The sequence below is a fragment of the Neolamprologus brichardi genome, chromosome 7 (assembly GCF_056152115.1).
Source record: "Neolamprologus brichardi isolate AB-2024 chromosome 7, ASM5615211v1, whole genome shotgun sequence".
Classification (NCBI taxonomy): domain Eukaryota; kingdom Metazoa; phylum Chordata; class Actinopteri; order Cichliformes; family Cichlidae; genus Neolamprologus; species Neolamprologus brichardi.
The window spans coordinates 11,674,570-11,746,658 of NC_142110.1; the positions used below are offsets into that span (position 1 = coordinate 11,674,570).

General features: G+C 41.6%; 1 protein-coding gene across 1 annotated transcript; it reads left to right on the forward strand.

The window, feature by feature from the left end:
* Positions 1-1,801: 1,801 nt before the first annotated feature.
* Positions 1,802-34,749, forward strand: mctp2a (multiple C2 domains, transmembrane 2a). The gene is made up of 23 exons (XM_006789380.3): positions 1,802-1,887; positions 2,821-3,751; positions 4,704-4,745; positions 4,831-4,939; positions 7,013-7,155; positions 7,288-7,364; positions 7,468-7,582; positions 7,683-7,706; positions 10,058-10,234; positions 10,956-11,086; positions 11,200-11,386; positions 11,600-11,693; positions 11,830-11,932; positions 12,030-12,132; positions 12,219-12,320; positions 12,436-12,510; positions 12,789-12,908; positions 22,665-22,784; positions 24,607-24,648; positions 29,181-29,290; positions 29,423-29,532; positions 31,714-31,811; positions 33,963-34,749. The coding sequence occupies exons 2-23, from the start codon at positions 2,834-2,836 to the stop codon at positions 34,020-34,022; spliced, it is 3,060 nt and encodes a 1,019-aa protein (XP_006789443.2). The 5' UTR covers positions 1,802-1,887; positions 2,821-2,833; the 3' UTR covers positions 34,023-34,749.
* Positions 34,750-72,089: the final 37,340 nt, after the last annotated feature.

Consider the following 72,089-nt stretch of genomic DNA (forward strand, 5'->3'; position numbering starts at 1 on the left):
CTGAGACATTGTCTAAACATGTTATGCAAACTTAACCCCCTAGGACCTGGACATCACATTTTGGGTTATTTAGACCAAAATTCAATCCAATCCAATTTTATTTATAAAGCACCTTAAAATACCAAGCAAAATACTAAATCTTGCTCTACAAGGGCCTTATATCCACTTACGAGGACATTATACTGGCACCGTGCTATCGAAATTTTAAACAAATATCCTCATATGTGGTTCTCATTTGACTTAGAAACAAAAATCTGGTTAAAAAAAATCTGGTCTTTGTTTTTACATTCATCAGGTCCCAATCAGCCCAAATATCAAAGAGAAATGAAAAATGCATGCCATGGAAGAGTTCGGGTCTCAGGAAGTTAATGGTGTTGTGCACATTTTGAGCATATCTCGTAATCGAAGTAACTCTGGGCCAATTGTAATCCAGCTAAGAATCACATTGTTAGCCTACCACTAGCAGCTAGGTCAGTTACTGCCAATACATCTACTGTAGTTTTACTTTACTCTACTTTACTTTATATCAATATAATATTGATACTCTTAAATACGAAGAAAAAGTTAAAACTACATTTATCAAACATACATTACGGATGTTTTAGGCCACTCAGTCCACTGGCTCACTCTTTAATGACTGTATTCAGTTTGTAGGCTTGCATGTGCATAACTCAGTAGATTTGTCCCCAAGTGCATGTTCTTGGCTCTCCTTCCCGAGACCAGCTGTGATTTAGGCTGGAAGATGTCCACTGTGCATGGGTAGAGTAACCAAGCAGGGTTTTTGGTTGTTTGAGTTGAGCGAGAAGGAGGGCGACAGGCCACCTGCCATAGGGGCTTGCCCTGTTCTGATGCCCAACCCTGCCTTTCAAGTGGAAGCCAAGTAGAGGGTCTTTCATGTGGGCCTGATCTCCTAAAGACATCAGCAAATATTGAACAAGACAGTCCAGACTCAAACACATCTGTTGTCATATAGTCTCAACTGTTAGGCTCAGACAAAGATAGAGAGAGAGAGAGAGAGAGAGAGGGAACACCAGTGTGTCTGTTGCATTAGCTTCTATCTGTAGACAGAAAGCTATAGTTTATACTTTGCAAACACAAATGCTCCTTTTTAACTAGCTTAGGCTAAACCACGTTCTACTGTAAACAAATATGGGGGTGTACGAAAGTAATGGAGTTGAGTATGGCGAGGCAGCTACCGAGTGCCAGATCCTCCCTGACATTTCATATGCCTCAGTCATGTTGCAGAATCCATCAGCAGCATTTTTGGGACTGTTTTGGACACATAGGAAAGACAGTTGTATTGTATAATTAGGCTAGATTAAGGTATTAAGTATATTTTCAAATACTTGGGGCTATAATGGAACCCATATGAGAGAATGCAAGTCGTAAAACAGACAAATTGCCTCACAAATGCAAATAAACTGTCAAATATACAAATCAACACAGAGCAAGCTGGCACAACAGGCTGCTGTGCTGTGAGCAACTGTTTCATAGTTTCAACGCTGCAGTGTTGGTTTACTCTCTCGCTACGTTGTCTTAATTTACTCCATAATTCTTGTCAGATTTTTTTTTCTTAGCCCACATAAGTGGAGTCAAACTGTACTTTGTGTTGCTCCATCTATCACAGATAACTTGGGTAGGACTGAACAGTTGAAAGGCATTCGCATAGTCATTGAAACTCGCCTTGTTTGACTGGTACGGCTAGTTTCACCTGCTGCTGCTCCTCCACCAATCACTTGTTTGGGATCCTACGTGATCTGTTGCCTTAAATACTTTGGCTCGTTGACCATAGTTGGGATAGCTAACTTGTCTGTTGGAATGATTTCATCTGCTCTGGGTGGGAACTAAATCAGTTTGTAGGTTTGACAACAAAGGTCAACTGAACAGGTATGTTCCAGTGTCTTCCTTTTCTAAATTAGACTGAGTGTCATTCAGATTGCTGTATATTCAGCTATTTTTTTTTAAATACAGATTTGTTGATTTTTTAATGTCAGCATTATTGGTAAGATTGTTTTTGTTGTAATATGTTTTTTTTTTGTGTTGGATCAAGGTGAAAGGCAGAAAAGTGGCACATTAAATTACACTAAACATTCGTCCCAATGTGGTTTGTGTATGTTGATAAAATCTTTGCCATAATACTGCCAACCTACTACCTACCTCCTTAATATGTCACAAACCTCAATGTAAATTCAGTTTCTTCTTTATAAAATTTGACTCAAGCTTAAATGTCACACAGGAAATATAAATCACATTAGGAAGATGAGTAAGAGGCTGGGCTGCACAGTCTGCCACATTACCTTCAGTGTGTCTTGGCACTAATTCTACCAGTTTTTTGTTTTGTTTTGTTTTTTAAACCTACTGGTGAGATGAAAATCCTTCCCCCAAAATATAATTTGCTGTTCTAATTATAGTGGTAGAGCATCATGTTGGACACTAAAATGTCCCAGAGCTGTTCAGTAGAGTTGGGATCTGGTTCCTGTGAAGCCCATGGCATATAATTTCCAAAATGTTCATGCTGATTAAAGCGTTAGCTACCCCGATGCCTTAGGTATGGGGGGCATTGTTACACTGCAACTTTTCATGTCAGCAAAATATTCTTACAGCATAACAGAAACATTGCAGGGGTTAAAGTTTCAGCTTTTTCCTTTTAACTCGTCACCCAAGTCGGTATATAGGGAAGATCTTTTTCACTGACTGTCTCCAGTATGTTCACATCAGCTGATCTCCATGAAGCTTCTATGTAAATTATGTGCATTAGACCTCTAAAAATGCACAGCAAATTAACTCAATTTCACTGTTGTTGATTATTTTAATCTAAAGGGTAGCCCTCAAGATGGAGAACAAGAAAAAGAATTTAGCGGAGAGATTCCGTCTGAAACCCTGGTTTCCCAACTTAAAGAAGCCCGCCAAGAAGCCACTGGCCAAGCAGGGCAGGAATCTGGCCCATCGACGAAGTATCTCTGTACCCGACCTAACAATGGTGCCAGGTGAAGCATCTACAGAGAATGCTTCGCTGTCTTCTGCTGCTTTTGGCATCTCTCCTGGTCTGAGTGATACTGATTCTATTGGAAGTTCAGAGTTTGCAGACAAACTAAGTGATCCAATCCCAGAAATCAGAACCAGATTTCTTCAGCCTGATCACTCAAATCCAGCTCTGCATAGATTAAGCACACCCCCGGGGACCCTGGGCATTTATGAAGAAATGGATGATTTTGGTTTAGAGAACAAAACCAACCCAGTTGTAGATGAGTTATATGCTAAAATAGACAAAAAAGGCAAAGGGGCCTTATCAAAATTCCCTTTTGAACCAGCTCCTACAGATGGACAAGATCCCATACCAAGACCAGACCTTCCAGAGAGAAGTGAAGAAGTCTCAGAAAAGGGGCCTAGAGAAAGTCTTGCTGCTGCAGCGCTGTTTAGAGCACAATCACTGGGAGAGCAAATAAACCCTTATAGAGAAAAACAGAACTCATCAGTTGAGCCGAAAAAGACATCATCTGAAAAAGGGACTCCACCAACAAAAAGACAAAATGCTCGTATAGATAAGCTAATGTTGAACTCTATGGGCAGACCTTTGGAAAGTGGAGATGGCAATTCTCTGAACTCACCATGTGGCACTCCCATTGAAGAGAAAGCCAACATGCCTTGGACGAGAGATGTGGAAGAACAAGACAGAGAACCGATGAACGAGTTCATAGATGAGAATCTTCTCGATGAAACCCTGGCAGATGAGGAGGATGAAACGGAAGAGGTCAGTATTATTTTTATTATTATATATTTCGTCACATGTATAGTCAGTGGATCCTAGTGATTTCCTTTTACTGTGACAACTGACACCAATTCCAACTGATATATATATATATATATATATATATATATATATATATATATATATATATATATATATATAAAACAGGTTATCTCATCAAAGTGAACCTCAACTGTCACGAGAAGTTGCTTAAAAAAATAGATGCGGTAAATGTAACATGAAGTAACAGCACAAAAACTGCCAGGATCACTGGACACATTTACTTGAACCTTTCCATGCTTTCAAATAGTGTGGCTTTGTTGTTCCACTCGCTTTTGCAAATGAAGCCAAAAGTTGTAGTTACTGTATCCTCTAGTAAGCAGTCATGAATGAAATTAAAATTTATTTTCTAAACCTGAGCCCAGACTTTTGGTTTTATTACATTTGATCTCTGCAGCTTTTAGGCAAATCACTCAACTGATGAAGCATCAAAAGCTGGTTGGTGTTCAAGTTAAAGTCCCTGTGTGGAGAGAAGCATCTGCTTTTGTTTAGATGTCTCTTAGATTAAAATAAAAAAAATGAAAACAAACCTCAAAAAAGAAAGATAAAAACCTGTGCTACCAGTTAGTCACACAATGTGCAAACAAGCCAAAAAAGAAAAAGCACAAAAGAGGTCAAGCAGAATTCACTTTCTCTTCAGATGCTACGTCTACAAAGCGTCTACTGACTTTTTCACCCAAATGCAATATGTTGTCATTAGCAAGACATTAATAGACACCTTTTTTGTAACAATGCAAACAACTGACTAAATAAATAATAGTAACGCTTTTATGATTTCCTTGGAATGCTACACAAACCTAGATGGCTTGGCTGTCCTCGACTCGAATGATTGCGCAGTTTTATGTTTTATAAAGTGTCACAACATTTTTAAAAATCAGGGTTTTTTTCTACACAGATTGCCAGTGAATCAGCTGACTTCTCTGACGAAAATGCTTCAGTGAGTATTCACTGAGTTGTCTTCATTTTATTAAGCTAATCATCTGGTGCGGTAAATGCATACAAATATCGGTGATTCTCCGCAGGATGTTACAGGGGGGTGTGAGGATCGAGTACCTGCCCCATTCCAGAGGTTTCTCTTGAAAATCAACCTGAAGCGAGGAAAAAACCTGGTCATCAGAGACAAGCGCTCAGGTGCGTCAAAAACCTACAGGTGATCCATAAAATAAGCTCCTGACCTTTAACAACCTGTAAAATTAAAAGATCTCATCTAGATCTTAGAAATTTGAATAAACTAACATCAAATCCTGTTCTTATAACAGCAGGTTTTTTTTAACAGTCTTGGTTGGATCCGTATCTATCAAAACGTTAGATCATAGACAGATCACATGTCCTGTATACAGTAAAACAATGCATTTCTTTATTTGTTGGCTCCTGGGGACAATCTGATAAAGTTTTACAGGCACGTGAAGTCCATATTGATCCTGTCAGTCTTATTGTTACTGTGACAGGAATGTAAGGTGAGATATCCTTCAGTTCAGGTCAGTTCAGTTAAAGCTCCTATTTGCAGGTGAGACATCTCGTGTGAAGTTATGCACGGACAAAGAAAAAACAAAACATTAGAAAAGTATGCAGTCAAACGAGTATGACAAGAGGCTGACGATACGATGAGACACTACTGGTATTGTTACGACTGTTTGCCTGTAGATTTTTAAAGTGGAAAAGTCATCCCTTACTTCCTAAAGTCAAAGCTGTCTACCACTGTAATTACTTTAGATATGTCTTTTGGTTGAATAGTTTGATGTTTACTTCCTAAAGTGGCAGAGCCGTGCTTTGGTTACATTAACAGTCACCGTGTGTAAAATCAGTTAGATATTTAGAAAGGTGGTTTCAAATCTTTGTGTGCTTAAATGACTGTTTCCCCCCATATCTGGCATTAATCTGTGAGAAGGAAAAAAGTTTTCTTTCCCCTGAGGCCTAGGTCGGTATGTACTCTGGGAAAGCTACACCCCCACGTGGTCATAGGTTGAATTACAACATATGAGAAAACTATGAAGGCTGATCAAGAATCCGAAATGAAAGCAACATTCTGGCTTTTATTTTAAGGTTAGAACAAATGTGTTCAAATTGGCCTCGTAGAAGGTCAATATTTTAAAGCTATGTTAATCTCATCAGTTTCCTTCTAACCAATTATAAACTTTGCTGTGCCTCCCATCGCCTAACAGCTATATATGGTGGTGGTACTTGAAATGGTGCTGTTTTGTGGTACAAAGCTCTCCCAGCCATACTTCTAAGCTAGTTGAGACCTCACTTCCCCTGACAAGATGGCACAGTGATGATGCAATCCCCACACTCCCCCTATCTCTCCACTGTTTGCCCAACAGTCAACACAGTGCCAAGAGCTCACCAATGGCATACATTGTCATTACATATTCTAAAAGGACCCACATAACCAGCCCCTCTCCTCTCCCATTCCTTGGTTTTTGTTCTCCCCTTTTCCCCCCCCCTATTAATTTCCATCGTCACCATTCTCAGTCATGCCAGAGCTTTTCTCCTTGCTAGCTGCCACATTCTCCTCCTGTCAAGCTGCCTGGAGGTTTCCCTGTCACAGGCTGGCAGGGTGGAGCTGCTGTGGGTCCTGCCTGCCTTTGCGAGATGTTCATTTGGAGTGGGGAGCTGACAGGCCTGACAGCCCATCCCCACAGGGCCTTTGTCATGTGATTCAAGCCTCCCTGCAGGCTCTCTCAAGCACCCCTTTATTCCCCTATACAAATGAAGGCATGGGGCTGGCTTTCATTTTTTTTGGCCAATCTGCATGCAATTGCAGAAACAAAGAAGTCCCTTACCCCCACCCCACTCGCAGACAGACTTTCTTAACAAGCTTGGAGGATTAACACTGGTTGCTTCTAGATTTTGGTTTCTGGTAGCCTCATGCTGGCGAGTGTTTCTACCCTGTGACAATTAAACAGCTACATTCTTCTGTTTTTGCCATGTGTGGGGTGCACCTCCTCCATACATATTTCACTCTCTCACACGACGAGCATGTGGGGGGGAGGAGGGAGTGTATACGAATGTGCGTTTTCATGCACAGTGTACACTAATAGAGCGACAAGCTGCTAACATCGTTTAGTTTCCATTTAGTATTTCCACTTCCTCTATATGCTGTCATGGAACCAGCTTGATGATTGATATTTTAACGCATAAGATCGCTCCCCCACTTGTGTCGCACATCACACTTGCTGATTTGCTTTATTGTGTTTCATTTAGGTACCAGTGATCCTTATGTGAAGTTCAAAATTGAAGGAAAACAGTTCTATAAAAGCAAAGTGGTTTATAAAGACCTGAACCCTCGCTGGAACGAGTCCTTCTCCCACCCTCTCCGAGACAGAGAATGTAACATAGAAGTTCGGGTAGGCGCTGCTTATATATTATTGCATTTTGCAAGGGACACTGGTCTTGTGCCAGACCGGACAATTTCAGTCTGAATGCAAGGCCAAGAGATGTTTAATTTAATACATGCCATACCTCTAATAATGTTGCAGGTCTATGATAAAAATCGGACCTCTGATGATTTCATGGGTTCCGGCTTTATTTCCCTGAGAGATCTTGAACTGCACAAGTGAGTAATACTTATTTTTTAATTTTTTTGCATTTTAGAGATTAGCTTATGCACAAGGGGTCTTCTCATTTTTAATCTTCATACCCTTCCTGTCTCCTCACAGAACCAATGAAATGGAGTTGCGTCTCGAAGATCCAAAAAGCAAAGAAGATGACATGGGAGTCATTATTGTTGATGTCTGCCTGATGTTCAGAGACGCCACCATCAAAAAAGGCCCGGTAGGAATATTTCAGACATTACAAGTGTTTGTGTGATGAAAATCTATATTCTTACCTGCTATTATGCACTCATTCATTGCAATTCTTCTAAATTTTATAGAGATTCGGACCCAAAAGAAATAAGGTATGGATTTTTAAAATCTTCACATTTGCTTTTAATGCCATGATATTTTTTAAATTTGCTCATTAGCGCTTATGGTTAGGCTAATCTAACTCACTAGGGGGCAGTAGCTCACTACACAATGGTGCAACAAAGAACGAGGCATATGTTCAGGACTCAGGCTTTTGTGTGTAACCTTGTTATCAGCACAGCCTATTTCCTTTCTGGTTTATAGTTAACCTTTTTAGCAATGCATACTATATTCAGTCAGTGGAATCATTTTGTGTAAAGAAAGTATGGTACAATATCGCATTCTGATCAAAATCAAAGTAATAGTATTCGCTGAAGATGCTGTCATGAAAGAGCCTTTTGATGAGCATTATAGAGCAGTATTTGGTTTTGTGGTAAACAAAGTTCCGTCTCTTCTCAAGTGGTTTTCAATATATTGAAGCAGTAATTAGATTCAGAGTGAAATAGGAGGGTTGCTGTTTGGGACTCACACTGCAGCGATTGGGTTTATTTTCACACCTATGCTGTCACTACATCTGCCACTGTTCAGTCTCTTGATGGTCCAGTAGGCAGTCTCAATTTGAAATTAGATGACAAAGGAATGAATGCCATTTTCATACACATTGTAGGTTATCCACTACAGATGGTTAAATATACTCAAAGGGAGACAGAAATGTGTGGCGGGACTGCGCGCTGTTCTCCTGCCTAAATCACGGTGCTAATTTAACAATGTAACAATGCCATTTTTACCCCCCCAATTTCATGTATTTTTTTTGACAAACGTACAATATCTTATTGCGTTTAACACCTATCCTGGAAGTGCTGAATACCCGGCTCTTGCAGCTCTACTCCCCCTCCGTCAGAACATCGTTTTCTCCCTCTGTGTTACCACGACAGAGACAGGGAATTGCAAGTGCCTGAGTAAAAGTCTGCTGTGTGACAGTGTTTCAAACAGGAGGGGGCGTATGGGAGAAGCGGAAGGGAAGGGGAGCGGGGGGGGGGCTTGGCTGTTGGAGGCATGTTGCCAGTGTGGGATGACTAAGATCGGCAAGGCTGATAATTCCCAGGCATAGCGGGCAATAACCCAGATGTTAGGATGTAATATCACAGCTGTGGATGGACAGTGCTGAGACACCAGCCAAATGGACCTGGGTCTGAGCTCATCATGCTTGTCCCCATGCTGTCCCACCATATGGAAGCAATCGCACAGCCCTTTTAAGACCAGGAATAGATTCTCTTTAGGGGCCACTTACAGTTAAGTGGAATTGTTTTATTGGCCGCTGAGATAGAAATGTGTCCAAGATAAACACTTGGGATGACTTGGCTGAGGCCTGTTTTATATCGCTCCTCCACTCCCTCTGTTCCTCTTCTTTTGAAGGGCCTGATATTTATAGGGCTGTGCCTGTGGTATTCCATGTTAATTCAGGTCCCCGAGATGTGCTTTGATCCCCTCCGGATTGGGTGGCAATGTGGGTTGCGACCCCGTAGCTATTGAGGAGGGGCCGGAGTGGCAGGGGAGTTGCAGTGGGGCTGTTTGAAGCGCCGTCGCCGGGGCAGCCGAAGGAGCCGGGCAATCAAAGAAGCGAGAGCAGATTACGCTCCTTCGCTTTAATTACAGTCAGCCCTACACAACCTCTGTGCTGTTTGTTTTTACAGCCCTGGCCTATCACCGCACAGCCTCACGGGAACTCTAACATGGAAACATATCAAGGTCTCTCCTTGTCTCTCACACTTGCTCTGTGACACACGGCGGGAGAAGTGGATTATTTGCTGCTCTTGAAGGCTTCTTGAAAGCACAGTACCCTGGTCAGTTTGATATCTTCACCTGAGCAGAAAAACACCCGTTACTTTGCTGGCTGAATTCAAAGTGGATACATTTGCTAACATGCAGCAAAACTCTGATGCTGGCTATACATGCTGCATGTATGCATAATTTGCTGATGAGAGAGAGAGAGAGCTGTGTGGTTTGCATCATTACTCACTGCTGCCTGCTGTCTCTGGTGCAGTATGCCAAGTGTCCTGCCTCCCCACACTCAGTCTGGGAGCCAGTGATGAGTGGGACTGTCACAGCCAGGGACATCTGGCTGCTCGCTGACGTCCCTCTCTTCCTCTCGTTCCAGGAGCCGCCATGGTGTGGCTCGCCTGTCAGTAGAGATGTGCTAATGTGCACCAACAGAGATGCACTGTATAATGTAAACCTTTGTCCTACTTTTGTGCACTCTGTGAACATGATGAGATGCCAGGCTGAGGCGGGAGCAGGTAAAAGGGAAGCGATCTCACAAAGCTCGCACGCATGTTGCTTTGAGGGAAAAAAAAAGAAAAGAAAAAAAAAGATCTAACTGTCTGTGTGCATCTTTGCCCCGCAGCAGAACCAGGCCACGCCGCCTCAGCGCTCGGCTGAAACACAGAAGAATCAGCTGAGGAACCAGATGTGGACCGGGGTGCTCTGTATCACCTTGGTGGAGGGACAGGACATGCCGCAGTGTGGCCAGGGTGACATTTACGTCCGCTTTCGCCTCGGTGATCAGAAGTACAAGAGCAAGGTTGGACTGGTCTCATTAAAAGTCGCTCTCTTTTTGCAATTCTCCTACACTCCCTTTACTCGTGCTCCTCTGTCTTTTTAATGTCTGCTCTTTAGACTTTAACTTTCTTCCTAGCCCCACTCTCCCACTCTCTTACTTCCCCGCTTTTCTCTCCCAGCAGGCGCCTGCCACTGACTCACCTCCACCTTGGCTCACTGGGCCATGGCAGAGGCAGCTCATTAGACTGGGCAAGGCTGCCACTCACTTCTAACTGTGCTTCGAGTGCCGGGCTTCATTGCCTTCATTTGCATACCCAGCATGCCCTGTTCATCTACCTGTACTTGTTGGCCTCCCCCCTGATGATTCCATGGTGCACTTGTCTCATGTTGTCGTGTCATTTCTTTGTAAACCTCTCTGCTTTCCTCTCTGCTTGTTTGTTTGTTGAACAAAGCTGATTCTAATTGGAAGCTGTCAGTGTTTACAATCCCACAGTGGCTACTGAGGTGTACACATACAAGCACACACAAATAGATACACATACGCGCAACATACCTCTCTTTCTCCTCTCCTGCCTCTTTCTGGTAGGACTGAGTGAAGACTTAATCCAGCTGTCATGCAGGAGCTGCTCAGTCTGATAATGCATTAAACCTGACATTGCGTCAAAGTGTTTGTGCGCGCTCGTGTATGCGTGTGTGTTTCTGTGTTACTGTATGTGCTGAAGCCGCATCTTTTCTGCCCTTAGAACCTTTGCATTCAGGCAAATCCCCAGTGGAGAGAGCAGTTTGACTTCAATCAGTTTGAAGATAACCAGGAACCTCTACAGGTGGAGATGTGCTCAAAGAGAGGGAGGAAGAGTGAAGAATCATGGGGGATGTGAGTATTCCCTGGTTCGTAAAGTTACATTTGCCCACACACTCGCTCACCCGAGGAACTCACACTCCTTACAAATTGTTTCAATTGAGCGAATCTCCTTTTTTGTGCGCCAGGCTTGAGGTTGACGTGTCGACACTTACGGTTAATGAGAGGCAACTCTACTCCTATATGCTGAACCCAGGAAAAGGCAGAGTGGTGTTTCTGATCACCCTGAGACCCGTCTGGGGGGTCTCCATCTCTGACATCGAAAATGCTAGCTTGTCAAAACCTGATGAGAAAGACGAAGTGGTGGAGAAATTTGTACGTTTTTCCTTTTGTACCTATATAATGTTAAAAAGAAAAATAGGACAATAGTAGTCATGCACATAACACCAACCGGTTCAGTAATGAGTTCAAGTTTGGGATGTAGATGGGATTGCTTAAGATGAATATATGATGTAATATATGTATAGCAGTATCACACTGAATAATTATGCCTTCTTTGTTTAACATTTTTCAATTTCATCTTTCCAGAGCTTAAAAAACTCGCACAACTGCATGAGAGATATTGGCATCCTTCAGGTTGGCATAATCAGGGCAAATGATCTCACTGCTACAGACATTAATGGTATTCAGCTACTCCAGATCATCTTTTTTTTTTTAATTTTCAGATTCATTTCTTAGATAAGAATAGAATAGCCCTTTATTGCCATTGTACATGTACAATGAAATTGTGGATACATCACATTGTTGCTGTTTTGCAGGAAAAAGCAACACCCTGTGCATTATAGAGCTGGGCAACTCTAAACTTCAAACTCACACAGTCTATAAGAATGTAAATCCAGAGTGGAAAAAATCCTTTACATTGTAAGTAATACGAGTAGGGCAAAAAAAAGCAAATCTGTAGCAAATTTTTGGGATATATATTTTTAATATTGATCACATTTGAATTACTCATTCGCAGCCCGATTAAGGACATCACCGATGTGGTCGAGTTGACTGTCTTTGATGAAAATGGAGACAAAGCCCCAAACTTTTTGGGGAAGGTGGCCATTCCTTTACTTACTGTAAGTCTGCTGAGTTTATAAATATCTGTTTAAAAAAAGTAGCAAATCACTTTTATATATACTTATATATTTTGAATTTCCCAAAGGTTAAGAATGGCCAGGAGATAACTCTGTTACTGAAGAAAGAAAAACTGGGAAGTACGTCTAAAGGAACCATCACTCTGGTGCTGGAGGTTATCTACAACAAAGTAAAGATCAAATCAACTTGGTCAAAAATTGTTAATGTTGATAATAGCCTGTATTATATGTTGTGAAAATTCTTAACGAAGGGAAGCATTCGTTTGTTTTCTTTGTTTCCCTCAGGTGGGAGCTGGTGTCAAATCCTTCCAGCCCAAGGAGGCAAAATTAACAGAGGAAACCATCAAGTTCAACAAAAAGGTGATTTTGATTGGTTTTTGCAAGATTTTGCAAAAGAAACTAAAAGCTTACAATAAAGTCTCCCCCTCACAATGCACTAAAAAAGTGGCCACTAAGAATCTACACATAGGCCGTAGTTCAGATTGTTCTACTCAACCTAATTAGTTTTATTGGGTTTGGCTTCAACGTGGCAAATAAGGAATTGTAAAGCCAATCCAAGCTCATTGCAAAGTCATAAACATTTTGTCCAGTATCAAAATGATTCTAACTGGTGTTTTCTTCCAATTATTTCCCATTAGGTTCTTGCCCAGAGTATATATCGGGTCCGCAAAATCAGCACAGCAGTTCTGTCCACGTTACAGTACATTAAAAGCTGTTTTCAGTGGGAGAGCACGCAACGGAGTCTAATAGCCTTTCTGGTAAGTCATTGCCTCATGTTAATGAACTCTCTTTAAGCCTAGGGGCGAACAAGTTTTGTCCCATTTCACTGCAGCCCAGTTTTAACTCTTTCATTTTATGTGAATTAGATGTTGAAGAGATTCTTTGGTTTAGCCATTTTCTCTCCCTGCTGGACTTTTTCCCATGAAAAACAATGGCTGCCTTCTGTTTTTATCCCATGTGCAATGTGATGGATGTGATTTATCCTTTAAATCAAACCCCACTTGGCTTTCCTTCACTTCTGATGACATTAGAGTGTATTTGAAGGTGTGGGGTTTGGGCGTTTGTACATCTGACTTCTTAGCAAAGCCTCCTAACCCAGGGGATGGTGTAAGGAGGATCACAGTCTCAGCTTCCTTGGGTAGAGTAGTGACAGTCTGCCTCTGAGATTTGAACCTTGTTTAAATGTCTCTGTTTAGCTGTTTTTAATGAGGGTATGTGATCTTAGGTCCTAAGCTTAAATAATCTTAAAGCACCCAGTGAATCCCCTGCAGTACAGCACATGTAATGTCATGATTAAGAGTGCACACTTACCATGAAAGCCCTGCCAGCGCTGTGTCAGGGTGAGGAAGCGGTCACAGACAGGGTGTGTGAAGAACTCTCCTTTCACCGCCTTTCTTCTGTCTGCTCTGTCTCAGGATGACATGCAATTCATACCTGGTGTATTCTATAAGCCCTTCTCACTGATCCTGAGGTGCAAATCCCCGCAGGCAATGGCCAGGCTCAGTGTATCACAGCCTTTAGAACAGCACGGCACATAGACAGGCAGACAGCGGACACACAGACAGGAAGGCAGAGAACAATGCAGCCAATTGTATAAGGAGAGTGGGAGGCAGGCTACTATCTGGGAAAGAAAGTTGGAGCACAGAAAGAGGAAGACAGTTCAGCGAGAGTGCGGGCGAGATAGCGAGAGACTTGGAGGCAGACGGGCAGGCATGGATATGGGCAGGAGAGCAGGAGGATAGGCAGGCTGACAGGTGACAGGTCAGCGGGATGGGGCCATCTTCTTCCACCTATAATTAGATCCTCCGCAGGCAATGGGAGTGTGAGGTGGTACACTCTAATCTTTCATTTCCACTTCTACTCCACCTGCTGTTTAAGAGTTCAGCAGATTTTAAAATTGAGGAAAGAGGCTCGCGCTCACTTTTCTCATGGTGACTGTCATTGTTACGGCAGTGTAGCCCCCCCTCCCCCACCCCGTCGTCAGCTGTGTATAATCTGTTCGCTGTCGGTGAAAATGATAATTCTTGCAATTCTTATCCTTTTATTTGAAACAACTGGCACGTTTTCAGACACTGATACCAGCGTGCAAAAAGCAGACAGTAACACACCAGTCAGAGTACGCCTGTGCCCGTGAAGAGGTGCGCTTCAAATAGTCTAAGTGTCGAAGGTCGACGGCGAGAGTCGCCCAAAGAGAGCGAAACTGCCATTGTTTTTCATCACCCACTCATCAGCAGACTGAGAGTACAGCGAGTGAAAAACTCTTTTTCCCCCCCCCTTTTCAGTGATTTATTATAGTTTCAACAGGCACAATGAAACATGCAAATCACAATACTGTAAACACTGCAACAGGAAAAAAAACCCTCCTTCTGCTACCGCCTCACTGTCAACGAGGCCAACCGCAAGGTCTTGACTGACTGTCATTACAAGCCTGGTGCCATGCCACCATCCTCGTCTCGTGCCCCTGCCCACTCCAAGGGCGCTCACCGTACAGTCACTTCTCCTCCTCCAAGTCATCGTTTCCAATTAAGTTACTGTTTGGAGCTGTCTAAAGCAGCATGCCACCATGTGCTTTAATGAAAGCAGCTCCCACTCCTATCTTTATATCTTTAGGCAGTGGTAATAAGGTAACTGATTCAGACATTGACAGATGGCCTCTGCTTGCCTCTCAGATGTGCATAATTATACCACTAGTGTCTGCTCTTTTCCACAGTGGCAGGCAGCGCAGGGCTTCTCAGGGTATAGCAGTTGGAAACACTGCAGCGGTGGGTCTAGCTATAATATACATTACAATACATTATTTATCATGCAGGCAGACCAGTCCTACCCTTTTACACTATATACATCCTGTAATGCATTACCACAGCTGTGGTTTTTACTGGGACTGCGGGATGCTCACGTAGTGCTTTACCAGGAATACTTAGCCATTATATCACTCAGTCCCACAGGCCAGTTTTCTGACCTCTACACAGCATGTAGTCTACGCTGCTACCCTGTTTATGTAGATTTTATAACTGGATTATGAAGAGGTTGTTGGTTTAGGGTGTGCAAGGTACTTAAATTTTGCAGAGATCAGTGCACTGGTTCCAAAGACTGAATAAGCAAGTTTATATATATATATATATATATATATATATATATATATATATATATCTCAATTTGATTTCCCCCGTGGGTAGCAATCAGAAAGCTGCACATTGACTTATTTGGCTGGGCGACTAACGAGTGTTTTTGTGGGAGAGGAGACTCCGTAAGGAATGGAAAGACTTGCAGTGTTGTTACAGTTTGTGAACGCGGGGCGGTCGCTTGTTTTGACTGTGCAAACTCATCAGCAGAGTCCATACTTTTTGAAGTTACCTTCAGTTTTCCACCAATGGGTTGCAGTTTTAAAATAGTCTCTCTAATTAGGTAATGCAATTTAAGAAAGGAAAAAGAAAAACAAGAAAAAGGGGAGAAAAATCTTTGTCGTGCATTTAAACAAAGTTTTGGCAAATCCTCATAAACATTTTCATCAGTAAGTGGAAATACAAACATGAAATTTGGATTTTTTTCCCTCCCTTCTTCTTGTTTATGCTACAGTAATGAGCTGAGGATCTGGGCTTTTAAAGAGTTTGACAACAGCATGTTCCTTTCTCTGAGAGAGAGGGAAATTTGACAGCTAAAATCTTCATAAAATAACTGCCTTTAGATGTGCTTTTCACTAAGACTGAGCGAGATGAATGTGCTATACATCAGCAGCGACTGCAGAGGGGTCACCCAGAGTTCTTTGCTGCACGCAAGGATACCACCTGTAGATGGAGCTACAGCACTGCTAGAAACATCAGCGGAGGCGCTGGAGAGATCAGATCACTAACTTTTTCCCAACAGGAGCCATTCGTGGGAACAACTTGGAGTGAAATCTTCCATTCTGTGCATTAAACCAAAAGACACAAGTTTCTTCCAGGAAAAAAAAAAGAAGAAAAAGATGAAAAAGAAAGAAAGAAATGAGCGCGTATTAACAAGCCAAATTAATCTGGAGTTTAAAGTTGAGAACAATTTTGATTCAGATGAAATGGTTGAAAGGTAAAAAAAAGGAGGGGGATCATTTACACTTGAAAGCTTATTTTGAGCTTTGCTGTCATTAGACCGTTTTAAGTATTTAAGTAGAATTAATATTTTAACATATGAGGTACCTCATCTGTCAGGACTAACTAGAAAGAAACCTGTAAACCTTTCGTGAGTATTTGAACCATTTTCTTTTCGACATTGCCAGGTAACAACTGCTTTAGACATCATTTGACGGCCTGTGAAATGCTGATTGCCTCACATCACACACTGTAAAGATGGCATTTGATGAATGTTTGATGCGGTGCAGCTGTAAACACACTTGGCAGCTGCAGCGGGCGCTCTTTTTTTTTTTTTTTTTTTTTTTTTTGTGGGCTGATAGAATCATCGTCGTCCCAGATGAGGGCAGGACGGGGTCAGATCTGGCTCCAGAGGTCTCATGAGACCACCTGTGTAGAGCAACAGCAGTCAGAGCCATTAACCAGAACACCAGCCTGGCCAAGATGAAGGCCACAATCAGAGTTGTCATAATTGTTCTTGTTAACACCGTCGCTGAATATGAGATGCTCTGTGAGTCTTGGATGTGCTCTTTTGTGGTTTACTGCATTGCGGCGTGCCTGGGCTTTTTGCGAGAAAAGCAAGAGGTCCGCGTGCGCCTGTGAATTGTCTCCTTGTTTCTGCTTTACATCTGTTTTCTCTCTGTTTGAAAAAGTTGGAGGCCTTAAAGGAGTGGTTTTTTTCAGTCTCATGAGGGTTACACTCTCCATCTCTGTGGCTGTGGGAGTTCTCACAGGCTGTGCAGTGGGAATGTGTCTAGAAGGGAGAAAAAAAATGATGGCAGCGATGGCGGTGTGTGTTCATGGTGTTTTAGCCCGAGATCTATTAATTATTAAATGATAGTCTGTGACTACTTGCAAACTGCTCAGCAGTGCCTCCTGATTTAACACGCTATTATTATTTATCTGCCCTCAAATAGCAGTTTTCTGCTGACAGCTCTTGAGGCTGGCTGAATTCAGTGTGTAACCTTGGAACATGTCACGTTATTAGTGGGATTAATAAGCTTTCTGTGCTAACGTTCACGTCATTAGGGCTGCGAATGTTTTATGTTTTAGGACATTCAAAGTTGCGGGCGCTCGTGAATTAATTGAAACCACTGGCCGTCATTACAGTTAGAAAACAGCATGAATTCACTTGAAAGTTTTACTAAGTAGTTACGGCATTATGAGAAGGCAAGATTTGCTCAGTGCATCTGTTGCGCTTTGTTGTTTTATATTATGCATGTTTTCAGCCTAGTTGAAGTATGCTCTGCATTTGACCCCATTGTCTGCGCCGTATCATCACCACCTTCCCACTCACAGAGGACACCTCTCCCTGTGCAGCTGAGGTAGCGACCTGTCCACCCCTGTGTGTGGCTGTTTCGGGGCTGGTCTTGGCCCCGACGTGAGCTGAGCTGACAGGGAGAAAGAGTCGGTGCCACTGCCACCCAACCCCCCCACCACCATCACACACACACACACACCTCCTCAGGGGAGAAGGGTTGCATGGCAGATCTGTCACCCGGGAGGTCGCTCAGTGTTAACGCTCCCGACACGGATTAAACACTAGTGGCCAGTGCCGGAGTGCGGGGTCAGCGTAGCCACCACTGACAGGCACCACGGGGCCCCCGCTGACTGCCCCGCTCCAGCCTGTACTGGCGCTACTCTGGCCCTGCCATGTGTCAGACAGGCAGGGAGACAACGGCCAGAAATGTCCCCGTGTGCAAATGCTAATGCCTCGCATTGCACAGCTGCTCTTCATAAGTGCTTTGATGAAGAGCTATCACTATTGCATTGTACCGCGCAGGCAGACTCACAGGCTTATCATTCAATGCTAATCATTTGGGTCCGACTTTGAAAAAGTACTGCACACAGATTTGATGTCAGTTGCGCTGTATAACACTATATTTAGGTTTTGAGCTTTCCTAAGAAATGTAATTGTTTTTATTTACTTGGACATTTATAATTAAAATTGGTACCTTTGTACTATTTATACCCTACCCTGAAGAAAAATGAATATTAATTTTAAATAATATTTAAAAAAAAAAACCAGTCAGTTTTGTTTCTTTAGATATGTAAAATAATGTTAGTATATACTTATTTAAAAATTTTGTTCCTAATTGTGTCACACTTTGCAACTCCCACAAATGATTTCACTCTGCTTAAGAGGGACATGATTTTTTTCCCCCACTGTATCGCTCCCTGTTTCAAAGGTAGCCCCTTTTACGCTCACTGTCTCTCTCTCTTTCCCTCCCCTCAGTCGATAAGACTTGAGCTGAGGGTATGTGAAATATTTATTCAGCGTTAGCTCAGAGCACTATGGCTGCCCACACACTCTACCTGCCCTGAAGAGAAATCTTATCTGTGCTTCCTCTGCCTCCGACACCCCCTGAAAGCCTGTCCCCACACTGGCCCGAGCTCAACACAAATTACATGTCTCATTGCTCTGCATTTACAGCTACTTTAAAGCCTGCCGCGCCTGTCCCCCACATAAGCCCTCTCATCCAGACTGTTTCAGCTCAGCTGAAAACAAAAAAACAGGACTCGCATGAGCTGAGTTGCTACTTATGCCTTTGATTCATTATAAATGTTTATTTTTGTTTGTTTGGGGTTTTTTGTATTGTAATTGAGGTCTTTCAGATTCATTTTACTGCCCTTGATTTCACCCATAAAAGGAAAATTTTTGTCACAATAAAAATTATTCAAGGTTTTGTAAAAGTTCCTAAGATTTTTTTTCATGACTTAATTTTATAATTTTACTATTTGTAGCGTTCATATTTTGCCATTAATCCCATATATCAATGATGTCCTTTTTGCTGTCTCTCTGCCACACACACACACACACACACACACACACACACACACACACACACACAGACTACCACACACATTCAGACACAAACCCTGCAGCCTATAGTCCGTCTTAAACTCTTTCACTGTATGTTCACGTAATCTGGCATCCGTCCACAGCCCCCATGACTGACCCTCATAATGCTGGCTGGCGCTCTTCTCGCTTTGTTTAGCTTTCCAAGTGGAGTGCAACTGAAGAGAAATAGTGAAGACAGAGCCAAGATTAAATCTTTTGTTTTTTTGCTTGGTGCATAGTTTAAAAATAAGGGTATTTTTGAAATGTACCACACTGAGGGGAGAAAAAAAAGAAGCTTTTATTTATTTTTTATTTTTTTAAACAGAAACAATAAGGATTTTGTGAAGGCCCTGGTGCTGTGACATTACACTTATTTGGATTATCAACAGTTTTATTTATCGTATACTGATATCAGGCCTATATTTATAGTCTGTCTGCATGAAGAGAGCATTTGGCAGCCTGGTAGTCTGGCAGTGTGTCTGCCAGTCAGTTGTTTAGGTTGGTAGATCGGGCCACCCCCTGTTAATCAATTTACAGAGTGATAGAAACTTATATAGGAGGTGTCTTTGTCCCTTTGTTCTTGCTACAGTCCCTTCTCCCTCTCCAGGGAGAGTGTGGGTGGTGGAAGCTACCGTGCTTGCTCAGCTTTAAGTTATTTTATTCACACTTTTAATCGCTGAGTGCTTTATTATTAGGTGCTGGATTCTGCTGGCCAGGGGATCTGCATGAGAAGGCGCAGAATGCATTTAGTGGAATCATATTAATGGCACTATAAAACAAATCTGTCAGGCTGTTCTTAACCCTCCTGGCAGAATTGCTCTGCCCAGGGTTGCCCCCTTCTTCAAGCGCTTACAGGTGGCTAAGGAGAGTGCATCTCCATCATCTACTCCACCGTGTGCTAATAGTTTTATTAATTCATTCTTTTTTTCTCCCTAGGCACCATGTGCATAATGATACAGACATTTTTCAGCTAAATGGTGTTTGTCAAGGGAGGTTTCCTGCATTAGAGACACTCCTTCCAGACATACATACCAACACTTGTTCAATTACAAGTCGCTCGTTATCCAATTTTGCTGTGGGTAAACCGCAATGCCCAGGTATATCATTAATTATTACTACTCTGGCTTTCATTTGCTGCTTTGTGTCCTTTTTGGTGAAATAAATCACCGTTTAAGTATTTGTGCAACATATTAGCAATGTCATGTTGACAAAAAGACGATTAAAATATGCGGCTGGGCTCGGAAATGGAGCTGAACGCAATTAAAAACGAGATTATTTTCCTACAAATTTACACTTACTTTTGAAAGGCTGCACTTTGTCCAATATGTCCTTTAATCACTCAGCTGCTTGCTAATAAAACATAAACCACTTAAGTGGGGAATTAGCTCCGTCTCCATTTCACAGAAACTCTGTAGAATGTGCGGAGACAGGGGGAAGGAATAGCCCTGCCTCCTCTCATTACTGCGGAATATCTGACGGCCAAGTCTCAGTGTGCGCACCTGAGTGAAGGAATCTGAGCGCCTCTCCCAGATGTTTCTCTCCGTCGTTTTTATTAGTGTTAAAAAAGCATGTAAATCCCGAACACATGGGTTGACATACCATGAGGGAGGAATTGAGAAGATATTTCTGACAGTTTTGGTTTATACCCTCATTTAAGCACTCAGTTTAGACACAAGGCATTGTATTTCTGTAGGCTTTTATCTTGTCCACTGAGCCAGAACGCTGTGAGAAGAAATTTGCATTAGTGGGCGATTATGAATACCTGTGACAGATTCTCTCTGCTGGCTCCCTGGGCGGAAATGAATTGGCTCCCTCTGTTGACTTGCACAGGAAGACAGAGACCAAGCAATTAGACTTTAGTGGTTAATGTAGAAGCTTTTGCAGGGAGGGCAAGGAGGTTCAACATTCCTGCTGGGCTTGTGTCAGTTTCCAGGCACACCCTCCCTTCCCCCCTTTTTTCTCTTTTCTTTTTTTTTTAATGAAAATACTGGGAATATGACAAGCTACCTGTCCACCAGCCAGCAGAATTCCTCTGGGGTGAGGGGAGCATTTCTTTAGATTGCCTCATGGGAACTCAGGTGACAACACATGACGTAAGTTATTCATAACCGAGAGGAGATGTAGCGCAGCTATATCTGCACATCATGCATATTCATTGTTTACCTTTTTTTTTTTTTTATCATTTACCGGCTCTAGTTTGTTTTTGTGTACGTAATTCAAATGAGCTGTAACAATAACATATTGCTTATATTGTTCATTTTTTGCATCTTGGTGATCTTACTGATTCCTGCACTGCACTTTGGCCCACCCACCCCTCCCACCCAGGTTGCATAGAGGGGATAATAAGCAGTACAGTAGCGAAGCCCAGGGCTCTCGGGCCACAGTGTTGTCGGCATTAGTCACGGTACACGTTTCCCTGGTGGCTGTTTGAACCTAGGCCTGGTGTGGCAATAGGTAGACTGCCCCCCAGAGCAACATGCACAGACTCCGCATGGTTGCTGTGACAGGAGCAGTCTGCTGTTTACAGGCCTGCTATTGGGGCCTGAAGGCCTCAGTGCTTCACATCCTGTCTCGAGCTTAACTCGAACATATTGTTCATACTCTAAGCAGCCTCCAGCTCTTTGAGCCTAGACTGCACACTGTGACCGTCGTGTGGGTTCAACATAGTAGTTACACTATGTTTGAAATGGACGTGAAAGCTAATGTAACTTTTGCAAAGGAAGCATTAATCACAGAAAAAGTATACGCAAAATTTCACAACGCAAGATGAATTGTGGTAAGTAAAAGTGGGCCATGTTGGGTGCACTGGCACGTATTCGCATTTTATTCGATTTTAGGACATCTAATATAGCGTGTGGGGGACATTTAAAAACATTTTTTGATTTCATCCATGTCAACCTGCTGGTGTGATCCTCCTCAAACATTCCCGATCATTTCAGTTGGAGGCAGACTCATTAGGCTGTCACTAAATGGGTTTAAAAACAGCCGTCCAATTAGTGCTCTGCTGTGAAATGCAGTGGGTGTTGTGCAACGTGCTTAGCACCACTCCTTTACAGAATTATGAGGGATTACTTATTCAGTGTGATCCATCTTATTTCTACCAGGGGTCTTGGCTTTTCTCAGTATCATTGCCACGGAGGGGGTAAATGTTGCAAATGCTTTTCTAGTTGCCATATGTGCTTCGTCAGAAAGCGTTCCTGTCTCTGAATCTAAGAGGATTTGATGTGGATGTTAAAAGGCAGCATATCATGCCTATCCATGTCAGACTTTCTGTTCAGCAGTAAGGCACTCTGCCAGCACAGTGCTATTTGTGTGTATACTGCAAATAGGATTTCATGATATTAAAAGTTGAATGTCTTTTACTTTCAAACTGCCAGGGGTAAAATCTGTTGCCACTGGCTGTAAATCTTACGAGCTTAGTACTGTAGCTGTCATCAAGAAATTTAGGACGTGATTAAAACCATTATATATTTTGTTCTGTGAAAAGGTTTGCTGAGATTTGAAAGCTGGGTGAGGGTACAGTGGTGTGTGCTGTGTGCTTTGCTTTATACTGTCATGTTCTGTCTCCTCAGATCTTCCTCTTGACAGTGTGGCACTGGGAACTCTTCATGCTTCCCCTCTTCCTGCTTCTCCTCATAGGCTGGAACTACTTCCAGCTCTCAACGGGAAGGGCCAGCTACAACCAAGACCTGGTAAGCGATGAGGCCTCGTAACTTCAGTATTTTCTTCAAATGCATGGTTTTACAGTGCAACAGTTTGTAACACGTTAAATGAATAGTTCATCTCAAAGTCAATCACATTTTTTCTCTCTGCCCTCCACTCTGCTTCATCCATGTAGATTGTTTTGGTGTGAATTGCCCTGTTTTGGAGCTATCTGCTGCCTTCTTTTTGGCACAAGATCCTCAAAGCAGAAGAAAAAAGTGTGACCTGGTTACTCAAAAACACTCCAAAAATGATTCTTTGTGCTTATGTGGCAAAATTACATTTCAAAATTTACATTGAATTAAATCAGCTTTTTTCTTTTTTGAGTGAAGATTCACAAACCTTGTTGTGAGCAGATTTTAAAACAGTAGCTATTTTCTTTCTACGATCTACATCTGCCAACCAAAAGAGTCAAGCAGCTAAAATTACATCGGATGGGAGGGGACACTGTGTTTACATCCTGCTGTGCTGTCACCAGCACAAGCAACTCGCCAGGGGTAGATGGACTTTCTCATGTGAGTGATACGGTTGGTTTGTATAGTTTGGTAAGAGCGAAAACTGTTTCCACATTAAGCTAAGAACAATGTTTTTGGATTTTTTGACTGACCAGGTCCTGGTGTGTGGAAAGAGACATTGCTGCATAGTTCTTTATTTTATTTTTTGGTGCTTTGAGACACTCGAGATAAGTGCCATCTGGTTTCATTCTACTCAAGAGAAGGCAGACTATCACTGAATTAATATTTGTGAATAAAGGAGCACTACAGCTGAGATAAATGTGTAAATTTGTGTATATGTAAATTTTTTTAGGGATGATTTGTCCCTTTAACCCAGCGCTGGAAGGAATTAATTTCCTTTGGTACACATGGGGCATATATGCAGTTTTACAGCAACATAAATCATTACTTTTTGAGCCACTCCCCAAAAAATATCTTCCCCAACACTACAGTCAGTTGTGGCAGCTTTCCACTGTATGCAGCTCATAGCTAGTAAGATTAGTTTCTATGCTGTCTCCAAATATAAAACCTCAAGCAGCAAAAAGCCACTCAAATGAAGTGACTATGAATATGCGATGCAGCTTACAGACTGCTGATATTGTTTGTCCACATCTGTAGGTGGAAGACTGTAGGTCTTTCTACAGTGTTATCTTTTCTCTATCTAGTCTTATGGAAATGATTCTTGCCCTACACATGCTTGTGAAGGTTAATGCTGTTCACACTTCTGACTGCCCCCCAATTTCACTGTGTTGTAAGCCTTCTCACTGGCCAGCCAGGGGCCTGGCCTCCTCACGCACCCTCCCCAAAGCGAAATCTCTGTCCCAGTCATTGTGTTTATGGCTGCTGGCTCAAGATGCCATCCCTGGGCAATGTTAAAGCCCAGGATCAACCTCATATCCAGTGTGGAGCCTCTGTCACCCTCATGTGACCCTCTGGCCGGCAATGACACAACTCTGTGCCCAGGCAATGCCACAGCGCGCACCACAGAGGGGTCAGGGATGACTTGATATAAAGTGATCTAGGCAACAACATCCAAATTAAATGTGTTTTTTCTTCCCTTTTCTGTTTTTCTGTGTGCTTATGTTGTGAAGAAAAGAGATTGCTTTGGTGTGACAGTGCTCTTGTGAGGAAGGCCCTTTTTCACCTCTGCTTTTGTGTGAGGTCACCCCTGTGATGCAGTCTCTATGGAAACAAGCCTCTCCCAATAGGGGTGAATGTACTCAAAGAAAATTTCATTACTAGGTGTTTGTTAAAAATGCTCCAGTGCCCACATGTCCCATTCGTTGGAACTCACCCTCTACCCTTTATTTTCTCTTAGGTGAACATGACCATAGGTGACGACGAGGAGGAAGACGAGAAGGTATTTTATGTTGTCTCCTTCTTGCATTTTAAGGGATAACTTGTTCTGCTAGAATGCTATTTCCTCTCAGTTTCACTATGAATGTAAATACATATTTTAGCGCAGGCTGTTTTAACATTTCACTGTGATTTTACACAACGGCTTGAGCAAAAATCCTTTAAATATTTTTTTTTTCTGAATAACTAAGGTTAAATCAAACACGGCGATGCGTGCATGCTTGTGGCAGAGACAAACCCGATTCAACCAAATAGCTGTGATTCCTTTGCAAATGTCTTCTCAGGAAATATTCAGACAAAATAAAAAAGCCACACGGGTCCTAGTCAGTATTTTAGCTTAGTCACAATGACAGCTCTCTGAAGCTCTTTTCCATATTTTCATGCATTCAAAGTCTGTGAAACAGTTGTAGCACAAAGCTCTTTGTTCTCTTCCTCTGGGGGCTCAGTATCAATCCTAAATGCATTGCACAGAGTTTCTGCAGCACTCTACAAATCCAAACCGCATCATTAGGTAGATTTCGAGTCCGCTTTTGGGGACAAAATAAGTAGATTTTCTTATGTCATCCTTTTCTAAAGGGAGAAGTTACACTGAGTATGATCTTTTAGAACCGGATACAGTAACAAACACATACCGCACCCCAAAAGGTTATCACTTATCTTCACTTTTTCCTTTGTGAGAAATCATAAATACTAATGACATCGCTTGAAAAACAGAACAACAGGAAATCTTTAAGTAGCCTGAAAATTATACTTCCCACAGCAGATAATATTCAATTATACTCAACCCGCTGTTTTTTTAGTACAGAAGGGAAAAAAGTTAACAGGGATGTGTATTATTGCTTTATGGCAATGAAGTGTGGAACTAACGCAAAGCCTCCAAGCAATGACCCCTGTGCTGCGTGTCTAGGCCCAGGATTCATATCCATAATGTGCTCAATATATTCTGCTGTGATAACCAGGGGCATAAAAAAAAAGCCAGCTTTGTTTAAAAACACAGGCACATCCTGCAAATCCTGTCTGAAAGGATGGGCTAATTCACAGATGAAACTCGTGTGATATGTCTGCACATACAAAGTGGAAAACCCACACTTCCTATCACAGCTACTAACAGCAAACCGAGGCTTAAACAAACAGCGGCAACACTGAGAGAATCCGGCATTTCATCCACATTGAACTGGGAACTGAATTGATCAAATCATCATTACATTACGAGGTCAGAAAAATCATTATTGGTTTCACCTTGAAACTTCAACACATAAGCGAGAAATGTCTCTTTTTTTTCTCCCACAAACTGCTTTGGTTTATGATTCTCTATACATACACCATGTGTTTGCAAACTCAGCCTTCACCTCTTAAAGCTTTTTGAAAGGTTTTTCCATGAGCCTTCTAAGCCCTTTCACACTCAGAGGAAATGAAATATCTCCTTTCATTTACTAATTAAGCAGTCACCCATGTTTGTTTTAAGCTGTCAGCTTTAATTTAAAGTGGCTTATTTGAAAGTCTTGTTATGGTCTTGCTGTCACTTGAATGCGATATCATGCAGTTAGATCAAGCAGTGTAGCTTTACACACCCTATCAAAGTCTTCTTTAAAAATATTTGGGGTTAAAGAGTGATCAGTGTTAAATTTGATGACTTCAAAGCCTCACTTTTTCCCCACAGTCTCTTTTCCCTCTGAGAAGGTTATGATTACCACTCAAATATGTTTTTATCCCCCCCTCTTTTTTCCCCCTTGAGGAAGGAAATATGTAAACCTCAGTCAGAGCGGCAAGAATGTGAAGGCATGACGTTAAAGAGAGACGAAAGGCAAGGCAGCATTACAGCAGGATAATACAGAACAGATTCCCTGCCTGTGAACAAATCTGTCCTCAGGGAAGGAGAGGGCTTACAAATTATGTGTGGCCAAAGTGACTTCCCTTTGGCCTTAGGTATCAATGGAGCACATAGACAATATTTAATCATAACATAAAGAAACAGAGAGGCAAAACAAGTCCATAGATCTCCAACAGAAACGAACAGGGAAGAGGAAACAGCCTGTACACCCCCGCGTCCAAGTCTGAGGTTGACTTGCTCGCAGAACCCAGCCCAGGGGAGTTGGTGGGGGGGGTGAAGAGGTGGTTGTGGGGGTGCTAGACTGGGCTGCGGGGTTACTCCATCACTCACCCGATAGTCCACATTCACCGCTGGGTCTCCTTGAGCACGCCAGCCAGACAGACGGCCCATGTCGTGATCTGTGATGTGCACGTCGTGCTGCATGTGGACCCAACATTACATTAAAGCTCTATCTCAGCAAATTGTTTGTTAGCTTGTTTCAGGAACGCAGGTGTTTTTTGTTTAGAGAGATTTTGTATCCATGTCAGAAAAAAAAAAGAAAAAGAAAGATTCAGTCTGAGAATTCAAATTTGGCACCGTTTATTCTAATTAAAATGATACTAAATGAGCTCCCCCCCCCAGCTTTTGATAGCTCCACATGTCTGTGAGAGCATGTTTACCTTTATGTGGGAGATCAAATTGGTTCTCCATTACGGCACCTTAAAAGGAAGCTTTTACAATTTTATCTGAAATGAGACTATGATTTCACACAGGTTTTCTAATCAGTAGACATTTAGGCCTCGTTTAGTCCATTCCCAGTTCAGCCATCCTATCCCATTTAAGAGGGAGATCTTTTATTTATTTGTTTTCTTCGCGCTCAAGTACATGCTTAAAAGAGAAATGAACAAAGAATATCATCACATGATTAATGTAGGAAGGACTTCAGTTTTGGTCGCTAAGGAGATGGAGGATTTCAGGAATCTTAAAGCAGATGAATAATGATAATCACGAGAGCTCTGCCTCTTGATGCATACTTCAGAGCGCATCTATTTGTCTGTTTTTTCTTTTAGAAATGAAAGCCAATATGGTTTTCTCTCTTTTTCTTTTTTTCTTTTGAGGCCTAGATTTACCTCGCGTGCGTATCCGTTGTAGATAAATAATGCTTCGTATCTCATACTGTAATATATTTGAATTCCAAGTCATGTAATTGGGCTGCTTAAACAAGTTTAAATGGAAATAAGGAAAGGAATGCCTAACTGACGAGGCTCCATATCAAATGAGCTATCATTTGATGTGTGGCTGTCTAAGTCCTGCAGGAGCTTACCAACACGGTTCGTAATGGCTTTTAGCAAACTCTGAAGATGTTCCGCGCCTTCAAAATAAACTTGAAAGCGTCCCCAGTCAGCTCAACTAACACCTGATGTGGAGTAAAAAACACTCAGGATGGTTTCCTCTGTTTCCCTCTGCCGTCCGGTGCAGTGGGGTGTAGAGCAAAAACGAAGCGTGCACACAGATAGTCGTCTTTCCTCATAATGAGACCGTGAGATGTTAATCTCACAGAAAGCATATTTGTGATAGTTTTTCCTTTTTTGGACAGTGCTAGGCCTTCAGTGTCTGTCCAGATCGGAGCCCAGTGGGGGAGGCTCCGCTAGTGTGGGAATTGCTCTCTTCCTGCGCCTTTCGTGAAGGAGAGTGGGCCCAGCAGTGGGGAGTCTCTCTGTGCTGGCAGACAGCGTGTTCCCAGGGGCTGCCTCGTGAAGCTCTGATAAAGGCACTCTGTCTGTGCCCTGTCAATGCACACAGGCTGTGGCTTCAGCTGACTTGTAACACAAACATATAGACATCCTCAAGCCTCCTGTTAGGGTCCATTAGAGCAAGCCAACCACCCCCACCCCCAACACTCTCATCCCCCTTCTCACTCTCCCTCTCCCACACTTCTCTCTGTCATCATTCCTGTCATTATTTCCTCCTTTTGATGTGAGGCTCCGCAGCCCTCTTTAGCTTGTGTTACTCGTGTTATCTCTAGTCTACTTCTCTGCCCTGGAAGGCTTCACAGTTGCCATTATTTCCAAGTTTGATGCAATCACGTTTGCTTCATTTCAAGACAAACAGCCCAATCCGCTCTCGTTCTGACTTATTGCTTTTCCACCTTGTTTATTATCTCAATGCATAAAAGCAAATAGCGCGCTTTGCGTCGTGATGGTTGTGATAATATTCGTGCGTGGTGTTCTAAGCAGGTTGACGTGTGTGTGTGTGTGTTTTTTGTTGTTTTTTTGAGAATGTTAGGATAGGCTAGGAAGCTTGTCAAAACGTGTTCAGACTCGTCCTGTGCAGGTTCCTGGAATAAAATCGCTCCTAAGTTGTGAGGACCCCTGCACTTCTTGTCTAGGTCGTCTAGTCTGCCTGATTGCAGATGGCCATTTTCTGTACTTTTCATCTACCGGAGAGTCTTGATTGTGCTGCACTTGTGCAACAGCTCCATTGTGTGTGATGGACAAAAGCTGAAATCTCTCAGTGCTCTGAAGCTGTTATGTGGATGGCCGAGTCTGTCTCATCTTCAAAAGCATAGTCTGAAGATGTACAGTGTTTGCTCATTACGGGCCATTCAATAGATAAATCACACATAATAGCACAGCAGAGATAAACTGGTCTTTGTCTACTCTGCCCAACAATTGACATACAGTGTACCTCATCAGTGTCTGTGCATTTTTTTTGTTTCATTTTAGGAACCCGGAAAAAAGGGTTTGATTGATAAGATATATATGGTGCAGGAAGTAGTGCTGGTTGTCCAGAACGTTTTGGAGGAGATTGCAAACATCGGGGAGCGAGTTAAGAAGTAATATGACTATTTCATAATCACCTGCCAAATATCTGGATTTTATTGTACATAATACATTTAAATGACTAATATTTTATTGTTGTAGTGTATATATATAAATCTTAACTGGACATGTTATTCTTTTTACAGCATATTCAACTGGTCTGTCCCGTTCTTGTCGTGCTTGGCCTGCTTGGTGCTGTTTGTGGCAGCAGGGCTATTGTATTTGATCCCACTGCGATACATTGTACTGATATGGGGTAAGTACCACATGTGGAGAAAAATCGCAAGCATGTTGAATTCACAAAAGATACTTAATACCTTTTGTTATTTGATCCATTTATACATATATATAAAACCAAAAACATCCCTACAAATATTATACAAAAGAAATATATACCTATATCATCTTTGCAAAACACAACTTCTTTTAGTCTTCCTAACTGTGAATCCATGATTTAATGAAGTACACTAATTTAAGAACTATGCCATCTCAACACCTCTGCAAATGCACAGAGATCAGACAGCTGCAGAGGTTTGCTCTGCCAGTGTGGGCTGATGTAGCAGAGCCCAGCAGAGGCATGACCGAGGGTTTGTGTGAAAACAAAGCAGAGGTAGAGTAGCAAGCTGTATATAATACATGATGTCCTTGGGCAGTCTGTAGGCTCCTGGTCTAGCCTCTCATTATCTGCTGTAGTCATAGAGAATAGACCGTCATCTCAGTGGTCAGGGAGATATGCTGCCCTTAACAGGCTCTCCTCCTCCAGCTGTAAGCCCACAACCACTGTACTTCCACACTGCCTTCAACACAATCAATACCAAAAAACCACCATATCAAACAAAAAACACACAGTCTGAGACACTCCTCTGCCTTCCCAGTTAACCCCCATCTCTGTGGTTGCAAGGCAAGCCTTTCAAGTTTCTTGCACATATTTAAGTCCTTAGGTTCTTTGTCTGCATGCTGAGGTACAGGCAGTACTGAGCTGTGAATATAATGGTCCCATTACAAGACCCAAGAGATTTTTTCCCCCTCTGTGGTATGGAACTATTTGTAAAGTAAATATAGATGTGCACAAAAAGATCATATTGAAGCACACAAAAGTGGAAAAAAGTTGTTATAACCGAGTACCTATAGTTCAAATTAAAGTAACTGGTAACACTTTGTAACTACTATTAATGAATAGTACATTTGTGGGTAATTAAATATTTTATTCTTAAATGAGATTCAGATGCTTTAGTAAGCTAAAGCTAAAGTTGTTACATGCAAAGTTGTTACATAATCTTTCACTTGTTTATAAACGCCAATGCCAATGGGTTAATAACTGATCTTTGATTTATTGTGATTTTACAACGACCTGATGCATGCATGTTCAAAAAACGTTATAACCGATTAATGAATGGTTAATAAATACTGTTTGAGTGACTGATTGTCATTGATTAGTTAATGCACAATTTTACACCCATTAAATGTCAGACGTGCCTCGATCTGTGACTTAAAAAAAAATCTTTTCTTCCCATAAATTTTGATGCTATCTCCTTTAAACTTCCTGCTTTTTTTAAACTTTACTTCCTGGATATCCTGTTCTGATGTGTGCGTATGTGACACCATTACAGTCTTCAAACTTGCACGCTGAGCAAATAGTAAGCCCCGATTTATATGTCGAAGGGTAATACTGCTGCTGTATAACCCAGAGACCATTATTACCTTTTGTGGAAGAATCTACAGGGTTCAGTCGGGAAGATGTTTAGCATTTGTTTTTGAGAGTTCTACTATAACATCCTAGGATGTCAAAGGGGAGACCATTTGGCACTAAGGTTCTGAAAAGTGAACCTTACTGCTGATTCAAAATCGTTGTACACCACCTGCTCTACTGGTGATTTGATAAACTGGATGCAGCACACACTGCGAATGTGGTCAGGAGTCCTTCTAATAATTACAAATAAACTTTGTTAATAAAGGGTATGATCATATTTGAATAATGTTCCTTATGTACAACTCATCCACTTAACACACTGTTTACTGCAACAGCTACACCCTTCTTGCACATGTTCTTTTTCAGCTATTTATTAACAAGTGACTTTTATGTATATATATGCCTGTATATATTGTGCTAGTCTTAGTTAGTGTATTGTCTGTCTCTGTTAATGTTTGTTTATAATGGAGCACTGTAATGAAAAATAATTTCCCCTAGGGATCAGTAAAGTATTCTGATTCTGATGATTCTGATTAACAATACTCCCCACATTTTTGGTTGAAAGGAATCTGTTAAAGCAGCATCATGTAATGCATTACTTAAACAAGGTGGGGAAATTCTGCACTGATAGAGTTGCACAACTGTTTTTTATTATAGGTGTTATTTACAGTACAAAACTATATAAAACTATATAAACTTTTGTCCTGCGCGACAGCTTTATTTAATAATGCATTCCTGTTTTCACAGGCATTAACAAATTTACCAAGAAGCTGCGCAACCCATATAGTATCGACAGTAATGAAATACTGGATTTCCTCAAGAGGGTGCCTTCAGATGTTCAAAAGGTAAGGTCCAATTTTACATACAGATATGGAGGGAATTCCCTGAAGATGTCCGCATTATTTGCTGTACCAGAATTCCCAAGTGTTGCAGAGATATATCCTCTGGCTTTGTTTGATTATTAATGGACACTCGCCTTTAAAGCGGGCCTGGCCCAATTATTCCACAGTGCAACTCCGTGTAGCTGCTGCAGTGCCCGAATAAGGAGATGCTCAGATCTCTCCTCAGCCATATTGCAGAGGCCTTGTCCGTTATTAGCAATTTTGCACGGCTGATTGAAGCGCTGTGACATAAAAGCCAGTGATTGGCTGCATGCCGACAGAGAGGGCTCCTGACGTGTCTGGCTGTTGTGTCAGCAGAGAAACTGTGATGTGGCCCCCAGTCACTTCAGGGTGGTAGAGTCAATTAATGTAGTTGCGAGCCCCAGTCGACTTGCTGGGTGCCATATGTGATTACATATTAGCCATGGCTGATATGTCATTTGCATTTACATCACAGAGCTGAGAGGAGCTGTCAGGGTGTTATAAGTGGCGCTGGGTGCTCGGCGCTCTCTGACTGAGGATTTTGCTTAGCCAGGAAATGAAGTGCCACACAATGCCTTTATCTCGCAGGTAACTCACCAGACAGAATAGAGCGAGAAATCCTGACTGTCTGGATCTGGCAAGGCACTCTCACCCTAGTCTGTTTCTCAGCTGCACCCTTGATGTCCTTCTGCAGCAAGCCATTGCTGACTTCTCTGTGATGTTGGAGGGAGCCTGTGTTGTTTGAGATTTGGCTGACTGAGTTGGCAAAACAAGGTGGTGAATACATTTTGATTCAGAATCCTTTGTATGTCTTTTTCCCCCATTGGGATACACTATTTGAGCTTTGAAACTGACTCATTTTCAAATCCCATAGAAACAATACTTTTTTTTTTCCCTGTTTTTTTTTTTAGCCTGGATTAAAAGAGGAACTACATCTTGAAAATAGCCTCAGTCATAAAAAAGGAAACAAAACACTCTTAAGATTAATCATAAGTACGTTCCATTATGCGCTGTGAAAAATAACCTTAACATCATATACACAGGAGACCCAAAAACAATAAACCACATATTGTTTTTTTTGTTGACTTAGAACTTCAATCCTCACATAGGTGTGGACACAGAAGACCACAAAGGAGGAAAATTGACTCCTGTCTTTCTTGCAAATGTGACTTGGCAATTAGTGCTTGTGCACATCTACAAAGTCCGCCTCAAACGGGGACTTCTGACAACACAGTGTCTGTCTTGAAATAAGAAGCATCTGTCAGTTCTGAGGACAGTTTCATGTTCTGATGCAGGAGGCAGTCACTTTGTTCCCACATTCCATCTCCCATTCTAATAATGGAGAGCAGCTAATTAGCATAGAGTTCTTACCTTTATTCAACAGATTCACCGTATTGTTTGAGCTCAGCGAGCAAGCTTCAAAGCAAGTTTTCAAATTCCAACTTGTCTTTTCAGCTTACCCTATGATCAGCCCTCTTTAGCATATGATGGGAATTTTGGTGGTAATTTTAAAAAAGAGGAAAAATTAGCGTCCGAATAAACCCGATTCTTATTTCGCAAGCACATGCGGAAATCTATGGATGAGAAAGTGTGTAACATGAGTTGAGTTCCTTGAGTTTAACACTACATATGTAGCTAGGAGAAAGAACAAGGTCTTAAGTTCAAATATCACATTTCAGGTCCAGTTTTAGCCCGGAGAAATTAAAGTCACGCCGAGGTTTGCAAAGTCATAAAGAAACTTACACATCAACTTGTGTTGGTAGCGCTCAGCTTAAACAACACTAAACACTTACAAAGTTTTCTTTAGGGGACATAACTTACAGTGAGTGATTATGCAGCTCGCAACTCCCTCACTGGCCTGGCTGGCAGGTCATCTCAGCAGTTGATGTCTGTTTCTAATATTGTGATTGTGGTGCAGAATGAGGGGGGCGTTCACTGGTACAGAACCCTTGACTCTTCAAATCCTTCCTCCCTGTGATTAATCCCCTCTGCTCCTGTGTTTAAAAAATGATTCATTACAGGCGAGCCTGCCTCGCTTTCCCCTGCACCAGCTCTCCTCAGGGGAGCCATTACCGTGCGCTCCACTGAGCTCGGATTACCTGCCTCTGACCAAACTCCTGTTTGTTTTTACAGGTGCAGTACAGTGTGCTGAGAGCGCCCACCAGCCAGAACCAGGCGCGGAAGAAAAAGTAAGCTCCGCGGACACGCTGGATGAAAGGCTGGTCTCTTTCTAAATGTGGCATGATGCAATCCACCTGACAACAATGCTCCAGTGCCAGCAGAGCCCCTGACCCCGCGCACCCCATCATACCACCCTAACTCTGCTCCCTACTGCTGAGGGGCAGCTAGCCGCTCTCTGGCTTGTGTGTTTGCCACCCCCCTGACAGGGGCTGTGAACTGCAGCCGCTAGGAGGGCAGCACATGGCGCTGTCAATCACAAGCTTGGAGGTAAAGAAAAGAGAGCATTGCGAGGCTCAGCCTTCATCTTTGGATATAATTTAGAAAGGAATGAAAAGCATCTGGGGCTTTTTTTCGACTTTGGTAAAACGGAGAAATTTGCCTTAAAGAAAAGAAAATACAAACTTAACAAACCACTGCAATGTTCTTTTTTGGCTTTATATGTTCATTTAACTAAAGGTCACATATATTTTAAATAACTGTGGTGAAATAATATTTTTTGTTTATATTTAAAATATTAAGGACAGAGTACTGAATTTATCTTTTTTGTGGTATAGAAATGCTTTATTTAACGTAATCCTACAAGCACTCCTAATTTTATCTCAGTAACAAATATAGTCATGAAATGTATTATTTCCAACTTGCTTGGCTTAAGTAAAGTTTTTGTGTTTCCTGTTAAATTCATGTGCAAGTTTTACCTCCTAGCATCGTGTCTGCATCATCAAATGGAGAATCTGCAAGAATCCTGAATAAAGAATCTTGATCAGTTTGAGTTCTTGTTTTTTTTTCAATAACTGCACTCTTGTGAGCATGGATTACACCACTTCTTTACTTGAATACACAGTAAACACATCTGATTACACAACACAGCCATTGAAACGGCGCTCACACACCGGCCACTGCTGCGCCTTGGTTACCAAGCTCACATCAAAGCTGTGTGGCTCCAGTGTGCTTCCTAATGTATTGCTTTGTTGCCTTCTCACAATAACAGGGTCCAGATGAGAGAGAAAGAGCTCATCTCACAGAGAGTACTCTCTCCATCCCCGGCACTTAGTGCTTTATATTTCCACTAAAATCACCTGGCCTATCTAATGGTTGCACACGTACACACACATACACACACACGTACTCTGTTTTTCCATCTGTATTCCCGCAACAGTTTTTCAAAGTCAAGGGATATAGCGTATCATCTCTCAGTGTTCCCGCGCATATTAATTTTAAATACGCAAAATGATCGATTGGCATCTTTGATCATTTTTGATTGTGCAAAACAGTATTTCTTCTTATTTATGTTGCTCACATAAATGTTTCACAAAGTGACTAAAGGCATGTCCTTCAAAATAATTGCATCTTGTAGAATATATGAGAGTACATAAGAGGAAATTAAAACTAGAAATAGTAGTAGTATTTCCTTCTTTGCCCACTAGATAAATGGCAGATACTCGCTTTCACAATATACAATACAATATATAGTTATCATTGAAGTTGAGCTGAACTGAGGAGTGGACTCCAGCAATGGAAGTTTGTTCTAACCAATTGGGGGACTGAGCATCACGGCCGGGTCCCCTCCCTCCCTCCCACCCACCCCCCCTCCTCCTCAGGAGTAGCACGCTGGTGAAAGAGCATCCATCTGTGCTTTGTGAAGAGTTTGATTGGCTCAGGGGGACCTGGTGGAGCCCCGGGCTATCTCTTTTGACAGGCTGATAGAGACATCACTGGGCTCTCCCAGGAGCTGCCACCAGGGGTCCATTTCAAAGTGAGAGGGTGTGGAGGTGACCCTGAGCTTCTGACGAGCTAAATCCCACACACTGGCTGAAACCCTCCTACATTCTTGGCTCCAGTGGGGCTTGGGGGGGGAGGCTGGTTTTGGCTGTGCTGAGAAGAGGGCATCGCGGGGAGGTGTGTAAGGGGGGGTTACAAGCAGATCCAATGCAAAACCTGATGAAACGTCCCCAAGAGTTGAAACCAATTAAGCGACACTCCCAGGGTACTTTTAAGAGACATTACAGCAAACAACCGGATTTCATCTAAATATCTGACAGAACAAGTGAAAATAAGAATGTGACATATACGGGGCCAAAAACAACACCGTTTATCTAAAGTCATCGCTTTGGTTAATAGCACTTAGTTGAAATGATGTGTCATTTGACATATATATTATTATAAAGATAAATTCTTCCAGTTACGAGAGGTCCTAAGGGACTATGGTTGCCTGCCTCCAAGCTGTCAAATCTTTGAATCTGTGGCACTGAGGTTGTGGACTTGGATGTACCCCGTATCATTCATATTCAGTGGATCATACAGAACAGTCTGACAGGGATTCAACAATTGTTGATTCTACTTTGCATGCACCGGTGCGCACTCATGCTCTCTACTTATATGCACATATGGCACGCACACACAAACACACCTAAGCCCCTCTTCAAAGTGTTGTAATCATATTTAAGGAATTATTTATCAGTATATTTTCTCCTGGGACAGTTGCAGATATTTGCAGAGGAAGTCACTGTGCAATATGGTCCCTGAATGCGGTGGGGAAAATCCCTGGATGTTTTACAAGCCCGCTAATGAACATTTCAGCCACACAGCAGTTAACATTGTCTGATCATATTCTTTCTCCAGTAGTAGTTGTTGTTGTGCATGGTGTGGCAGTGATGTCTTCATCAGGCTGTCAAAAAGGAAGTGCCTGCAGCTGTGGCGGATCCCCCCAGAGCCTGTCACACTCCTTGTTTCCATGGCAGTCCTTCAGGCAACACCACAGGCAGGCTGTGTGCAAGGACCCATACAACCTGTTTTTTCAGCAGCCGCTCTTCTGATGTTCAGCCCTGGAGCGGGCGTCAAACTACCAAGTGCAGAGAGGGAGAGCGAACACTGCACCCTTTGTCGCAGTTCTGTGTTGCTTTACAAGGAGATGCATAGAGAAAAAAAACAAAACAGAACACAAAACTCATTTAAATAAGCCAGTGTTCTCAACAAATCCTTAGTAATTGTTACTGTTACAATGCTGTTAAGGTTCTCTGACCTCCCCTCTGACAGACATAATGCGCACGGGAGGAAAAACCAACAAAAGCACCGCTCTCCGTTGACTTACATGTGTTAAAGCGCTTCTGCATGTGTTATTTGGTCTCTTTGTACCACCGGAGAAGCAGGTCATCACCGGAGATCACTGGCTGCTCTGCAATTCCCAAATGGCCTAAATTATTACGGCAGAGGTTACGATTTGCCTCTAAACAGAACACACCAATGCACCAAATGAAACATGACTTGTTGTGCATCAGCTCAGTTGTAAAACACGATGCAGAACATACTGATGCTGCTACAGTTAGCGACAGTTTAGCCCAGTGTATATTAACACGTCTACATGAGACTGCATTGGGAGTTTTTAAAATGATGCTGTAGCCGCCTTGAGCTGTTTTCCTCCAGATTGCGCCTTAACTAGCTGGCACATTTCTTTAGTCTCTCCTGATGAAAGTCATAAATTATAGTAACCAGGACTGATGTCGTCTCTGGGAATACGGGCGGCAATGTAAGTGAGATAACAACAGAGAGAAAAATGGTCGCTAATAGCAGCTGTTTGCACTAGCTCCAGTTTACTAATAATTCATTTTGTGGCCCACAGTACACGCTGGTGTTAAGAGATGGCAAAAGCCATAATTCTTTATAGCATCAAGAACTGAAGATGGCCTTTAAGAGCTGAAATTAAATCATTGGCCTTTAAAAGCATCTCTCCAAGGGGCGAGCTGCATTAATAAATTCAACTGATTCTGCTTTAATATTATTCAGAGTGCATTAAAATGAAGACAACAGCTGGGATCATGGCCAGTCTCGAGAGCATTGCTTGGGCCAATGAGTGCCGATGTGATGCAAAGCATGTCTAAGCACAACCTTGCGTTGTGGACGTGGAGGGGGACACAAGGTCTCAGTGCCGTACAGGTGCGGGCCTGACAGTTGCTGTTCCTGGATCAGAGGTTGTGCTATACTGACACTGGTCACAGGACAGCCAGTGCCTGCTTCAAAAAACAATGTCAAGTGAGCCACCCGGCTACCCAGCCGATCAGGCCAGTTGCTGCCAGTATCATGACAGCACTGCTTAGGAGAGCTACAAGAATTTTCACACACTAAACGCTTTGGTTTTACAGTCACTGTTTGGAATAGTTATGGGGTCACTTTGTTATGCTGAAAAATGGAATGGAAGTGTGTGTGTGAGAAAAAAAAAAAGCAGCACTGCAGTTTTGTTAAAAGAAAAAAAATGAGCGGAAATAAGTGTTAAGCTTTCTAACATTTGGTGTTACATCAGTGCTCTATAGTTAGCACAAGCCCGCGCGTCAGGAAACAATACAAAGAATAATTGAACTGCATATTTCATTCTAATTAACAGTGATATAACGCAATGTGACTCTCAGCCTCCTGAGGAAAGAGCACCATATTTTGTTTGATGAATCTGCTCAAGCCACCGCTAGTCTCGCCGCTAACCCCTGGGGAATCAGGTATCATTAGAGATATGAACAGATCTGCTTTTTTGTCTTGGCGAAAGAAAAGAAAAACAGGGGGAAAAACACATTTCCTCAGCACTGGCACACGGGTGAATGTGAAAATGTTCAATATTAATAGCCTTTCATCAAGGACACAATTAGGACACCTCTATTTGACACATTCTATAGGTTCAGAATGAATATGAATATATGGTCCCAAGGAAGGAGCCACTGGCTGAATAACAAAGTGAAATCATCAGGACACCGAGCAGAATGAAGAACGCACAATATGCCAGGTGGGCAGCTGATGTATTTTGATTCATTGTGAATTTAAAAGAAGCAAGAGATTCAAAGTATATCAATATTAGCCTGCTTTCTAATTCATGGCCCAGGGCAAGTTGTATATTTATCTAAATTAGCACACATGCTGCTATACAAACACATGAACGCAACACACATATTAAAGGGACCACATTACATTCTGCCGTGCTGTGTCGTAACACTTTGAAAGTACAAGACTTGTGTGTTTCAGTATTTTAGTCCTTTTTCAGAGAACAAAAAAAAAAACTATTAAAACCCAACACTGGTCATGGATCAGTCAGAGGTTCACGGAGAGCACATTTGATTAGTGAGTGCAGTTAAAGATATGTAATTTTCTACACCAGAGGTTCGTGGTTCTGACTGCAAAGTGAAGGTGTGAAGAGGGCTTTGGTGAAGTGAGGAGACTAATCACACGTGCATCACCCCTGAGCACTGTCTCCTCTGAGCTCTGCCACATTATGACACCGTAGAGTCATGTAGCACACAAGCACAGTTAGGCCCATTAACCACCGCAGCTAATTATCGGCTCCTACAAGGTCTTCAAGCTCTCAGGCAATGCATGCTCTCATTTCTGATTAAAAACATAAATGCATTCAGGAAAAAAAAAAAAAAAAGAGGATCAATTACACGAGGCAAAAAAGATAACAGCTCTGTACCAGAGTAATTAGGCTGGGTGTTTCATCAGAACCGCTTATTCTGTGATGAAGGTTTAAAGAGTCCAGTGGCAGAAACACCACAACTGTGTTTGTTTTATTTATGATGCTGCAGTGTCACCCACCGGGGCCCAATTAGCCTGCGACTGATGCCTTGGAAAGAATCTGTCTGCGCTGCTTTTGACAGGAAATGAGAGCTTTACTTTGCTTGCGTCCTTCTTGTGACCTGTGGACTTCAACCTGTTTAAGGGCCAACTGGCCAGCAGGGCTGACTCGAACATGTCGCCACAACAAACTTCTTCTCCATTTTTTAAAAATTATTATTTCTTTTTTAGTTAATTTGCCTGCATATATCATACCACTTCACAATGTCAACAGACGGTGCTGTGGGACTTACTTCGTCAAAAGCATCCGCTTCTCCCCTGGCCGATTTGATAGCGATGTTCGACAATGTATGTAACAGCACTCTCACCGTTCCCTACCCACATGAGGGAGCACCACCATAAGGAATGAGCCTGATTGGCTTGAGCTCCTACACCAGTCTCAAACCGTTTGTCAAAGTAATTTTCCTAATTAACTGTGATGTGCTCTGATTAGGATAGTATTTACCAATTTACATCATATCAGGCAGCACAGGGTTTAAATTGGCTTTCATGAACGCAGTGCATATGTTTTACGGCAGTGGAGTGAAATAAAGCAGTAAATGAACTCGTCAAGCTTTGATAGGGTATTACAAATAGGTTAGTCTGAAATTTCTTTTTCATTTTGGTGAGCTCGGCTTCTCCTTTCAGTCTTAATAACAATAACAGCCATTCTTAAATCTACTGTATTAGCAATGCCTCACATTTTCCTCTTTTCCTCCCTGTTAGAACAACACAGCGCTTCATGTAATCCTTGAATAACTGCACGCACGCACGCACGTACGCAGGCGCACACACAGAGACACACACGGACAGATGTAGTTTATTAGTTTCAATAGGCAAATGAAAAAGAATGTCTATGGTCCTTTAAGCAAGCAGCAAGAGACCAATTAGCAAGTATCTCTATTCAATTTCTCCATATCTCTACTTAGTGAGTGTGAGGGAGAGCGAGGCCTGGGAGGAGGAGTTTGAGCAGCACAGACAGGAAGAGAGAAAACAAAGCCATCATCTCCCAGTGCTTGCCCCCCTCTCCCCTCTCCTCTGCAGCTCCAATTACTGGCTTCTCTCCCTGCCATCAGTATGCAGCAGGGCCGCTCCTCTCCTCCACTCGCCCCAGGCCATTGAATACGTTACCTCTGCTATGGGGCTCGGGGCTCAGGGGCACTGCGCCCCCTAACCCCCTGGATAATTTGGGATTCCTGCTCCTGCCTTGGAGAGCTGAAAACAAATAAAAGACCCAGATAAATATAAAAAATAAGGTTGCCTCACAAATATCCAGAGATCTACTGATTTATTGATTTGTTCATTCCACCACTTATTATTTGTAAATCATTACTGATCTGCAGCCACCCACACCTCCATCTGAAACCTATGCGAGGGGAGAAGACTGCACTTCATTCAGGCACTAGTTGAAGCGGATGAAAAAGTGGTTTTCAAAAATTTGTTTTTCTTCCTTTAAAAATGTCCTGAACAACAACAACAACTGGAATTGTTATTTTGAAGGGCATTACACAATTTCAATTACAGTTGAAAGTACTGTTCATTCATAATTGTTCATTGTTATTGTTCGATTTTGCTAACAAGTGCTTCCAGTAGAATAACAAAAACTTTCTTAAATTTTCTGCAAAGAAAAAAAAAAAAGCAACCTTTTTGTTTCTATAACAAAAACCAGCGCCAGGTGAGAATTACCGCTTTCATTCTTTTACACCCCAAAATCTGCCCGGTGCACTTGAGGCGAGTCTGTATAGCTGTTCAAACTAGACTGCCTCTGGCTTAGATTTCTCTTCCATCTCCCCGTCTTTGTCCATGTTTCAGATCGCTCGCAGCTACAGACCACAGAACTCCTATTAAAGCACTTCAGGTTTCATGAGCACTACAGAAAGCTGCGTTTTGAAATCCCTTTTAAACAAAAACTAACAAAAACGGCAAAGTATGACAACCTGCTAATCTGGCTCCCCAGCATCACTACTTACATCACCATCTCAATGCCAAAGCGAGCCTGAATGTACCAAAAATGCCCACAATCATAAAATGAATAACAAAATGTTTCTCTGCTGATGTAAAACTGTAAAACAGGTTGGGGTTTTTTTTTTTGGTCTCGAGCCTTTCATGTTGACAAACACAGCTACACTGTAGTTCTCATGCTGCGGTCTGTGTCCACAGCTGCTCTCTTTCCACTTGTTCTGTGAGCAGATGCATGCTTTGCTCTTTTGCATAGAGCCGCATGACTGAATTGTTTTGGAGATAGGGATAGCAATGAAATGCAAAGAAATGGGGTGGAAATTGTACCATGAAAAAGACGCTCTTCCACTTCACTGTACAGCTTGAGGTCGTAAAGGAGAGCAAAAACCCCAACGCGGGCCGTCCGAGTCAGATAGCACTCACATTGCACGGAAACCGCTCCATTCTCCTCGTAGTGACACCAATGCCTGTTTAATATGCTTCCGTTTCTCAAAGAAAACCCCAAAACTATTGCTGTAAATGATTACTAGATTACTTAATGTAGCGCTGAATCAATTCTCAAATGTGTCTGTCCCTGGTATACAGAGCAAGGCGGGGTGGCGGAGCAGAGTGAGACAGTGAGCATGATAGAGCCATAGGGGAAATTATGAGACTATTAAGGAGACACTGTTGTTACTCTTGGCTTCTTACAGGATTTTGCCAGTGGCTGTATCTCCATTTTAATACAGCAGTTGGCAGCAACTGGTCATGCAGTAGTGAAGCTGCGAGCCACTTGATTTTAAATTGTGATATTGTCAAATCATTTGTTCACCAAATCAGCTATGATGTAATGTTAGGTGAGGTAATCCACTTACAATGATTAAGATGCCCTGTTTTCTTCTTTCTTCCATTACACTGCAGCAGAAGATTCTAGCTTTAATTCCAGTGCTTGTTGAATGTAACCGAGTGCTGCTCCATAATGGTCCATGCATAAGAAATTATGCATTTAAAACAAACCACATACAAGGCGGAATTTGACAAGCTCATAAAGTATCATCTGCTTAAATGCCTTATGACAATGTAAGATTAATGACCGTGCATTCAGTGCTAAGCAGCAGAGGTAGAAGAGGCACCTGCTCCTCAAAGGCCACCTCTAATCGTTCTCATCTGGACTCCCTGCTGACATACTAACCTGCTGTTCTTAGGGAAAGGAGATCTGCCAGATCCTGAAACACTTTCCTGGGCCCGCCGTATTACTTTCCTAATTCAGCCCAGATGTGACGTTCCCACTCTGCCATCCTGTTTTTTCCCCCGCTCTGGTTCACCTCATTCCCACCTGCTAGCTGACCCGCGGACCCAAGGCCCAGACTCTCATTTGGTTTGCCTCTCCAAGTAAAGTCATGCTCTTTGAATTGCAGCAATCTTTTTTTCCTCCTTTCCTTTTTTTCCTCAGCCTGGGCGACTGTAGTAAAGTCCACATAGTGCACACAGGAATCTTCCTGCCGTCACATGCTTGCATTCCTATTGTTGTCTCCATAAGAATTCCCTTGTTTAATCCACTAACACTATTTTTCCATATAGATGGCTAATGATCTTCCTGTTGACTCCATTGTGTTGGGCTCCAACACTTTATGAATAAGCAAGCGTGATTTCTGTGTTGCTCTGTTGGGGGTTGGTCTTCTGTTCTTCATACAAACATCTCAAGTTGTTGAATATTTTGCAATTATCCAAAAAAGAAATGTTTTGCTAGTAAGGGACTAAAATGAGAAATTATTCAAGCAATGTCACCGGTGGATGATGAACACCATCAGCTAGCACTGACCGCCTGAAAGACTTCTACTTTAATTGGATTGCAAGGCTTCCCCAGGCTGATGGACATGTTTGTCTCTCAGGACCACTGAGCGTCTGCCTCCACTGGATGGGCCCCAGTAAATAATCTCTCTCCCCTAAATGCTTACCGTTAATTGTGGTTTTTTTTTTCCTCCTTCTTGTTGAGATGCGCTGGTGTGGGGGCGTGGGGTTGGGGAATAATTAAGACAATGCCTTTGCGCTTCACTTTGGAGGCAGGGATCCCACTAGAGCAGAGGCAGGTGCCTCTTACTGGAAGAGACTCGCTGACAAGACCTGCCAATCAAGCCTGTGGAGCTCTCAATTTCTTGAGCTCTTAGGTACTCTATTCCCTTTAGTCCGTTTATTCCAAACACCGTTTTAAAATGCTGGGGATTAAGCAGGTAGCAAACAGGCCCAGTCTGTCAGAGGGAATCAGTGTTCCCCAGCCTACGTGAACATTGTCTTTCTCAGCCCATCTACAGCTGCACTCACAACGAAATGGTTTTTTGTCTTAGAGTTGATTAGACGTCTCATATTTTTAAGGGAAAACTGTTATAGCAGAATTCAAATCTTTGGCGAGAAATTTTTGAGCCTTCATAAACCCAATTGGAAATAAACGATGTCTTTTGTTTTCAGAGGTTTTATCCATTAACAGAGAACGCCAAACGGAGTCAGTTCTTCGTAAATGCTCAACAATGCTTCTGAACTTTCTCTGCGCTTCTTGCAGCTGAGCATTTGCATGGAGAGTAGTACAAAGAGTCTTGAGGAACACAGAAGGAGACTACTTTTTGTTATTCTTATACCTGACCCGGAGGGCATTGTCAAACTGTGCAGAACCGTGTGGACACAGCATATAGTATAATAACATAATCAAGGCAAAAATGTAATGGTACTGAAAAAATGGTGTATCTCTTTAAACTTGCTCCTCATCTAGTAGACAGGCTGGAGAGAGGTGCCAGCAGCTATTCATGATGAACGGGAAAGCAGGTCATGGAGTCACGGCCACTAAGAGCCGCTGTGCTATAGAGTGCCAGTGACAGGCTTGTACAAGGCCAGGGCCTCATCTGGCTGCAATGCCAAAATTTAGACACTGAATATGGTTTTTTTGTGGATACAGCTTTACACACACACACACACACGCACAAAAACAAAGAAAGAACCCTATCTTAGTCACATAACCACATGCAGTTGATTAGAAATAAAAGAAACAAAACCTCACCGAATTTAAAATCACTTTCTATAAACTGTATGTTTGTCTCATTCTCATTTAACTTTTTTTTTCCCAGTTCATTTTTATTTTTGGAAAACGGGCAGCTGCGCACTTCGCTCAAAATGTGATCTGGAAGTTAAGCAAATGGGAGAATGGTTCTGAAATCCCTGGCAACGATAGCCACTCGTCACACAGACAGGAAATGGACAGCCACTTTGGAGAAATTCAATTCGGTTGTCGGACACTGTGAAAAAAATTGAATCATGCAGACATTTGAGGTGATTTAATGGTGTTAACATGCGCACAGTGGAACTCCACTGCTTGCACTGCACAGGCTGTGGATTATTGAGTTCGGTGTAAAATCAGTCACTTCTCCAGAGTCCATTTGACTAGGAGAAATGGATGGACATTAGCAGGAATTCTGAAAGTGGCTCATTTTTTTGAATAAACTAGTGATGGATCTCTCTTCAGGCACAGTTTTAACATCTGCTTGAGATTGACTGGCTCACACTTCTGCGTTGTCTTACTTCAAATGTATTCAAGTTACATTCAGATTTTTTTTTAAGTTACCACTTAAATTCTGATATTTCACAAAAATGGTCAAAAAAGATGCCAATATTCTTAAGATCTGCTGTGTTCTGTATTTAAATATTGTAGATATTTCTATAGTGCATACTACATATTTTCTACCTGCTATGCAGCAATATGGACCCAAAAACAACCCATGATGTCATCTGGGACTTTCATGTTGTTTATGTATGTAATGCATTTTCTGCTGCCATGCTCTGCATTAACAGTTGTTACGTATCCTTGCTAGAAAAATTATGGCCCAAGGCTTCTTGGCTTAAAATGCAGATGATAAATTTTCCTCTAATCAGTACAGCACTTCCCCTGCCACTCTGCTTACCTTGGGTTAAGCAGGACCAAAGCCCTGCTTTTCAGTGAATGGAAATATTTGTTGGCTGGTTTTAAAACACTTTTGTCTCCTATAGTAATGCGTCAGGCAGATGGCCGTAAGGGGCTGCTAGCAGGATTTTCTTTCTGCTGTGCTCTATCTACATTGTCCGGCCAAAGTTTTGTCAAAACTAGAAAATTATGCAAGACAGTTCAATGAAATATGCTTATTTTCCTATTGTATAGTAATGCATTCAATGTGGTTCAAGAATTAGAGCTGGTCTTCCACTAAGCAGAAGATTCTGATTGGATCTTGAGCTCTTCCTGTCCACATGTATCCTCGGGGAACATACCAAACCCTTAAAACTGTCCTCATGTGTGTCACTGGTGTGTCTTTGATAGTGAAATTCCCCCAGGAATGTGCGGGTAAACATGACATATAGTGGTTGATAAGACTAGAAAAATGTTACATGTGGTTTAATTGTCATATATATTTCATATCCACTGTTTATATTTGCATAACGCACTTGGTACACTAGTGGGAACTGTAAAGAAAATAGAGGTCTCTCTATAGAGCCAGTTTGGAAATTAAAAGACTTCCCATCACTGGCAGCTGAGTGATACTTAATAAAGATATTTTATTTTTCAAATTTAGAAAAAAAAAACATAAATAGTTTCCATTTTTAATACTAAAATCTTCTTCTGCTTTTCGCAAGGAGAACTCGCAAACATAGTCCCTCTTTGATCTCATAATCCTGTTTGAGCAACATGTTTCTCTTTCATTTTGAATGTCACTGGGACCTCCAGAGTCTCAACAGTGTGCAACCAGATAGTTTGACATGGCGTTTTACTTTGTGCACTTCAGTAAAGAAATATTATTAAACAACAAATGAATTAATTCTTTGCAGTCCCCGCTGGTTATTGTCAGGTTAAGTTTGTCAGGTGTTTGACATGAAGTGTTTTGTCCTCCTCACCAGAGGAGATACGAACAATGTCCATTTCTAAAGACTTCCTCATTAGCTGCGGAGAGCGTGGGAGTGCTGGTATCTGGAAACAAGCTTTAGCTGACTTTTTTCAGACTACAACAACATCCTTCTCCCTATGCTCCATGCACATGTCCTCTCACTCCGTGCATTATAACCCTGATGAGCTGACCACATCCTTGGAACACTTCACAAGATAAATAATTGAACTCTCAATAGCCCTTGATGGACAAAAATTGCTCCTCCAGCTGCCACTTCTTCTTTTGCTTTGTTCTCGAGAGCAACAACAACAAATGGGCCTCTGCAGAATCCCACACTAAGAAAACACATTTCACAATGATAACACATAAGAGCTGGGGTTGCATTACTCTCCTGCTCTGATGATTTGTGCCATTAGAGGTAGTCTATGTGTTGTACAAATAGTAATAAAGAAGCCTTCAAAAGAGATATGTGATCTTAAAAGAGTGTTTTATGCTGGCAGATGACTGATGTCACTATCATCAGTTATCTGTTACCACCTAACTTGTCTTTTCAGCAATCAAGAGAGGAGCCAGACAAAAGGTTTCAGAGGCAGAGAGGAGTCCCTCGAACAATAGGTGGCAGTGTGCTACCACAGAAGGCAGCTACAGTATCCTCAAGTTGTTTGAATCCAGTCTTGGCAGAGGAAGGCTTGAGGCTGTTCTGTGGATTTAATTAGACAGAAACAGATACTCACATGTTCATTTCTCAGCTGCCTCCCATCCATTTCTTTACAGTCTGTTGGGGAAAAACGCTTTATGGTCCAATTGTAACTTTAACTGTGAGCACAGAAAGAACCACACATTCATAGTGAAAAGCCAAGTGTTAAGACCTTGTTTCACACTTCCTAGAGGCACCCATTACAGCAGGTAGAGCTGTCAGAATCACAGGCCAACTGTTAAAATACACAAAAGAGAGGGCAAAGACTTTGGACAAAGAAAGTACATTTTTTCCGAAAAGTCTCGAGGTATCCTCCTGAATGAAGATCACACCCATGGCACCCCAAACAAAGACCTCTTAGGCAAGTTTGTAGCATGACTTTAAAACACAGATTTAAAAAAATAAAGTAATATTTGATCTTACCTGTATTATTTCAAATTATAGGACAATGTTGTGATTATTAAACACTTTGGTGAAATAAAAAACAACAACAAAAAAAACCCAATGTCTACATTTTAATTTGATCTGACAGTTGGGTATGCTAACATAATGCATGGTAACATATGTGACAAACGCAAGCAAAGGAACAAAGCATGCCAAGAAAAGATTAGAGTATAATTGAATGAGAAGGAAAATGTGGCTGTGTTAGCCACAGTGGGGGTACGAGGAGCTGGAAGAACAACATTTAGGCTATTGGTAGTTGAGAAAGTGGCGTGGCCTACCACTAACCTTCACATCTATATTAAACGCAAGGTGTCACTGCATGCAAATTAGACGTAGCCGGGTAAAGCACTGTTAATGAACCCAGCCATTGAACTCCATACAGCAGGCTTGTCGTTAGATAGGTGCACCATAAATAGTCCATTTGGCCGAGAGCCAGAGGGAGAAGCTAAGGCAGAGTTACTAGCAGTAGGATAGGGCCTTTATTGTGTTATGACAGACAGAGGGGACGATCAGACAGGATAGAGATATGGGCTTTCCTTTCCAGATTAATTAAAGAAAGGATCAATTAACAGTGATGAAAACCATGGCAGCATACTGACTAGCTGATAGGCCAATCAAGCCTTGAAATGCAGAGTAGTTGGCATGTTTTATCTCTCCAAACTTAATTGCAATTTTCCAGGGGGAATGACGTGATCAAAATGGAGGGGTGAAATTAGCTCCACATGAATAAAGTATTTATTTGATGCATTTGTTCTGTGATTTCAGGACTAAGTATGTATTGTGTTCGTATAGGGCACAGGAGTTTCTCTTTCCACAATTTATTCTTCCCCTGCCTGCTCACCTTTATCATGGTAATTGTGAACATGAGTCCAACCTCAACATTAGCTTTTGCTGAGTAGGAAAATGCCTTGGCTAAGGGCTATTTGTCCCACATTGCCCAATCATGCCAGATGCATGTGGTTATACAATATGGAGCACTCATGAAGTCATTTGCATATCAGGAGATGAATTTCATGCACCCATCACTACTGCAGATTCGAGGCAATAATGACTTTACAGGAGATGAAAGGAACCAAAATTCGTTGGCTCACTGGTGGGAGCAAAATGATTGCACTATGTGCAAAGAGTCAAAGAGGATGTATACATGAAGATAAAGAGGACTTCTGCTAGGGGTAGTTTGACACATAAAATGTAGTTTACAACTAGTGTGTCATCGTCTATCCCAACAAGTCCAAGGTCTATCAAATTCACATTTAAAAAAGGACAGTTAGACAGTTAAAATGCCTTAAAACCAAGCTCCACCGCGCCGTTAAAAGCAGTAAATTAACCCAACAAAATCAAATTCTACTGGTGGTCTTTAGAATGTTACCATTTGATTGTTTTTAATAATTTATCCAGTTATTATAACAATATTAGCTAAGATTAAACACATACACATTGCTCATTACCTTGGGAACACAGCCCACCAAAAGCTCATTTCCTGTTGAGGAAGACTGCCTAACCCCGATTGACCCTCAGATATTCCCATTACCATGGGCCAATGTTTAAGGGAATCTTATTGAGCTACCTCAGCTGGAATACCCACAACTGATTTATGAGCAGAAGACTACTCTGCTTTTAATGATTATCTGTTTATTCTGCCCTCCTCACAAATCAGAATCAGAAACAAGGAATTATTATTCAAATGTGCCTAAAAAAGAGCATGGCAGAGACAGAGGGGGGGAATCAAAGCAATCACACCATTTGAATCTTCTTCTTGATGAGGAAAATTAGATTTAAAAATAAAGATGTGCAAAGATACATTTTTGAAATTCTCCTAAGGATGGTGATTTTACTAATGGGTCTATTTTCAAGTTAGTTTCTCAGCTGGTAACATTTCTAAAATCTGCTTATGTGCTAGCAGCAAGTGAAAAAAAAGACAACTTGCTTGACTCCTTATACAATCTGTAACTAATTAATCTAATCCCTGTCAGTCTTTAAACAACACCCCGATGGAATATATGCAGTCCACCTGTTCCTGTGATACTTTTTCTTATTAGCTCCAAGCCGTAGATTCAATAACCTCTCGCTTTTTTTTTTTTCTGGAGGTTTATGACCATTATGCACAACAAGAATTCTGAGATCTGTGCCGGTAACAGTGCTAGATGGAGGAGAAGCTTAAGTGAGTCTGTCATGGTAATTATGGTGGATAGTTGAGGACTATCAGGTCCTTAGCTCTCTCACTGCCAGTCTGATCTATCCCGAACATAAAGAGTCTCCAGTGTGCCTGGGGGGAAATTGAAAAGATGCACTTATCTACCTAATGGCAATAGCTGAGGCAAATCACATGCATTGTATGGCAAGGAATAACTATGCGAGGCATGAGTGTATTAGCGTGTGCTCTGCGGCCGTGTTTCGCTTCATGTTTGATTATCCATCAGGCTGTGTCTAAATGTGAATACTATTGCAACCAGCTGACTGGGTATTGCCACAGAATTGTCATTCATTTTATAATTTGCTAACTGACAATCCAGGCAGTGTTTGACAGGAAGAGAGTCTGGAAGCAGCAGTCAACATCTCGCAGCACCCATATGAAACAGCAATGCCTGTTTTCTTCTTATTTCTGCATGTCGGGCGACAGCTTTCAGAGCAGCATGATGCCACTGAAACACTGAAAATTAACTTAGCTTGACTGTACTGGGGAAGGGGGATTCTGGGATTTTGCATTCAAGCTTTAGATGATCAAAAAATGTTTACCTCCATGCTAGTACTGCATGTAGTTAAGAGATGGGGTTTTTTCACTCGTGGTAATGGTTTCGCAGCACATTATCTCAAGTATATAAGTTACTAAAATGAGACAGTGAGACTCTATGAAACCAGAGTAAGCCAGTAAATCTAATGTGTTTGTGCACGGACATCAATGGTGATGCAGAGCCGTTTTTACAGTCATTTATCTGAAAATGGCAACATAATGTAATAACATTTGGGAAGCAACTGTTTTGATTGGGATGGGACACCATGCCGAGCTGCAGTTACATGCTGAAAACACAATATTAGTGTCCATCATTTGAGGTAACTAACAGGGTTTCAGTTTCAGGGTTTTTGGGAAATCAAATTAGTCTGCCAGACATCCAATTTGCGTTTTGGTTAAGTCAGATGTAGCCGTTGCTTAATATGCTGGAGGCCACAAGACAAGAGAAGAGTGGCTCATTTGCGTTACGTAACTCAAAAATGTGTAGCTCTTGCTGCGAAATGGAAACTTTTATTTTGCTAAGAAAAGAAATGACCTATGCTTGATGTACCAAAGACCTTGTAATCAAAAGGTTCAAACGCACACAGCAAGCGGCTCAGCTTCCTTTCTGTGAATAATACATTTCCATTGAAAAGGCTCATTAAAATAATTGTTGGTCAATAAACGTGCAAGAGTAGATGTTAGCCTCCAAACATACAGCAGGATTGTCAAGCGTCTATGGTGAGCACACAGTTCTTCCACAGCTAAATCATATCAGATGGACTATTGACAGCATCCTGTCAATAGCTGAGCCCTTGGAGGGTTAGCTATTTGCACATTGACTGATTGACTGTTTCTTAATAGACACATAATTGGTGACAAAGACCTTCCAATGAAGTGTCATTTGCCAGAGCATTTGTGATAATTCACAGCCTGTCCCATTTTCTGTTGGACACAGTCCCAAAGTAGGGACTGTGATGAGTAACATGAACAACTAGACAGTGTCACACTGACAAGAGAAAATTATAATAAAATATCTGAAGCATGGAAATAGCTGAGAAATATCTGAGCAGCAAACATGACAGACTTAAGACAAACAACCCGCTTGCTGGTATAGAATCCATAGATGGAAAGTGAAAAAAGCAATATGGCATTTTGAAGCTTTGACCTGATATGGTATTATTCACTGACAGTAATATTACATGCTATTTCCTTTCATTCCAGTCTGTGGACAATGTTGATGGATAGTAATTTTCACATGGCACTTTTGTTTACCTTATTTATCTGCTCCCCTGTCAGCCACAGCCTTCATTGGGGAACCAGAGCACTTATAGACGGCTGTGGGGTTTGCACTGTAGTGCAGACATTTAAAAAAGAAGATTTAAATTTAAAAAAAAAAAAAAAAAAACAGAAGAAGAAGAGATGCTCCTCCTGATCCTGCAGCATTTCATGAAGGCATTGCTTTTCAAACCAGCTGCTTGGAGGATTTTTAACATCTATTAATGCAGAATTACTCCAATTACAAGCCTTCTTTGCGCCAAGGCCCCCATCCACTGCTTGTGTTAGATAGTGCACACCTCTGGGAGCCAATCACAGCCTTCACAGCCACTGGCAGCAGATGTAAGCAATTTACTTCTGATTTCTTCATATTCAGTGTGAGACGAGCTCCTGGTGACCCACGACCCTGGAGCCTGCAGGATTCTAACCCTATCAAATTAAAGCTCTCTGCTCACTTATTCCCTAGCGCTCCTCTGGTGCTAAGCAGCCATCTCGCTGCATAGCAACGCCGGTCGGGCGTGCTCGCTCATACGCCCTGCCTCATCAGCTGCTATTAGGGAAAATATACAGTGCTCTAATTGGATGAGATTCAGCTAAGGAAGTGCAGTTAAAGGTCATTTTCCACCGTGTGCCTCCTGCTCTTCAGAATAATTTCTGTGTCCTCCGTCTTTGTGAGCTGTTAAACAATAGGGCCAAAGTTACAATCCTTTCTCTCTTTTCCTGACAGAGTGCCACAGGCCGTGATGAGCAGCAAGTCCTATGAATCATGTAAACAACATGGCCAGACAGCGACTGACGGGAGCTATGTCAACTGCACATATCCTTTACTGCCTCCCTTCAAAGTGTCCTGGTGCCCATGTCGTAACCTCGTCGTTAGCCAATTGCAGAAATTTGCAAAGGTTGGCAAAGACTACCTATGATTATAATTAGCATACACCTTCTGTAATTTCTCTTCATCTTATCAGGTTCAAAAGCTACTTCGGTATTTTTCTGTTTAATATTTCATATAAAAATGGCAAAAAGGTGAAAAAACATTTGCAGTGTTGTTGCTCAGCTAATACGATTCTTTGAGATGTGAAAGAAATAGGTCTGCATAGTCATACGTGATGTGTTTCCTGTAGACAGAAGCACAGTCGCCAACACAGGCTATAAAAAGTCACTTGACATTAACAGCGGTTAAACTGCCAAATAATATTTGAGGCAATTTCTAGTTTATGTACAGAAAACAGTTGTTATCTGGACCCTGTAATTACTGCACTTGCATCTGAACTGTTAATGAACAATATCTCAGCATTAGCACATCGAAAGGAATTTCTTCTTAACAATTAGTTTAAAATCATCTTCAAGTTTGGATTTCATGCTTAAAGTTAGTGTTACTTACTAGTAGACAGAGCCTAGAAGGATTTCTGAAGCCACTATAACCAGCTCTGTAATGGTGACCTCTGTTACTTTGTTTAAATGCACATCAACATTTGATGCTATGCACTATAAATCCCTCATAAGATCCACAAGCCTCTTAAGTCACGGGCCACTTCATAAATAAATGATATTCTCTACTGAGGGGCTTGTGGCTCCCGTCTTGTTCAGTTCACCGGCTTGTGATGCAATAATGATGAACACAGACCTCCAGCTCTTTCACTTAGCGCTCTAATTTATAGGGGGACAAACATGAGGATCAGCATGCAGAATCAATGTTTGAGCATTAAAGTGAGCATAAGCCATTAAAGAGAGCATAAACGCAATTGCTTAAAAATAAAAAAAGTGTTATTTTCAGTGCCATTTAGAAGCGTGTACTACAATTTCTTTTAGATTAACAGTCGATAGTGCTATATGTAGATATTTATATATAAAATATTGAGTTCTTTTCTCCCACATGGTCATAAGATTGATGTAAACTAAGAACTCTTTCAGTAATATAACAATGTGGGTGTAATATGTTATATTTAATCGAAAACATTTATTTTCTTGCACAACTGATAACCCATAACTTAATGTATACGCTTTTCTTTTACCACTGCTCTACATAAAATGTGCAAAAATGTGTTGTTTTTAGTCTCTCCCCAGTGTCTGATTTGGCCTGTGCTGCAGCCTGGTTAGCTCCTTCCAAGTAAATGCTGTAGTTTTGTGTGAACTCACAGTAGTAGGTGATTTTAGAGGCTCCCTGTCTGCCAATTTTACAGCTGGAAGGGCAAAGGCCTTTTGAGCGCCACTGGAAAACTGAGAGACATTCACCGAATGAGAGGGCTGGGCCCTGAGTCCCACAGCTTCTTCCACCTTTTGTCCTGCCTGAAAGGCCTCACTGCCTGAAACGCATCACTTGACGCCCAGTGTTTGCTGTTGGGAAACCTGATTAAAGGGGGGTGAGACATACACATACACAGCCTAAGCCTATCAATGACTCTCACAGCCCCCCAAGTTACTGTATTTGTCCTTGCAGCTTGGGTGCTCAGAGTGAATGCTGCTGTCCATTGATCTTTGTCTGATAAAGCCGCTGGCGTGGTGTGCATGGTGCCTTAAGGGTTTCATTCCACTCAGGCGAGTCCATTTCAGCGAGCTGTGGTTGAGCTAATGTGGGACATGCTGCGCCAGTCACGGCCTTTGGGATTTGGCCTAAGTGCTGTACGTTGTGATGCTTTGCTCTGAAATTCTTAAGCATCGGCAGCCTTTAAAGTATTTTACACTTCTTTAACAATCCCATGGAATTTCTTTCAGTCTTCTAGGTGAGTGAAAACGGAGCTAAAAATCGATATGAGATTGATTAGAAGATTCAGTTTTATTATTTAAAAAAAAAATTAGCCTTACAAAAAGGGAAAAAAATTTTTTTAGACACTCCAACTTATTATGTAGCATTAGAGAGTATATTCCATCCACAGAGTGTCTCTTTAAAAGAAAGCTGTATATCTGCTGAGCAAACACTTCTGTCCAGGACATCTGACAGATGCTCTTTGAGTTCTATTGGCTTAGATCCTGGTGCCTGTCACCTTTCACATCTCAATGGGCCCAGAGGTGACCTCTCTGTTCCCTTGGAGCTCCATACGTTATTGGTCCTAACACAATCAAATGCACGTTCAGCATTTGGGGGTCGAAGCGATGGCAGCCACTAAGGTGCCCTTATGCACAGAGAGGGCCAACTCATATGACCTCTAGCACCTGAACCATGACCCTCATTTATAAGCAGGTGGCCTCTGCAACAACTACATTTACACGGGGTCAGCTAAGATCCATGTACAGCAAACAGCTCTAAAAAGAGGACAGATCTTAATCGTATAGTGTTTCCTGAGAGCGCAGACATGGCTATACATCTGCGGCATAAGAGAAGAGGGTCACAACTGGGCCTGCAAGTGAAGAGGAATCAACAGCTACATCCTTAAGACAGGACACAAAACATTTTACACCATGCATGTGGATACATACCTGAAGTCAGTTATGAAGAGAGTATAGTTTAAAGCTTGGGTTATAAAACGCCACAGTTAATAAAAGCTAAGCGCTAATTGTTGTAATGTCAGCAGCATTTAGACGAACGAACTGAAGGGGAACCAACCACGCATCAGCGCAGTTTTATATCACCTAACACGGTTTCTCAATGCAGATTCAACCTTGATAAAAGCACCCGCATGCTGTGTGATGAAATCGTATTTTAATAATGCTGTACATGCAAAACAATATGTAAACATGCTTTGTCGTTGATAAGCGCTAACCATGTTTCAGCCATGAACCATAACCTCCTTTCTTTTACATACAGCAATGCCTGAAATGTGATGGCACAGAGACGCTCATTGTTTCTCACTGACCAGCCTTGGCATACAGCTGTGGTGAAACAGTACCCTTATTGCTGAGACATCTCAATAAAAGTAAAAAAAAAAAAAAAAGGGGGGGTCCTTTTGCTTTGACCTTCTGGCAGCTCTAATAGGCATAAATAGAAATGTCATAATGCACCGTTTTATGGTTAATCAAATTCCAAAAGAACAGAGAATCAGGGAGCAGCTTTAGAGTTGACAGATGTAGCTGGACATTATTCATTCACCTAACACTGAGTGATTAGCAGTGAAGCTTTTTTTTTTAATGTATTTTGGTCACATTTATTAAAATCTCCAGCTGGCATTTATTAAGACTAGTCTGAAGTATTAAAGCCACACCTCGTGGTTTCTTAACTAAGATTTTATTTCTGCTTTGGTAAAATAAATGTCTGAATAGAGAAGGAATTTCATTTGATTCACATTCTGCTTAATACTTCACACCCAGAAAGATTCACCTGTCATCTGCTACTCTGCTCATAACACATTTATATAGAGACGGACAAAAGGGAGGGAAAGAAAAGAGGAGGATATGGAGCAAGAGAGAGAGGGGAAATAAATTGAGAGAGCGACGGAGAGAGGGAGAGAAAGGGAGAGGGAGGTCATAGTGACCGTGTGATGGTCGCTGACACGGGAGTTCAGACTGCGGTCAAGGGAAGCAGTTGAAGATGTAGCAGACACACAGGCAAGGCTCTGTGTGCAGGTGCCCCCTCGCTGCCCCGTTCGCTTTCATCCCCCATCCACTCCCACATTGCCCCGCCAGCCCCGCCTGCTATCCACCAATCAGGGCACAGGGGGGCGGCGGCACAGTGGGGACACATCAAAGCGTTCTCTCGGTGAGAGGCTCAGGGCTGATGCTGGCACAACACAGAGGAGCACAGAAGAAAGCAGGGACGGCCAGTTAGAAAAAAGGAGTCCAAATGGAATGGAAAAAAGGAGTCCAACCAGAACAAAACATTTCATTCTCTTCACAAACCAGCATTATGCCAGCCATGCATCCAAAAACCCAGACACATTTTTCTCACTGCCTTGAGCCAATGGCCCCCTTGAGTATGTGAACAAGGGGGATAATTTAATTAAGAAAATCCAATCTTCCAGTTTGAGGGAACAAAGTTAGATTTGAATGAAAGCAATATGTTCCCTCCTTTCTTTTTTCAAATTAAAATTTCATAGCTGAAATCAAAGCGTTGCTGAGGTGCCCCCCATCTCTATTGAGTGTATGTTTTTAGAACAGATGTGATGATGAGAAAAACTGCTAGTTTTTCTATGTCCTCAAATCTAATTAAAAAAAAATATTTACAACATTTTGCTTCTCCGAAATAGAATGCAATGGTCTGTAGGTGAATAAAATACCAAAAAAAAAAAAGAATTTTCAGCCCTAGAAAGAAAGAATGCAAGGTCATCCCTTGGATAAAATGGATAAACAGCAGCTACGAATAAAAATTAATAGATATATCCAGTCTCCGATCTTGTCATCAAACTGTGAATTTTATAGGATGCTCAAACTCATACCAAGATATAATAATGTCCTCTCTCTGATGTATGACCCTTCATGTTCGCTCAAAACTTATAATGACTTTCTTTGTGAAAGCCCTCAGAAAGAGGAGAGCTTTCTAAATGAGAAGCACCCCCTACAATAATGCTGAGCAGCCCGCACAAACTATGAGCCTCATAATACGAGTGTGTCAAGTCCCCAAGTGAGTATGATGCACAATCCAGCAAGCTTTTGCATATGTTAAGAAGGATAATAGGCTCCTATGGGAGAAGAGGCTGAGGCCCAAAAGTGAGTATGACTATAAAAGTGCTGTGAAGGGGATGCACACTACATGGTAAAGTGTAGAAGGAGCCACGATGAACAAACACCACTTTGAATTATGAACCACACTCAGGATTTAAAGCGGCTCTTGTATACACGATAATAACAGTTTAAAGGTTCGGCGTTACCTTCCCTAAGGCGGTGTCAATAATTTGAACAAAATGACACTCAAGATACAAAGAAAGGGAAAACGAGAAAAAAGGATTCTGATACCCTTGCTCAAAAGGAGATCTTTTGATTTACTAAATGCACTCTTTACTCATCTTTTCCCCAATGGAAGCCGAACATGAAGCGCAACATTAAGATCAATACTTAACAAAAACAACAACAACAAAACAACACCCTTGTGACTTTGTTGGATCAAGCTGCAAGGAAGCACGGCTGCTGTTACCATCCCCACATCACTCACGTTCTTAGGCCTGTCAATAAGACGAGCGATGCCTCAAATTCCAAATGTTTGAATTCAACCTTTCTCAGGGGGAAAAAAAAAACCCCAAACAAAAAAACCCCAACACATTTAAAACATTAGGTCATTGGATGTGTTACAGCACCTTGATGACTGGAGGCGCTGGATGAAGACAGTGCTTTCATCATCTCTTGCCCTGGGAAGAAACTATAATGCTCTATTGACTGATGGCAACCCCTTGTTGATCATTACAGAAGAGAGGACATACAGGTGTGGAAACATGAAGTCTTATTGATGGAAATATCAAAGCCATAGACAGGCGTCGTTGACCCTTTCATGATGTCAACACTCAGCTCTTGCTGCTGGGCACTGTTTAAGTCATAATATAGACATGGCATCTCAACATAATGAAAACTTATTGATGCCCTGTGCTGCTGCAGCGATGTAACTGACTGACTGCACAGAGCTATTATTTGTACTATTCAGGTCGTTTGACATGTGTCAATGCATCAGAATGAAAGGAAGGTTTTATCTGACTGGTGTCAATCACTTTAAAGCACACTGCACACAGTTTGAAGACAGCAGTGGTGCCGAAGCCCGAACAATGAAAAATGTGGCAGTTGTGACAAATCTCAGGATTTATCACTGAACAATAAAACAGAGCTGCTCAGCAGGAAATGGGACACATTGAACACATGTTCCATGGTGTGTGCAATCTCATGTAAAGACCCAGCTGACATTCTGGCAGCATCCTCCTTTCTGTTTTCACTTGCCGTTCTCTGCTCCTGTGCCAGCTTATCCTGTGTGTGGTCTTTGCTGTGACTTGGCACTGTACCTTCGCGGCTCAGATTACCACATTCACATTCATTTCATTCAACTCTGTAGCTTTTTTGTGTGTGTCTGTGTGTGTGTGTGTGTGTGTGTGTGGAGAGAGGGCAAATGCAGAGACACGGACACACAGGCAAGGTCAGATCTGAAAATGCAGTTTAGTAAAGTGAGAGGTATCACTGTGGTGCGGTGGCCACATGGCTCACTGGCATGTATTTGGGATGACCTTCCCATTGTTCATGAGCGGGACTGCCCTGCCCCTGGTCCGGGTTGGGTCTGTGCCCGCAGCCAACCTCATCATACACTCAGCTTCTACCTATCCATCTTCCCTCATTGTGCACAGAGGTGACAGCTGGCATTCAGCTGTTTATAAAAGGCCTTTAAAAAACATGCAGGGACTCCGTACTCGGCTACATTAAAGTAATTAGCTGCCAAGCTAGTAGAAAGCACCCCCCACCAAGTGCCAGCAAGACTGCGGATTGAAGTCGGCATCCTGTTTGACACATCTGGGCAAGGGAGAGTAATGAAAACAGCTGCTTCTGCCCATATGGCATCCAAAGGCTGGCAGCGTGGCGGTGTGCTATGCCAACCTTAGGCAAATTATCCATCATTAATCCCGAGATCTGACCAGCATACGAGTTGCTGCTAATCAAAACATCTGGGGATGGTGGCAGAAGAAGGGGGGGAGGCTTCACTTGAAAGGGGTATATTTTTGTGTGTGGAGTCATTGTAACAAGAGACTATCCATCCATCTATCTACGAAGGCCTGTTGTTTTATAAAATCCTTGCTCTACAAACATTCACCTAGAGAAATCAATTCCCGGCTACTCTTTGATTAGCTGCAAATTGTCCTCACATTTGTTTCTGCGTTTGTCTATTGTGTGTCCTTTCCGTTCATAGGCTAGCCTGTTCAAAACCAGGCTTCAAATTCCCTCAGAAAGTCAGTGACATTAAAATGTCCTTTGATGTGCCTTCCCCAAGCAGGGAGCACTAACAGTAATAGTGATTCTGTCACTTAATGCTTTTCCGGGGATCAATAGCTCTTAAATGCTAAAGTGGGACAATTAAAAATAAATAGGAGGTTGCTCTAGTCTAAATCAGATTATACATTGCTGCCCCTAGCAGGTCCTCAAAAGCACAGTATGCCTCCTCAGCGAGTCATCTGCACAGCACCCTGGTTTGTGACTGATGCATATGTAAGTGAGGATGAATTGGAAAGACACAGCTCATTTTTGTTTTCTTATCCTAACAGACACCCTCTCAGTCAATTAACAAAAGGAATTAGAGAAGAAAATGACTCATAAAAATGCAATACTATGCACATACCTTAGGCTGAATGAACACTACAGAAAAAAAAAAAACATGAACAAAAAGCAATTAATTGGCAAATGACAAAGAATAACATGGCTGAGATTATATTGGCTTTTGAGGATCCGTCAGCCCGAGCCATTGCAGTGAGGTTGCAGGTTGGCTTCATCTCCCTTGTGGTTGCTTCCGTAATGTCAACTCTGGCAGTAATACAGCTGTAACTGGAAGCAGAATGTGATGAGAACCCGCTCTTGACAGACATGACCAAACCCAACACAATTAGCTAGCGACAGCAGGTGCTGCCTAACTCCGTTGAGTTAACATGTCTCAGGTTTCCTTGTAATGGCCACAAAGTGATCCTAACTTTCAATTAACACATCCCCAGCCTCCACCGCCATGGCCAGCCAGTCATTTCCACATCCCCGCCATTAGCTGCGTGGGAAGCACTGCTTTGGCACAGGCGAGCTCTGTGCATACTGACTGTGAACAGTTTTCACAAAGACGCTCATGTGCACACACCCCCACCACACACACACATGCCACTCCACTCTTTAGAGTTTTAAACAAACACCATTCTTCAGAGTTTTGCACCACAGATTTGGAGCAGAAGCTAAAGCTTTAGGAGGCTGAATATCAGTCTCTGTCCAACACAAAGGGGAAGTACTGATGTTACCACTCCAGACTAAATCAGGATAAATGGCCCGGTCCTCCAAGGAGAAGACAAGGCAGGGGCGGCACTGCTGAGTGCACAAACACACATAGTGCAGACACCTTCCCCTGCACGGGAAGAGGTTGATCTTCACTCAATAGTGCACCATCCATCACTTCACGTGACTCCACAACAAAGGCTTAAAAACCACATAGCTGTCATGGAAGCACCTCTGTGACACAGTGCCAGGGGAATTAAATGGCACAAATGATTACTCGGGTAAGGAGCGGGTTGCTGTCGAACAACAGTATTGTCTTTAACTTGCTCTTTGCTCTCCATCAGTGCAGAAAGAATAAGTGTTCAGCTCTGTCATTTCAGTCTATTGACCTCTAACAGGCTGTACCTGAAACAACAGACTAGAGGTGAGGGGTTTAAGCATAACCTCCAAACCAGCATGTACATGCAGCCTGATGAGTGACATCGCTCTATAAAGTGTCATTTGCCATGTCACTCAAAAGATACCCCATCCATATGGATGGATAAACATCCTTTCTAGGTCACACATGCTCCATCTATGGATGGGACAAGAGTTTACTTTTGCATAGAAATGATGTTTTACTGCAGTTAAATATATGAAGCATTTAAGTTATCAGTATAAGGCCTGAAACTTACATCCTTTTTCAGAGGAAATTAATGAAGTTTTATTAAATTACTATGCATAAAAGCATTTTATCACCAAGTAAAGCATTTGCTATACAACAGTTGATTTCTTGTGCGTGGTGCCGTGAGCCTCTTCTGGTCTCAGAGGTACAGTACCCAGTAGCACTTCAGTCATGCTGGCTCTATCACAGTTTTGACCTTGTTTGAGGGGCAATGAGAGCCATCAGGAGCTCCCTTACCTTCCCAGGGACACAGTAAAAATGGCAGGTCCCCGCAGAGTCTGAATAAACATGTGCTTTAGTGAAAGTTATGTGTAATTTGCACTTTGCCATCTTAACTGTAGTTATTACTATTTTAAATGGATACATCTGTCTATGTGAAGTCTTTCATTACCTCCACTCATTACCAGTACATCGCAGTGCTCCCCAAGGACACGCCTTTTACGTGCTCATTCGCTGAAATCTGCTTTAATGTTCTGAATTTGACGCTTGGCTCAAAACAAATTTGTCTGAAGCAATTAAAAAGTATCACCTCACAAACAGCCCCTCCTTAATGGTATGTTTTACATTAGCTTTTCTCTCACTGTCTGGAAAACATGTACAGGACTACATGTTTGACCTCGCTTTAAACCGCATCTCTGGCACGAATAGATTAAAACGCTTACTTTTGATTTCAGGAAAGAAAACACATAAAGCTTGAAGCCATGTTTTGATTAGTACGCATCCATTATTTATGCCTTCTCTCATCATTTTCAGCTGTCATGATGTCATTGTGCTTTTCTGTTATAGAATAAAGCATATTTTAGAACTTAACGCCAGAATTATTAAAGGGAGATACAATTGTTCCAACTTAGACACCTGTATTTTTCTTTTTTAATTATTCCGTTTTTTGCTCAAATGTAGAGGTAAGTTGTTATGGTATGCACCTAATTATACTGTAATTATATTTGCTTTTTGTTTCCAATTTAAATAAGTGGGTTAAAAAAAGAGAACTGGGGAATACGGACCTGAGAGAATAAAGTCTATAAATGCAGATGGGTCATATTTATTGCTTGCATTCAGATCCTCAAGTTGTCTTTTGTGGGGTTACCCATAGTTCTTGTAATCACAGCTGAAACCCAAATGCCGCACAGCACCATGACATCTGATGTCTTAACGTGTGTGTGCATCGCGCCACACTGCCATGCTCAATAAAATCCAGGTTAACATAACACTGGTTGAGACTAAAAGTAGAAAGAAAGGCATCGGTTTGTGCAAGTGGACAGAAATTCGAGCTTCCCAGGAATGCAAACGTTTTAGAAGTCATGAAGAAAATGCAGCTGTTGCTGATGAAATCAGTTGGTTCCAGGCCTCATTTAAAGGTCAGAGTTGACTGAAATGACAATTTACATAGCATAGGCTGGCGATTCAACATATGCCTGCACTTAACATGATTGCATTTCGAACGTGGCTTTTAGTTCATATTTACTTTTGGGAGAGTCACTCGAGTACAGTCCAAAGCACCAAATGGCTGTGTTTAAAATTACAAAAGCATGCTGGAAATCATTTGGGTCACAGGATGGGGCTTTAGTTGCAAGCAGTTTAGTCTTTGTGGCTTCATCCCCACCTTACCCCTGATTTTTGGGTGAATTACTGGCTTCCTTTAGAAAATACTTTCCCTGTTTGTTTAATATTGTTTGTACAGCTGTAATACTCAGCTGCACATATCTGATGGCAAACTGGTTTAGCATCTCCTCTAATCCAGTGCCTCATGGAAGTCACTGGCTGTGACACAACTTTGATCCAAAAACTAAGACTAATTCCTGCATCACTCAGAGGGGGCTGAGAGGGATTTGAGGGCGGTTGTGTGTCGAGTATACAGTAGCCAAGTAAAGTGCAATTAGTGCAATTCAAAGGTTTGCATGTAAGTGATGCTAAGCAGTCATATAAGACGATGTTTTATGATTAGCATAATGCAGCTTCATAGCCAAATTCAACAGAAATGTGGTCAGTTGCTCAACAGGTAAATGCCTATTAAACTGAAAAAGTTATCATATTACTTTTATATTATGTACAGTATATTATTAGGTACTTTACATTTGTTGAGTCACAGAAGATGCAAAACTTAACATCCTCAATATTTATATGATTTAACATGTAGCCAGACACATCCATGTCAGATATGTCAAATATAACTGTTAGCACAATATTCATTTAGCACAAAGCCAACAACCTCCTGTCCCTGAACCAAGTTAATATGTAGCATATACTGGGGCATAACAAGACCAAATTAATATGAACCCTCATCAAACTGCATGTAAAAGAGCAAACAAGCACAAGTTATCCTAGAACTGTTAAAAAAATAGTACAACATTATTATAATTGACAACTTTTTGGTTGCAACTCCTTACAGTAGCATTACTGCAAAGCATCACCACAACAACTTATTTTAACCTGAAGTGAAAGTTTCCTATTAGCGCTCCTGCCGCTTTTATGCTTTTTTTTTGTTGTTGTTGTATTTTTGGATTATATGTTTCTTATAAAAACATATCTATGCAGAATGGGTTTGCAGGGCCTTATGACACACCCACCAGTAACCTCATGCTGTCAGGCAATTGCACCTCATTGGAAAAAGCCTGATGAAATAAATGCTGGCTGCTGACTCCTCCAATTTCATGGCACTCCTCATTGTCACCCCGAGTGCCTTTCCCCAGATTGAGATATTTGCAAACTGTCATCTCCTATAAATAGCTGTCTGGTCTGATGCTGCTTGTGCCCCTCTAACTCTGATTCAGAGCTGCTTTGGTGTAACATTTCCTCATTCTCCTCAGTTTGTCAGTTAGAAGTCAGAATTGTTGCTAAAGAAGAAAAAAAAAAGGCAGAGTGACAGTGGCTGATGAGTGATGGAGCAAAAACCCTTTTAAACAACACACTGGTACTCGCATAGCTATGCTCAAACCTTTCCTCACTTCATATCCAGCGCTGTCACTCACTTCCCATGACTCCTTATCTGACATGCTGCAATCTTTGAACTCCATTAGTGGAAGCAAATCCCTCTCCCTGTCTTAGGGATAAAATGGGCTTTGGCATAGTTCCATGCTGAGATTAAAAGTTGTCATGTCTTGTGTGGCCACAGAGGTAGAGTAAGGCTTCATGGCTTAGGATGATATCTGGCAGGTTATTATTTCATGCACATTCTCTTCTATATCAGATGTAAAACAGATAAGAATGATCTAAATTTGTATTTTTTTCCACATTGTAATGTCAAATAAATTTAAATATAGTTTCTGTGACTAAAACAATCTTTCATTTCCCATTGTCCAATCACGTCAACATTTTTTGGGCATGCAAGGTATTTTTTTGATATAGACAAACCAGTGACTTAAATAACTTATAACACCACCATTTATTAGCAACAGTTCTACAAAGAAAATACAAAACCAGCAGCAACTAGATTCAATTTGCTAAAGGGATTTCGTAAAATTGTATGTGGACATTTATTTCCTCCAATTATGGCACTGTGGTGGCCGAGCAGAAGCGCATTCCTTTATCAAATATGGAATAAAAGTTTAAAAACAAGGTTCATGAGAACCCATGGAAAATTAAGTGCAGCTGCTTCGGTGACCACTAAAATGGATGCGCTTTTTCTACTTTTCCAGCCAATATCTCACTGTTGTAACAGGAAATGCAGACACGCCGCTAGGCAGCAACACAGGCCTTTATGAGCTTCGTTATTACCACTGCTGGCCCACTTTTAATAGCTATATGATCCACCCAGCACACGATGGGCTGTGCCTGATAATATCATAACCAAGTATTTACCATGGAGCCGTTTAAGATTTCCTAGATAAAACTGAAACACTAGAGCTGCAAATTTGTTAATATCATTAAAAGATGTTACCAGTAACTGAAGCTGAGAGAATATGATCCCTCAAGGCCCAGGTCTGTGGAAATAATTTATAATGTAACAGCTATAAAACATGTACAAGTTATCAGGTTCAAGACCTGTCCCAGTATCTGAAGGCTCCTGTTACACATGGCACTGCCTTTTATACGAGTGGTAAAACAATTAAGGGAAATGGATTTTCCACTGTCTGCACGTCAGAAATCAGCCTCCCAAGTCTGTCATAAAAGCTCCAATCAAAGTAAGTACATTTAGAGTGAGTGACACAACAACTCATAAAAACTTATTTCTTTTTGAGCACAAGCCTTTCCCGCTGTACCTTGGCGATGGTAGCGAAGAACTGGTGTTTTCCTATAGATTTGCCACATGCGCCATCTGTTTGTGTCCCTCACTTAACACTTAACGGTACAAACTCACATCTATAATAAGTTGTGAAAAGCTTCATATTTAATTACTTATTAAATCTGTCCTAGACTAAGACATCAAGGTTGCTGTGACAATACAAATGGCTTAAAGTGCATATCTACCAGTGTGCAATCTGCAAAAAATGTAGAAACACAAAATAAGGCATATTGGCTGAGCAGAAGAATTAAGAAAGAGATGGTCACTGAAGCTGCCATAGTCTTTAGTATCTCCTTTATTGTATTCATGGTGGTAATATGATATGTCACACTGTTGCTAATACACTTCTGTACGCTGTCATCTGGCTGTAATGCTTATCAGGCCTGTGTTGATGATTTGCCCTCTTGTCAGGGCCAATTATGCGTGAATGTGTCATGGTGGCAGGCTGTTCCACTGCTATTACTGGTGCAGAAGGATGACGTGAGGCAGTTGCAAGCTGGCTGGCCTCTCTACCCCACCCCAGGTCTGCAGGTGCTGCATTCAATTTTCCCTACCGTAGGTCGGTGTAGGCCGAGAACCCATTTTCAGGTTAACGTTAACACGGGGCGTTCTTCTTGTAGTGAATTATTGAGAAATATAATAATTGATATTTGATCTATTTGCTGTTCATGGTCATGCCTGTAAAATCAATAAAAGACTGCAAAACAATAGAAAAATCTGAATATTTATTTATTTGAACTATTTAATAATAATGTCCATATTCCAGTTGAGTGCAACCCAAAGAATTCTTTTCATAATAAATTCATATGTAAGTTTCAAATATTTTTTGTTTTAATTTTTATGCATATGGCTTACAGCTCAAGAAAAACAGAAATGAGGTACCTCAGAATATTATAATATTTTCTAGAATTAATCACAAAAAGTCTATAACACTGAAATGTTCAAAATCTGAAAAGTGGTAGGATTGTGGCACTGCTGAGGCGTTATTGAAGTATGTAGAATGTAGCTTTGACTGTTTCCTTCGGCTCATCTGTATTTTTGGGTTAGGTGTCAGGAAGTCAGGAAACTCTCATCTGCCTCTCCACAATATCCCTCAGGCCAGGTGAGTTAGCCAGCCAGTGAACCACAGTAACGTTGTCAGTAAATCATTTGGTAGTAGTTCTTGCACTGTTGGTAGGTGAATTCTAAAATCTAGTGGTAGACAGCTGTGTTGACTCTGGACTTAGTAGGCTAACCACCATGAATGCCAACAGATGACAGTCTGACAGGCTTCAAAGACTCAAGAAACTTCACACTGGACTTCAAACACCTTGGACTTTGGACCACTGAGCAACAGTCCAGTTCCTTTCCTCATTAGCCCAGGTAAGAGACTCCTGACTTTATCTCCGATTCAGGAGGGACTTGGCATTAGGAATGTGCCAGTTGTAGCCCATTTCCTGAAGATGTCAATGTGTGGTGGCTTCTAATGCCCTGACACCGGCATCAGTCCACTGATTGTGAAATTCTCTCAAGTTCTTGAATTGACTTTCCTTGGCAAGTGTCTCGAAACTTCAGTCATCCCTGTATCTTGCCCACCTCTTCCCACCATACTTCATATGTTTCAACAGAGCACTTTGCAACAAACCAGCCTTTTTAGCACTGATGTTCTGAGGCTCACCCTCGTTGTGGAGGTGTCGATGAAAGTCATGTGGACAGCTGTCGTGGCAGCAGTCTTCACTGTGATTGTGTTTGTGTGTACTGAGCTAAACAGAGAGACAAGGAGTATTTATAATGTTTTAATAGTAATTTACCCAAACATTAAATGAGTCTAATAGATAGATCCAGATTTTCTGATTTTCAGGAGGTATGAGCCTAAAGTCTTACCCTTTAGAATAAAATTATGAAATAAGGGTTTTTTAGTTGTTGGAGCTACACCAGCATAGAAACATTCCTTATGGACGAGTACACATAACACTAAAGAGTGATATGTATATGGTGTGACTTAGTTTTTTTTTTCTTCTTTTAATGTCATGTTTGATTGGAGTGCTAACAATATGCAACATTTTTCCCTAATTAGTCATTTCGTTAAGAATATAGCCAGTAAAAATGCATTCATTATAATGTATGTATATGCAACGCTTTGTATGAAAATGGTATATCTAAATGATATTGCCAGCTATAATAATACTTGCCATTGGGGGCAAGGATATGGGACATAAGCTGTCAGTTCTACCTTAGAACTTTGCAGGTGTTGAATTGCTTTTAGACCACGATAGTCAATTTCTGGACTAAGACTTTGTAGTGTTTCCCTTTAAGCTTTGTTTGGTTCAGAAACAAGACAGTTTCCCAAAATAAAACTCCTCTCAGTGACCTTCCCTTTCCACCGAGTAGAGCAAATCCCCATTCTCTCTGCCAACAAGGACTCATTACTCCCTGTTTTAAAGAGAGCTTTCTGGTCCAGGAGGCCTCATTACAGCTGAAAAAGACACCCATGGGACATGCAAGGAAAACAGTGAAGACCCCCCCTTGAGTAATAAGCCTGCAAACTTCTACACAAGACTCAGTGAAGAACTTACAAACTGTAAAGCGAGCAGCCCCCTGCTGTTCCATAGGAAAGGTGTCTTTGAGGTGTGCAGATTGTATGGCTCAGTAGTCAGGAGAAGTTCCAAATGCTCACAAACTGATTAGCGCTGCACATCGGTTCAAGACAGCAAAGCAGATACTCTGACACTACTGATGCCTTCACTGTCAGACATTGCAAAGAAGAGTGTACTTTGAAGCATTCCTTTTGGGCAAATGCCACTACTAAAATGCCGTTTCTGTCCTATCCACTAGTCAGAATAAATCAAGAACTCAGCACTCAGAACTCCGCAAACCAGCTTCAGCAGTTAAACATTCATCTTGGTGAAAACAAAGACTGATATTATTGATAATAAATAAGTACATACGGAATGAGAACATTTGAGGCATTTGAAACTACAACAATTACTGCATCAAGAAATTTTAGAAGGAATTATTTTTAGTCCATGTCTATTGAGTGACCTTGTGGGCAGGACTGAAAACACAGCTGTTCCTTTCTTTGGACAAAAATGTTATCTGAACTAATAAACTTTGGGCAGCAGTTTACTTTAAGAGAAACATTAAGGGACCAAAAAACTCACAATTGAATTTTCCCACAAAGTCTTGCAGACGTTTTTTGTTTCAATATTGCTGCAAGCTGTGATTCCCACGTGAAAGGCAACAACACGCTGCCTCTTCCTGTCACTCACTGCTTAAGAGAGGGAGCCTGGTACGTTTATGTCATGACCCTATGCTCCAGGCAAGTGTATCCACCCACATCCAACTCCATAGTGTCTGTTATACTGTCTGGACTTGTTCACTCCAACACTTCTACTTTGGGCCACTCAGCAAAGTAAACATAGCTAGCTATGCAATCTGAGGAACTAAGTCAACAGTTCTTCAAATATTTCTTCCAAATAACTTTGGCTTTTCATTACAAATATTCAAATGAGCGGCGTTGTGTGTGTGCGTGTTTTTCTGGCTTTTTTTATATTAACAGACAAGAAAAACAAGATTTCTTATTTTTAAGTTTAAGGTCTGGCCGCTTTTCCAGATGTGATGAGTTTTGGATGACTTCAGTATCTGCGGAGGTCAACATTCCCAACAGTTAACACAGCAGCAGATGGCAACTGCATAAGATTTAGTAACACATGTCAACCGAGGCTCCCTTAAGGGAGTTACCCGGCCCATTTATAGCATCAACTTCAATCTCATCTGCAACAACAGAGAGGTGACTACAGCTTCCGCGCCTCATGCAAATACAACATTTCTTTTTTTCCCCTCAACTCTAATGCAGTGTTATTTATAGACTTTTCAGATTTTCAGCTATTTGTTTAGTGTTTGTTGTCTTGGGTTTCTAACCATAGGATATATACATGGAAATATGCTCTAAATCACCATGGTATCATTATAGTAATACATATACATTCGATTCTTTGTCCTTTATAAAAGAGGTTACATCAGTATAGAAAAATAGCATGATATCACTTTTTGGAAAGTGTTCGTGTGTTGTGTAACTTTTACATGGTTGGACATTGTTGAAGCTTTACAGTGAATGTACAAAGAAGACAGGTAAGGTGAACAATATAGGTGGCTACCGATCAATTCAATACAATACAGTGCTCTGCTGGGAAGTCTTGGGTCCTGAGGTTAATTTTAAAAAAGATTTAGACTTTTTACTTTATTTGTTGTATTTATCAGTGGTAAAAAAAAAAAAACAAACCAAAGCTTAAACAAACACTTAATAATTTCTACAAAGATGACATGATTTAATCACTTTATAATTCTTTCACAACTCTACAAACTATAATAACATGATGTTTTTACATCACTGTACATCACTACAACACTGCAAAATGGGATTGCAAAGTGGTTGCTATGGCACCTAATAATTAGTTCTGTTTATGGCACATGAGCCAAATCCACATACTTCCAGAGGTAGTGTTGTGTCACATGGGACTGTTTATTGACGGGCCTTTAAATGTTCAAGTTGTTTCAATTGATCAGCCCTGTAGCTTGTGAGCTGTGACTCAGAGGGTGCAGAAGAGCTGCAGGGCAGGGGAACTTAAGAGCCATTAGGCACAAGTGAGTGCACAATCGTTGACGTGAACTGATTATTGTGGCTGGTCAAGCCTTAAAAAACACTGATCGCAGTGATTATCTTTTCACTGGGAGCACTCAGAGTGCACTGACACTGGCAAAACATTTAAGAAATGTCCAGGATGAAGTGCAGCTGGAGAGTGTTCCTCTCACCAGCTTAGATCAATGTGCCATGGTCTACTAGGGTAAGTGCCTTGCTGTTGACATGAGGTCATCCTCATTTTCCTAAACATATTAACCCATGAGTTGTGATGCCTACTATGGGCTGAGCTCTAAATTTTAAAGTAATCCTTTTGCAGAGACTATAGTAGTTCAGTCCCTACAGCACATAAAATGTACAATTCCCCACCACCTTCCTGTGTGACGTTGTTAAGATGTTGAACTCCTATCGCCGGCAGGAGATAAAAATATTGAATCAGGAAGGATTTCCACAACTGTCATCCTCACAGTAAGATCCCTTTTAAAGCCTATTTCACCCCACTCAGAGGCACAATATTGCAAGATGGATCTAAAATGATATATGTTAAAGCATATAGTGTTACTTTTACTACACTTTACCACACTTATCAGTTTATAGGTCTAATGGAAGCCACTGTGAGTTATTTCTGTAATAAAAAAGCCGGTTTTTGTTTGCTGTGCTGTCAGACTTTTTGTTTATCAATACACATAGCAAATTCTGTTTGAGTGACAGTGCATTGCAAAATGCCAAAGTTGGAGAGAGCTTTCAAGTGGAGGGAAATTGAGTATGCAAGACTGACACTGACTGATTTAGCAAATGTCAAGCAGTTATCTTGAGCAACAAGAGCCACAATCATAATCGGAGAGGCTCACTTTCAAGTAGCTGTTGAAAGAGAAGATATTTAAAAAAAAAAAAGAAAAAAAAAAGATGTTTCATCTATTTTCCTGTTCTGCTCGAGTCCATAATTCTGAAGATTTCTGCACTTCTGTTTTCATAATGATAGATATAACCTTGATATTCCAGATTCCTTGAATCACATGACTGAGAAAAATATCTGCCCAAACTTTGGATGCCACCTAGAAAAATGTGCACAACAACATTCAGTATATTTGAGCTGTCACCGAGTTGTCAGCGTACAGTGATGCTGACAATTGATTCATGTGCAAATGTCTCTGCTCCCCCGATGGCAGTCAGAGTATATAAAACTCACTTTTCTCTCTGTGAGAATGACAGGATGCAGTGAGTCAAGACAACAAAGCTGTCACAAACAGCTGTCTGCACTGACAATTATCAGATTTATTTATTGACAATGATCGGGCAGAACCACTTCATAAAAAGCATCGTCTGAAGACAGGGACATCCTCTCCTGTTAGACAGGATGGACAACTATGATAATACACCACACACTTACACTGATAGGATGTTGTCAATCACCTCCGCTTTGAAAGGCTATAGACTGATGGCTGAAAAATTCTTTGAGGCACTCGTTCATTACCTTTCACCATCCTCTAAGAGGAAAGAGCTCCCAGTCAAGTCAGTGTGAAGCAGCAGATATTGAACTGGGTCACAGAAAAATAATGTTCAGCTACGTGAATTCAGCGAAAAATAGGCTCAATAATGAAGATCTACTGTGTTAAGCCCATAATGATCAAAAGGCTAACACATTACCGACCCACACTCACCTCAGTGTCATACCTGCTCTCTGAGGACAGCTATACATGCATCTCAAAAAGCGCAGAGTGTAGGCCACCACCCTTGAGTGGCTTATGTACTTCTGGTCACAAATGCAGTGCCCTGCGGTTAATTTAATGATCTCTCTATCCAAAACCCCCTCTGAAAGGTGAGAGTAATAACACTTGTAACCCTGCTTGTTTGGTGGAGAGCAGCGAATGCATGTGACTTGGCTGTGGGGGACATGTGTTAATCCGAACAGCCCGACAGCACTCACCTCTATTCAGAGGCAATGGCCCTTCATGTCTCATCATTTCTTTGCTGTGCCCCACTGCTACCCATTACATAAAGAGGCTGCAGTGTTTGTTCACTGCCGTAAGTGTTGGACCTATCTGAGAAAGTTCATTTGTATTAGTGGATGCACACAGCATGCTCTGGCACTCACTCCTTATGGGATGGATGTATACTGAGGGCCACCAGCTGATTTGGGTAACAAGGTTTTTCAAAGAGCAAATATTTGGCTTGAGGTAGCTTCCAAGCGATGCTGAATAAGAAGTATGTGATGAGTTATCCGG

Excerpts from the sequence above, each read along its gene's own strand:
- mctp2a (XM_006789380.3), top strand. The coding sequence starts at position 2,834 with ATGGAGAACAAGAAAAAGAATTTAGCGGAGAGATTCCGTCTGAAACCC. Across the intron at positions 12,133-12,218 it reads TGGCCATTCCTTTACTTACT|GTTAAGAATGGCCAGGAGAT; the intron begins GTAAGTCTGCTG and ends AATTTCCCAAAG. Across the intron at positions 12,321-12,435 it reads TGGAGGTTATCTACAACAAA|GTGGGAGCTGGTGTCAAATC; the intron begins GTAAAGATCAAA and ends TGTTTCCCTCAG.